At 36.7% G+C, this 72,089-nt stretch overlaps 3 protein-coding genes across 5 annotated transcripts; 1 reads left to right on the top strand and 2 right to left on the bottom strand.

The window, feature by feature from the left end:
- Positions 1-18,481: 18,481 nt before the first annotated feature.
- Positions 18,482-21,456, top strand: LOC136204022 (subtilisin-like protease SBT1.8). The gene is made up of 2 exons (XM_065995224.1): positions 18,482-19,565; positions 20,798-21,456. Exons 1-2 carry the CDS (start codon positions 18,662-18,664, stop codon positions 21,454-21,456), a joined length of 1,563 nt encoding a protein of 520 aa, XP_065851296.1. The 5' UTR covers positions 18,482-18,661.
- A 393-nt stretch (positions 21,457-21,849) lies between these two features.
- Positions 21,850-25,826, bottom strand: LOC136203511 (protein COP1 SUPPRESSOR 2). The gene is made up of 7 exons (XM_065994676.1): positions 25,379-25,826; positions 25,081-25,281; positions 23,663-23,786; positions 23,163-23,236; positions 22,867-23,024; positions 22,190-22,571; positions 21,850-22,111 (listed from the first exon to the last, which is right to left on the bottom strand). The coding sequence occupies exons 1-6, from the start codon at positions 25,471-25,473 to the stop codon at positions 22,411-22,413; spliced, it is 813 nt and encodes a 270-aa protein (XP_065850748.1). The 5' UTR covers positions 25,474-25,826; the 3' UTR covers positions 21,850-22,111; positions 22,190-22,410.
- A 6,165-nt stretch (positions 25,827-31,991) lies between these two features.
- On the bottom strand, positions 31,992-38,598 carry LOC136202192 (uncharacterized). Of its 3 annotated transcripts, none has more exons than XM_065992690.1 (2): positions 37,101-38,598; positions 31,992-33,935 (listed from the first exon to the last, which is right to left on the bottom strand). In XM_065992690.1, exon 1 carries the CDS (start codon positions 38,417-38,419, stop codon positions 37,148-37,150), a length of 1,272 nt encoding a protein of 423 aa, XP_065848762.1. In that variant the 5' UTR covers positions 38,420-38,598; the 3' UTR covers positions 31,992-33,935; positions 37,101-37,147. The 3 variants fall into 3 exon arrangements, with proteins under 3 accessions (XP_065848762.1, XP_065848764.1, XP_065848763.1); XM_065992692.1 differs by lacking the exon at positions 31,992-33,935 and adding an exon at positions 36,635-36,838; XM_065992691.1 differs by lacking the exon at positions 31,992-33,935 and adding an exon at positions 36,845-37,037.
- Positions 38,599-72,089: the final 33,491 nt, after the last annotated feature.

Here is a 72,089-nt window from a genome sequence, read left to right as displayed (position 1 = left end):
AACTGTGTTGGCTATACTTCAAAATTCTTTTTCTACTTTCTTGCCTGACATATTCAAACTTTATTTCCTATAGTGTCGGAGGTTTAGAGATCACAGATTTGGGGGGGTTTTCTATGGCTGATGTTCTCGAAGCTCTTCCTAAGGTGATCTTATTATTCCTTTGTTTCGTATTTATGATTCCTTTAGTTGCTTTTATTTTATTTTTAATTTTGCTGTCTATCAATCCTAATTTCTATATTTTGATCAGCTTGAATTAATTATATGTGGTAATAATTACTAACTAATACTTGATTCAATATGCTTTCATGTTTTTCAGAAGTGGAACTAAAAAATAAGTCATGGTACACCAGGACTAACATTATCATCATCAGAATTGTCAAAAGTGAATCATATGTAGATATTAAGGTATAGATAATTCTAAGCCTTAGTATCTTTCATATATTTCATTTAATTGAGGATCTAGAACAAGTTGAGTACATTTTGAAGATACAAAATAAGTCATGGCACACTAGTATTAATATTATCATCATTAGAATTGTCAAAAGTGAATCATCAGTATAGATATTAAAGTTGATAATATTCTTCTTACAAATAATCTCTGAGCCTTGGTGTCTTTCATATATTTCATTGGGATAAGGTACCAAAATAGGCCTATAGTTTTTGAGGAAGTATCAATCTAGGCTTCATGTAGGCTTAACTTTAAAAAAAGGTACCAATTTAGGCATCAATAACGGAATGAGACATGTCATTGATGTTACTCCGTTAAGTTATGTCAATTGTGAGTAACAGAAATGACGTGTCCAATCCGTTATCGATGCTAAAATTGATACATTTTTTAAGTGTTAAGCCTATATTGGTGTTATTTTTTACGTAGAGCCTAAATTGATATTTCCCCAAAAACCATAGGCCTATTTTGGTACCTTATCCCTATTTCATTTAAGTGAGGATCTAGGATAAGTTGAGTATATTTTAACTGAGAAAAATGGAACTCTGGTAGAGGATAAGATGGTGTTTAGAAGATTTGTATCAATGGGAATGCCTTGAAAGATTTGCTCTCCTTCTATCTCTTACATCCACATGCTCTTTCTCTTACTCAGGACTAACTTTTTCTTTATTAGTCATTCAAATATTGTTATGTGTTTTATGTGCTACATTTTGTTTTATTAATAACAGTTGCCAACACATATAATGTACAAGTCATTAATATCATAATACCATCTTCTTTTCAATGGCAGACATTCTTTAATAGAAAGGAATATAGGTGACGGTTGCCTTATGATTTTGTGTGCTTTTTAATGGAGATTATACGAGAAAAAAGATGAGAATGCGTTATAGATTAATTAATTATTATATCTTCTAAATTGTGTATTTGATCTCATTGAGGTTTGTACAATAGGGTTATAAGGCATAAAAGGAACATTGATGGATACAAAAAAAAAAGTTGGTGGAAAACTTAAAGGAAGAAATTGAGAATTGTGTAGTAAATGCTAATTCTAATTTTGAGTTTATAAAGACAAAGTATAAGATAGAATCATATTTGACAGGATAAAAAAAACTAAACAATTTGTAAGAAAAGTCGTCAATAGAGTAAAAAAGGTTTTAACATTAAATGCCAGAGGTGAGCTATAAGAGCAATGATAGATGGTTGGACAATAATTCTTTTTTTCTATGCTTTCTTATTTTCGATTATTGTTTTTCTTTGGTAAAATTGCCTTCCTATTTTGCTGCCTTATGATTAATGATTTGTTTTTGGTTTTATAAAGATTAGATGTGCTATTTTATTGTTAGGATTACCATATGATTAGTTTTTGTTGGAAATGTACCTTAGTTAATTTATTATGAGATAATGTTTTATTTAATTATTTTGAATTCAGGAGAAGTTATTTAGTTATTGCATATGTTTAGGAGAAGTTATGGAAGTCAGTTGTAACTGATGATGTCTGTATTTCTGTATATATTTCCTGAAGTTCAATAGAAGTTTATATTGGTTCCAAACTCTTAAATATTAAATACTACAAATTGGTATTAGAGCATATTATCTCGAGGGATCTGTGAGAATGGAAGCAGATGCAGTATCTTTTAATCAGGTTGCTGCACCAGTTTTTTATGGCAGAATTATCAAGCTTGGGCTATTAAAATGAAGGTTTATCTTGAAGCATTGGATCTTTGGGAGGCTGTAGAAGAAGATTATGAAGTTGCTCCGCTTCCACTAAATCCAACAATGGCACAGATAAAGAATCATAAGGAGAGAAAGACAAGGAAGTCAAAAGCTAAAGCCTGTTTTTTTTCTTCTGTTTCCAACACCATATTTACTAGAATCATTAGTCTGGAATCAGCAAAAGAAATATGGGACTACATCAAGGAGTACTAGGGAAATGAAAGAACCAAGAACATGCAGGTGCTCAATTTGATTAGAGAATTTGAGATGCTGAAGATGAGAGAGTCAGAAACAATTAAAGACTATTGTGACAAGTTGTTGGGCATTGTTAACAAAGTCAGGCTGCTTGGTAAGGAGTTCTCTGATGAGAGAATTGTCCAAAAATCCTTATTACTTTGCCTGAAAAATATAAGTCTAAGATTTCTTTTTTGGAGGAGTCTAAAGATCTGTCAAACATATCTTTGGCAGAATTAGTAAATGCTTTACAGGCTCAAGAGCAAAGGAGAATGATGAGAAAAGAAGAAATGGCAGAGGGCGCTTTCAAGGCCAAAACTAAAAGTTAAAGAGGCAGCAAAGACAAAAGTGATAACAAAAATGATGTGAGCACACTTTGCCCACATTGCAAGAAGATGAATCATATGGCAAAAAGATGCTGGTGGCGGCCTGACATCAAATGCAGGAAATGTGGTAATATGGGCCACATGGAAAAGGTTTGCAGATCACAACAAACTGAAGCCGTAAAAGTTACAGAAGAACAAGATGAAGAGCAACTCTTTGTGGCAACGTGTTTTGCAATCAACAACAACTCCAGTGATGCGTGGTTAATAGATAGTGGTTGCACAAATCATATTACCAACGATCAAACTCTTTTCACAGAATTAGATAAAACTCTCATTTCTAAAGTCAAAAATGGAAATGGTGAGTTTATCTCAGTGAAAGGAAAAGGAACAGTGGCCATTGAAAGCTTAGCAGGTGTAAAACATATTACTGATGTTTTATACATGCCTGACATTGATCAAAACTTTCTTAGTGTTGGACAGCTTATTGAAAAGGGCTTCAAAGTTATTTTTGAAGACAAGTGGTGCTTCATCAAGGATACAAGGGGCAAAGATGTGTTTAAAGTGAAGATGAAAGCCAAAAATTTTGCCTTGAATTTGGTGGAGGATGAGCAAGCAACACTAGCAAGCCATGTTAGCAATCAACTCACAACACCTTACACACCACAACAGAACGGTGTAAGTGAGAGAAAGAATCGGAGTGTCATGGAGGCTAGATGCATGCTTTATGAAAAGGAATTGCCAAAAAGTGTTTGGGCGGAAGCAACGAGTACTGCAGTTTTTCTACAAAACAGGTTGCCCACTAGAGTTGTGCAAGGAAAAACACCATTTGAGGCATGGTTCAGCACTTCAAAAGCTTACAGAATTTTCCAACCACAAAATGGGAAAATTATTGTGAGTCCAAATGTCAAGTACATGGAAGATAAACAATGGAGTTAGGAGGAGTCACTTGAAAGGCAATCTCCAACAAATTTGCAGATTCTTGATGAAAAGATCGATGATGTTCCTGTTCGTGGCACAAGATCTCTATCTAATATCTATGAAAGAAGTAATATTTCTGTTTTTGAGCCTTCGGAATTTAAAGAAGCCGAGAAGGATGACAAATGGATAGAAGCCATGAAAGAAGAGTTGCATATGATTGAGAAGAATGACACTTTGGAGCTAGTTGACATGCCTCAAAATAGAAAGAAAATTGGAGTTAAATGGGTTTTCAGAACCAAACTCAATGATGATGGTTCTGTCAACAAACACAAAGCGAGGCTAGTTGATAAAGGGTACAGTCAAGTTTTTTGGGTGGATTTTTCAGAAACTTTTGCTCCTGTTGCACGCTTGGACACCATCAGAATGTTATTGGTATTAGCTGCACAAAATGGGTGGAAGCTTTACCAATTGGATGTTAAATCAGCCTTTCTAAATGGCTATTTTCATGAAGAAATTTTTTGTTGAGCAGCCAGAAGGTTTTGTAAATACTAAGGCAATGAGGAGTTTGTTGGAAATGTGCCTTAGTTAATTTATTATGAGATAATGTTTTATTTAATTATTTTGAATTCAGGAGAAGTTATTTAGTTATTGCATATGTTTAGGAGAAGTTATGGAAGTCAGTTGTAACTGATGTCTGTATTTCTGTATATATTTCCTGAAGTTCAATAGAAGTTTATGTTGGTTCCAAACTCTTAAATATTAAATACTACAGTTTTATTTATATATGAAATTGTTTACGAGTTTTTGCACTATTATGCAGGAGGAATACACCATTCTATAGCAAGGACTGCAAGCAAGAACTGATAGAGATAGTGAGTACCCTACCAAAAAAATACCTGGAAAGCATCTTCGTCTTCTTCTACTAGATCTTTCAGGAATTCCCATCTGAATTAGACTTTTCTTCTATTAGATCGTTTAGGAATTCCCATATAAATTAGACTTTTCTTCTACTAGATCTTTCAGGAATTCTCATACGAATTAGACTTCTAACAAACTGTACATAAGACACAGACATGAAGTAAGAATATATATCTCTGTAGATTTCTTCAAGAGACTATTTTTGTAATATATATATAAATTATTACCAATGTTATAGTTTAATCTATGTTGTGATGTTGGTTGTTTAATCTGCTACATGAATATGAATATGGATGAATGTATTTATGTCTTTTTTTTTAACCAATCAGCCATCATCTTATTGTTAAAAAATACATATATTTATAGCAATGGAAAGAAGTGAAGTACTATAACAATTTTCTGCCACTGGCTCTTACAATTCCAATTAAAACTTATAATAAGCTTTGTTTCTGACGTTGGTATTGTGTTATTCTTTTTTTAAACTATATTTTTATTATTTTGGAAATCTGACAATGAGTGAAAAAAATTAGAAAGATTATGATTTTAAAGGTCTAATAAAAGGAAAAGTTCTTAGACATGAGGATTTGCAAAAGGCCCTTATTTTTATATTAGCAAACAAGCAAGTAAAGCTAATTATTTCATTTTCTTTTACCTTCAAAATAATATCAAAACTTGACTTGGAATTATTATAATTTGATCTTCATTGGCATGTGGAGTTTAATCTTGCTTTTTATATTTATCATATGGTTAAACTTATGCCTACATAAAAATGGTTTCTAATTTATTTCGCTGCATTAGTTCAGTTTCTTGATCCATAATCATTTGATCCTATTTTATGACTAATTGCAAGAAATGGTCTTCGGATTTTGGAAATTCAAAGAATAGTTACTTTTTTTCATTGTTATTGTTTTACTCTTGCTTTAGTTTGGATTTTAATGCTAGCTTCTTTCTGTATTTCAAGAGACTAATTAATAGCTTTATATAAATATAGATTGCTACACGGTATGAGTTAAGAAATAATTTTGTTTTAAATGGAAGAAAATAATGTGCAGTTAGATGGAGCAGGTTTTGTATTTTGTTAGAAGCTACCTATGTTGTATTGTTTTGGTTTCAGATATCTAATATTTAAAAAATTAAATGTCCTGAAACGTTGTGAGGGTTCTATCCCTAGTGTGTGATATATATATCAACAAATTATATTTCTCCACGGAAATTAGGGTTAATTGTAAAAAAAGTACCATGTGGTTTGGCCGATTTGCGATGTGGTACCTGTGGTATTTTTTTTTTTTTTTTTGCAAACACAACTCTGTGGTTGCAAAATTTTACATGTTTTTTTTACTTTGCCAAATTTAGCCGATAACGACCTCAAAATGAAAATTTTCAAGAATTAAACTTGTTTGGTATCGTCATTTTTGGGATTTTCTCTCTCTAAACATTATCTTTCTCTCTCATAAAAAAAATAACATCTAAATGGCCTCAAACCTAAAAGTTAAAGAATTAAAGTTGTTTAAAATATCATTTAACTCTTGAAAATTTTCATTTCGAATTGAACTCAAATGCAAAATTTTGCAAACCACATGGTTGGGTTTTCAAAAAAAAAAACAATATCACATGTACTGTTGAAACACATTTCCACAAGATTTTGATTTGACAAAATCATTCATGATTAAGAGACAATTAAATTTAAGTGATTTATTTTAATTGTACTAATCAGTTTGTTCAATGTTGAGTATAAATATAAATAAAGATAAATATAAAAAGTAAAACAGGAAGAGGTCAGCATAGAAGCCTAAAGTGTCAAGCTGAGTGGAATCAAACTTAGCATTAAAAGACCAAGACATACACGCCCACAACAACTGCCTCACGAAGCTGAGTAGACTAAAATTATACCTAGCTTGGAAATTGCCGATGACAATAATTTACGCAGTAGAAGCTGAGTGATCTTCAGGACATCATGAAAAAATCGTTTGCTAAAAGACAATGATTACCGCCCGTCTGCACCAATAATTGAAACCTTGGAAATACACAGAAGACACATTCCGGGAAGTATGGGTCAATGGATTATTGGTAAAGGACAACTGACGCAAAAAGACAAGCCTGGCGTCTGAAGAAATGCAGAGGAAGGGAATGGCTGGAACAGTCTGAAGCTGACCAGAATCTGTCCCCTAAAAGAGCCATTTTAACATTAACGGCTACATCATTTCAAAATGATTTGATTCCAGATTTTCTCCTATATAAGGACAATCAAAATCCTTGGATCATGGCGGAATCACAAAAAGAAAAATACAAGAGAGAAAAGATACAAAAGCACTTAGATACAAAAAAAGATCTTACACCCATCTTCTATTCCTTGTGTAAATGCTAGAGTGATTACTTGTAATCTTCTAAAGTGTTCTTTATTTGAAAAGGAGCAAGTGTTTATCAATTGTAAAATTGAGAGTGTAGTGCTGAGTGTTTGGTTGTAAACATTCAGTGGTAGAGAAATCTAGGTGTTGGGCTGTAGCACTTAGTAGGAGTTGAGTAGACGAATAGAGGAAGGTACTCTTGCATATTTAACTGCCTTGTAATTGGTTTCTGCTCTACCTTTAAAGAGCTCAGTATTGGATTCTAAAAGCCCGGAGGACTCTGGGAACTGGATGTAGGCAGAGAGGCCGAACCAGGATAAGTGATACTGAGTAATCTCTAAACTCTCTCTCAATATATATATATATATGTGCATGTGTTATATGTGAAGTTTACTCAGCATATAAAATTGGCTTAAAATTGACTCTGAGTAATTTCAAGTGCTAAGTTAGAAGCTGACCTCCAAAGAGTGTCAATATCTAACTTATAAATAAAACAGCTTTAGTCAATATTCGGCCAAAGCTGTCTTATAGCATATCTGTCCAAGCTGACCAAAAGCTGAGTTGACAAACTCGCAAAATAACTAAGCCAGCATACAATTAAGCGAAAAAGTTATATTAGTTCCTAACCCCCCCCCCCTTTGGAACTAATCACACGGGACCAACAAGTGGTATCAGAGCCTAAGCTCACTACTCAAAGATATAACTATCTTGAGCGGATCCCATAAATGGGTGAGAACAGCACTCATTTCCTTCCAGGGAACCAAACAACATAGATACTCCCTAAGGGATTATCAATCACTAGACCTCCCCTATTCTTTGGATCTAATTATACATTCTGGAAGAATAGGATGAAAAACTTTATTCAAGCCACAAACATGAGTGCATGACTTGCAATTGTTCAAGGTCCACATGTGCCATATAAAACTGTTAACAATGAGAAAATTGTTAAGAGCGAAGCTGAGTGGACAGAGGATGACCTCAGAAAATTACAAAATAATGCTTCAGCTATAAATATGCTTCACTGTGCTTTAGATGCTGCAGAATACAATAAGGTTTCAGGTTGTGAGTCAGCACAGGAGATTTGGAAAAAGCTTGAAGTGACCTATGAAGGCACCAATAAGGTTAAGGAGTCCAAAGTCAATCAGCATATGAGACTCTACGAGCTGTTTGAGATGAACGAAAACGAAGACATCTCAGAAATGAACTCAAGATTCACCAACATCATAAATGAGCTCAAAAGACTTGGAAAGAACTTCACTGAAGAGGAACAGGTGAAGAAAATCCTGAAATGTCTACCTAAGAGTTGGCAAGCAAAGAAAACAGCTGTAGAAGAAGCTCAGGACTTGACTACCTACAAATACGATAAGCTAATCGGATCTCTACTGACCCATGAGATCTCTATGAAAAAATTTGAGGCAAAAGAAAAATCTGAAGATAAGAAACAAAAATCTCTAGTGATGAAAGCTGACTCAACAGAAGCTGAGTCAACTGATGATGAGGAAATAGCCATATTCACTAGAAAGATGAAGAAGCTGTTCAAAAGAAATGACAGGAACAGCAAAAGGCCATACAAAAGAGGTGACAGATACAAAGCTGAGTCCAGTGACAAATATAAGAAGGACAGCTCCAAGTCTATCATATGTTTTGAGTGCCACCAAACTGGGCACATCAAGTCAAGCTGCCCAAACCTAAAAAGAGATAAGAAGGGAAACAAGAAGGCAATGGTAGCAACATGGAGTGACAGTGACGAGTCAACATCATCCGAAACTGAGCAAAATGAAACTGCCAATATATGCTTCATGGAAGATGATGGAGCTGACCAATCTCAATCTGAGCAAGTTGACCTCTCTGATGAAACTGACTAGGAGGAACACAACAATGAGGTAACATCCCTACTTTTGCTTAGAAATGAAATGGTAAATGTCTTGAGTGATTTATATGCACTAACTAAAAAACGCAACAAGAAATTCAAATCACTCAGTAAGCGATGTGACAATATTGAAGAGGTCAAGCTAAGTGACCTCCGATATCTTCTCCAGGACAACTCAGATCTACATACCAACATGCAAATAATGCATAAGCTTGTCACGGAGGTTCAATCTGAGTCATTGAAACTTAGAAAGGATGTCACAATCTTACAGAGTCAAACAAAAGGCTCAAGAAGAAATAAACCCCATACTGAGTACGCAAGTACTAGTCAGCATAAGCAATTCACTCAATGTGAATGTTGCGGAAAAAGGGGGCACACAAAAGAAGTGTGCTGGCATAACAAGCGTGTTGTCCAATGTGACTTCTGTGGAAGAAAATGACATTCCACAAAGGTATGCTGGCATGCTCAGCACAACAATGCTGACCGCACTCAGTACAACCCCCAAAGGGTAAAATTTTGTGACTTTTGTGGTAAGCCAGGCCACACTATAAAAGTATGTCGTCACAAATTAAAGTATGATTTTGCACCTATTTACACTAACAAGAAAGGACCCAAAAAGAATTGGGTACCTAAAAATGAATAGTTTAAAATGCAGGTTAGCTTGACATGCGTAGAGAAGTCAAAGCTGTGGTATATAGACAGTGCATGCTCAAGACACATGACAGGTGATGAAACACAATTCATCACACTAAAGCTTAAACGAGGTGGAAGTGTAAGCTTTGGAGATAATAAGAAGGGTAAGATAGTCGGCTCAGGTACTATCGGAGGTAAGATAGTCGGTCTCAAATACAACCTACTGAGTGTAGCTCAGCTTTGCATGAGCGGCAGAAAGGTTGTATTCGATGATACTAAGTGTCAAATACTCGAAGGGAACACAAATGAATTGATTTTAACTGCCCCTCGTGTAGATAATGTTTACATGCTAAATTTAGAAAAACAGTTTTCCAAAAACATATGCTTAGTGTCTAAAGAGGATAACTTCTGGCTATGGCATAGAAGACTTGGGCATGTCAGCATGGATGTTCTTGCCAAATTAGCTAGAAAGCAATTAGTTGAGGGATTACCCAAATTGAAATTTGAGAAAGATCAATTATGTAAAGCTTGTCAGCAAGGGAAACAAACCGAAAAGTCATTTCAAAGTAAAAATATTGTCTCAACCAAGAGACCATTGGAATTACTACACTTGGATCTTTTCGGACCTATCCATCCACTCAGTCTAGGAGGTAAGAAATTTTCCTTGGTCATTGTAGATGATTTCTCTCGGTACACTTGGATCATCTTGCTGAGTAGCAAGGATGAAACTTTTGAGATGTTCACTACACTTATTAAGAAGCTTGAAATGGACAAAGACCTAAAAGTAGCTCATATTAGAAGCGACAATGGTGGAGAATTCAAAAACCAACAGTTTGATGAATTCTGTGAAACCAATGGTATTGACCACAATTTCTCTACTCCTAGAACACCTCAACAGAATGGGGTTGTTGAAAGGAAGAACAGAACAATTGTCGAAATTTCTAAAACCATGCTGAGTGAAAATAGGCTTCCAAAGTACTTCTGGGGTGAAGTTGTCCACACAGCATGCTATATACTGAATAGGGCTCTAGTAAGACCTATACTTAAGAAAACCCCATATGAACTTTGGAAAGGATGAAAGCCCAACATTGGTTACTTTTATGCTTTTCGATGTAAATGTTTCATACTCAATACAAAGGAAAATCTTGCAAAATTTGATGCTAAAGCTGATGAAGCGATCTTCTTAGGGTACTCAACAAAAAGTAAAGCATATATAGTCTATAATAAACAAACTCAGGTTGTAGAAGAGTCTGTTCATGTTGAGTTCGATGAAGCTGCCCCAATAGGAAAGACAACTCAGCTCACTGAAGATGAACCAAGCTCAGCTTCCGTTGATCAGAATGGAGCGTCTGAATCATCAATACAAGGGCTGACCAAAGGTAAGCAAGAAGTTGAAATAACATTTACTGACCAATCTATTCCTATAGAGATTGTAGAAACACTTATTCCAAACAACTCAACATTGCCTAAAGAAATAAAAATCCCAAGAGGACATTCAGAAAATTCCATTCTTGATGCTGCTGACAACAAGCTGATGACCAGAGATCAGCTTAGGAAGTACCTCAGCAATGTTGCGTTCGTCTCAATGCATGAACCAAAGAACTTTGCTAATGCTGAGCACGATGAATATTGAATCAATGACATGCAAGAAGAGCTTGACCAATTCACCAGAAATGAGGTATGGGATTTAGTGCCTAAACCTAGGAATCAAAAGCCTATAGGAACTAAGTGGGTGTTTAGAAACAAACTAGATGAGCATGGAAATGTAATAAGAAACAAAGCTTGACTTGTAGCCCAAGGCTATAGTCAGCAAGAGGGTATTGACTATGGGGAAACATTTGCACCTGTTGCTAGGTTAGAAGCAATACACATATTGTGTGCTTATGCTAGTTTCATGAACTTTAAGTTATACCAAATGGATGTCAAAAGTGCATTTCTTAATGGTTTTATAAACGAAGAGGTATATGTTAATCAACCTCCTGGGTTTGAAGATCCAAAATTTCCAAACCACGTTTATAAACTTAAAAAGGCCATGTACGGCCTAAAACAAGCTCCAAGAGCTTGGTATGAGAGGTTGACTAACTTCCTGCTAACCAGGAACTATGTCAGGGGAAAAGCTGACACAACCTTGTTTATTAAGAAAAATGGAAAACATACCCTACTTGCACAAATATATGTAGATGATATAATATTTGGTGCTACTGACGAATCTTTGTGCAAAGAATTTAGCAAACAAATGCAAACTGAATTCGAGATGTCCATTATGGGGGAACTCAACTTCTTCCTTGGACTCCAAATCAAGCAACGGAAGAATGGCATCTTCATAAGTCAGTCCAAGTACACCAAGGAAATGTTAAAGAAATTCAGCATGGTAGATTGCAAACCCATATCAACCCTTATGGGTACTGATACTGTCCTATGCAAAGATGAGAAAAGTAAGTCAATAGATAGTAAACTCTATCGAGGTATGATAGGTTTCCTACTTTATCTCACAACTAGTAGACCTGATATACAGTACTCAGTATGTTATTGTGCGAGATATCAAGCTGACCCCAGAGAATCTCATCTAACGGCTGTAAAAAGAATCTTTAGATATTTGCAGAGCTCAATTGAAGCAGGTCTATGGTATCCAACTTCAAATGACTTCACACTCATTAGATATACTGATGCTGACTATGGACGAGATAAGCTAGAACGTAAAAGCACTTCGGGAGGATGTCACTTCCTTGGAAGTTGTCTAGTATCTTGGTTCAGCAAGAAGCAATCATCTGTAGCCCTGTCTACAACTGAAGCTGAGTACGTGGCTGCTTGAAGCTGTGTTGCTCAAGTTCTATGGATAAAGCAATAGCTTGAGGATTATGGAGTAAAGACTGGAACAATAGAGATCAAATGTGACAACAAGAGTGTCATTGATCTGTCCAAAAATCCAATCCAACATAGCAGGATGAAGCATGTCAGCATAAGGCATTACTTCATCAGAGATCACGTACTAAAAGATGAGATCAAGCTAACCTATGTGCCAACAAATGAATATCTTGCAGATATCTTCACCAAGCCCTTGGCACATGAACAATTCAACATACTAAGGGAAGCTATCGGTATGTCTAATCCCCTTAAATAAATTTCTAAGTAAATATTGTATGAATGCCATTCTGAGTAAAATAAACTACTACTGAGCTCAAAATATAGAAAAATCACTTCATACTGAGTTGACATACATGTGGTGTGATTATCCTGAGTAGGTACACATACTGAGCAACTATCATATACTAAGGTAGGAATTCACCTCGATAAGAACTAGGCTCTCAGTATCACAAACGGTTCATTTTCTAGGAAAACTGCGCTAAAACCCACTTGCACCATTAAATGCCAACACGTGTAATAAATAGCACCTAGGAGAGGCAAACAATTATGAAACAACCCATGCACCGGAAATGTCATAAATGACCGAATCTCTGTCGGTTGAACTCCCTAAGGAAAAACGGCTAGTTCAATTAATAGGACCATTTTAGGTATATATAAATAATGGATAAAATACTCCTCAAAACTCTTCACACGTAAATCCTTTGGTATTCAGAATCTCTCTCTCCAAAATCTTCCACAAAAATCTCTGAAAATGACCAACACTCAGAAAATCTCCGGTGAAAATTCTGGAAAATTGACCACCGATGAAAGCCCCAAATCTACTCCTAACGTAACTCCGAGCAAACACCGTCAAACGGACCCGGCAAGTTTCTTAAAGCAGAAGAAACCCAAGGCTAGAACCATGGTGAAGGTTCACACAAAAGTCCACAATCTGGAAGTCCTCAAATGCTGATGGTTCTCTCCCAGCTTTGTTACCACCGAAAAGCCATTATGTGAATGGATTGAGAAGAACGAATGGTCATGCCTCTTCTCTCTCCCCGGAACCACCTATCCTCGGTTGGTTAGGGAATTCTACTCCGGTCTCCATGTTGACAAGGATGATGCTGATTATTTGGAGACGCATGTTAAAGGTCATAAAATTGTCATCACTCCGTCCTACTTAGCAACCTTACTCAACTTGCCTAACAAAGGAACCGAGTTTAGAACAACAAAAGAAAAGGTATCAACGGAAATGCTTGACCAGATGAAGGGGTTTTGCAAACCCAAAAATTACAAAGGAGAAATCCCCAGGACGAGTATGGGGTAAAACCAGAAGATGGCGCACTACATCTTAACAAACTTCATCTTCCATAAACTCAACTCAGCTTCGTCTGCCTCCAATTTCGAGCAGTGCTTTATATGGCACATGCTAACATATTTCCCACTCAATATGCCTGTGTTTTTTATTAGTTCTCTCCAACGAGGAGGTAAGAAACTTCGACTAGGTTCTCTAATCTCCAAAATACTCGAAGATCATAAGATCGAGACAGTCTCTGAGACTAAGGGTTTGGGATCAGAAATAATTGTAGCTCTGTTATTTGGGTTGTTATTTAACCAACCTTTAAGGGGAGTTGAAGATGCTGAGGAAGATGAGGAAAAAAACGATGCTGAGCAAGAAGTTGAAACTGTGCTAGCAGCAGATAATGCTGAGCCAGAAGTTGAACCAGAGGAAGTTCCTGTCGATTCCCCTAAGGCAAAGAAGAAGAGAAAGACACTTGCCACTTGTGCAATGGATATTGAAACTGTGCCCAGGAAGAAGAGGGCTATGACCAGAGGAAATAATGTTGATGCTGACCTACCTCAGGCTACACATAAGTCAGCAGAGAAAAGGAAAGGGCAAGCTGAGCCCGAGGAAGAAAGTGACGAATTCCCAGAACAACCTCTGAGGAAGAAAAATCGAAGTTCTGAATTGAAAGCTGTTGAAGCTGATCCAATTGATTGGGTTGTGACACCCAAATCTCACTGCACTCGGAACATTGGGATTGATCTTGAGAAAACTCCAGTTGAGCAAGCTGATGAAGAAGAAGAACAAGGACAGGTTGATACTCAGCTTAATGCTAAAGAAGAAGATCATGCTGAGCCGGACAATGTTGAGCAAAATCAGGAGGCACATGTTGAACAAGAAAAAGAGGAACATCAAAGAGAGGATCTGAATGTTGAAGCCGAGGTTGAGGAAATAAATGTCCAAACTGACCCGTCACCTCCAAAAACTAAGTCCCTCAGAAGATTGAAAAAGACAGCTGTCAAAACTCCTCTCATCGATCTCTTGGCAGATTCTCCCTCTTTGGAGCAAACTACGGATCCCTCCAATATCCAGTTTGAGTATTTTTCCCACCATGTTGAGTCTCCTCCCAAGGATTCGGAAAAAAATCAATCCTCTATTACTCATACTGAGGAACATGCCAATACTCCACAAAATCCAAATTCAACCGAGCAAGAGCTCGAAGATCCAGCCACTCAACATGGGAAAAAGCTATGGATCCACCTGTTCAAACTCAACATCCTGGTACTGCACCTCATCAAGCCCCAATTCCTCAAGCGAGTAAGCAGCCAACTCCACCACCATCCAGCTCCACCTCCATTCCTGTGTCTGAGCCAACCTCCACTGAGCAACATGCATATCTTAGTGCAACTCAGTCTGGCCGCCACATCATCGAAACGGCTCAATCTCTTCTCCAAGAGTTCACCACTTCTGATGCTGCTAGGTCTGCTCATCCTAAGTCCATAAATATCTCTGCAATCACTCAACTTCTCACGGAAATTAAGAGACTCGAGGATCTTATCAATATTGTGACCACCATCCAATCACAGCAACCTAAGCAAGACCACATTGCCAAGCTGACTGAGCTATTCCTTCTGATGATAAACCACATGAACTCCCTTGAAGGCCATTCGTTATGACAATGCTGAACGCATCTTCTATGATTCTGCCCTATTGAAGATGTATCATCAATACTTTGCTCAGATCACCAGCTCCCTTACTTGGCTTAGTAAGTCCCATTAGTGTATTATCAACCTGATCACTGGGTCCATCCTCGTTCCTCGAAATGTTCGAGATGATTGCGTTCATGTGATAGATGGCTTGAGTGAGAGCACGAAGCGTTTACAACGCTATTCGAATGTTCTATCCTCAGCTGCAAGAAATGACACATTTGTCTACAAACCCGATGCTGGCAAAATGGGGGAGAGAACTCAGGCTGGAACTCAACAAAAGATAGGTGCATCAGGAAGCAAAGTGAAAGGAAAAGGTAAGGCCTTAGAGTAAGAAAAGAAGAAAGGGTTAAGGCTGTGCTTGAAGCACAAGTGGAACTTAAGTTTTTGTTTGATTAAAAAAAAAACTATTTTGTGGGCACAAGTATGTGTATGCTTGGTTGAAAATCTATATGTACGTTTCATTCTATCAAATGAACTGTTCTTCTGTTCAAATGTCATACTTGTCAATACACATTAACATAAGCAAATTGAACAAGCTGATACTCAGTATATATAATAACGAGTGAATCAAACTGAGTATTCAAGCATTTCTGAAAGCTGACCTAGACTCAAAATAAATTAGGACTAAATCTTGGAAGGTTTAAGAGGTAAATTAACGGATGCAACCCTTACGGTGGAGAAATTTTAGAAATGTGAAAAATAAATCAATCATGAGGAATTTCAAAACTGCGTTCCATAATTATGCATTTTGCCAACATCAAAATGGGGGAGTTTGTTGAAACACTTTTCTACAAGATTTTGATTTGACAAAAACATCCATGATTAAGAGACAATTAAATTTAAATGCTTTATTTTAATTGTACTAATCCGTTTGTTCAATACGGAACCAATAAGTACCACATCGTAAATCGACCAAACCACATGGTTGTAATTATCCACTTGAAAGCAATGATTCTGCGGTTTCCACTATCCTGTGGTCCATGTACTCATGAAGTGATTTATATGCATATGTTATTTACTGGCTTTTGCAAAGTAAAGTATTATCCATGAATAACATTTATATACTCATAGCTATTTAACTTTAGACATTATATTTGTTTGGGTCCTTAAACTAAAGCTTCAAAATCAATTAGAACCTTAAACAGTTAAAATTATTAATTAGGTTCCTAAACTAAGCAAAAATCATCAATTGAGTTTCTATCCTATCCTAAATCGGAAACTGTGACTATTTGATATAGACTGTAATAATATATGTGTTAATTCAAAATGAGTTTGAGAATGAATATATGAAATTGTTTAACCGAATGATTTTCGATGAGGTCTCAATTGAAGATTTTTGTTTAGAATGGGGACTTAATTGATGATTTTTAGCTAGTTGAGAAACCTGATTGATGATTTTGATAGTTTATGGTCCTAATTGACTTTGAAGCCATAGTTTAGAGACCCAAATAGGTGTTATGCCTTAACTTTACTCATTTTCATTTTTATATAGTATACTATTAAATTTCAAAACGTAATATAAAAGTCACTCTATTCTACATTTTTTAACATGATATCCGTTTAAAATTAACTAATGCCTCAAAATCACCGTTACCGATCTCAAAATGAAATATTGAAATGATCATTTCTGGAGCTCTCTCTTTAAAAAAAAAAAATCATTTTATCTCTCAAAATCAAATAACACCTAAATGACCTCAAAACGAAAATTTTGAAGAATTAAAGTTGCTTAAAATATAATCGATTCTTGAGATTTTTTATTTTGAGGTCGTCAACGGTCATTTTGAAGCGTTGACTGAAATTTAAGTTTTGAAATTTAGTAGTCATACCGTAAAAATGAGCAAAATTCAGTACCTTTTAACAATGCATAAAACCATTATTTTTGTATTTTGAAATGCCTTAATTGAATAGAGTTACTTGTAAGTTTTACAAATTAGCATTCATATTTAATTCTAAATTGTTATTATATTTCAAAATTTCTTGCAAAAAAAAAACTATTTGGATGAACAGTAATATTCACATGTATTCTGATGACCACATGAATTAGCTATTCATTGTTAGATCTACGCTGATTGAATCTAAATTTTAGGATGTTTTGATGTTTTAAGTCTCCATCTTAAGATTTCAATCAGCCTAGATTTAACGGTGAATGACCAAATTCATATAGTCATCAGGATGCATGTGAACAATACTGCTCTTATAAAAACTGGGCCTAATACATCATTTGCCCCCTGAACTTTCAAAGTTTCCTGATTGCTTCCTGAACTTGCATAAAATGTTGAGTTAGCCCCGTGAACTTGCGTAAAATGTAATCAATTAATCACTCGGTCGTAAAAAAAAGTAAGTTTAATGAGGAAGATGTATTTCACGCATCTTAGAATATTATTAAAATAAATTAAAAATAAAGTTATTACTTGCTCAACTATACAACTTGTCTTCTATAATATTAGAACTGTATATCCCGATTTTGATCGTTTTACTTTTTTTAAGACTCGTACAATACATCTTCCACATTTAACTTACTTTTTTGCGACCGAGTGATCAATTGATTATATTTTACGCAAGTTCATGAGGCTAATTGAACATTTTATGCAAGTTCATAGGCTATCGGGACACTTTGAAAGTTCAAGGGGCCAATTAAATTTTTTGGATAAGTTCAGGGGACAAATGATGTATTAAGCCTAAAAACTATATATAATGACATAACAACTATATGTTTTCTTGCATTAACAATATGGGAACAACAATGGATGCTTCTATAGCTACAAAGTTCTCTACTTTTTCTATTATTGTTCTTCTTTCAATTCTTCCACTCTCCATTGGAGATAAGCAAGTATACATTGTCCACATGAATCGTCACTCCAAACCCGACTCGTTTTCAACTCACCGTCAATGGTATCAATCTCTTACTTCAACCTCCGATTCGATCCTCTACACCTACACCGCAGTCTTCCATGGCTTCGCGGCCTATCTCGACCCCGAAGAAGCACAATCTCTCAAAAATCACGAACACGTTCACAACGTTTTCGAAGATCAAGTCTACTCAATCCAAACCACTCGAACCCCGCAATTCCTAGGTCTAAACTCCAACTTTAAGTTCGTCGAAGGAGGCGAATTTCGAGAAATCGAACGAGCTTCCGAGGATATTATCGTCGGTGTTCTTGATACTGGGGTGTAGCCGGAGTCCGAAAGTTTTCACGACGCCGGATTACATCCTGTCCCGAAAGGTTGGAAAGGTAAAAAATGCAAGTCTACTAAAGACTTCGATGAGAAATTCTGCAACAAGAAATTAATTGGTGCCAGTTATTTCCTCAAAGCAAGAGCGAAATCCGGAGAGAAAGATCATCTCTCGCCGAGGGACTATAACGGCCACGGCACGCACACGGCTACCACAGTTGGCGGCTCTCCCGTCGCTAATGCGAGCATGTTTGGCTACACAAAGGGCATTGCGCGAGGAATGGCAGTTCGAGCTCGGATAGCTGCCTATAAGGTCTGCGGCGATAATGGTCAATGTAATAGCGTTGACATACTTAGTGGTATGGATCAAGCTATTAAAGATGGTGTTCATATAATGTGTATTTCGATTGGATTACCGGCCGGTCCGTATTTAACTGATCTTATCACTATCGATGCTTATTTTGCGACGAGACAAGGCGTTCTCGTTTGTTTCGCCGGAGGTAACTCTGGACCGACAAAGTCTACGGTAGCAAATGTAGCTCCATGGGGGTTAACTGTGGCTGCCGGAACCATAGACCGAGACTTTCCAGCTTATGCTATTCTCGGTAACAAACATCGATTTTCCGGCGAAGGTTTATACAACGGACCAAGACTTGGATCTAAACCGTTGAGTTTAATCTATCATAAAGGGAAGAATAGTTCGAGTAATTACTGTTTGGAAGGTACGCTTGAACCCGAATTAGTGCGAGGAAAAGTTGTGGTATGCGATTCTTCGGGAGGCGGACAAACGGAGAAAGGGTTGATTGTTCAAAAGGCCGGAGGAGCTGCAATGATTTTGGTGGTGAACGCGGTGGTGAAGGTGTGGGATACGCAATTTTTGTTGACGCCCGGAATGGTGGTTGGGAAAAAAGAAGGTGATTTGGTTAAGGATTATATTAAGTCTGTCACTAATCCGACGGTGATTATTGGATTCGGTGGGACTGCGGAGGGTGCCCGGCCGGCGCCGGTGGTTGGTGCATTTAGTTCTAGAGGGCCGAATAGTATCACGCCGGAGATTTTGAAGCCGGATATATTGGCTCCGGGAGTCAATATTTTGGCTGCATATTCTGAGGCTGTAACTCCAAAGGGATTGAAATATGTTATTATTTCAGGTATTTTTAATTCTGCTGTTCTATTTACTAAATAGTACACTATGATTTTAAATACAGTTCAATTTAGTACTGGAGAAAAACAAAAGAAATAATTGAAATTAAATTCAGAGAAAATCAATTTTATTATTATTGTACAAAAAAAACAAAATTGATGTCATTCTCAAAATTTTTAAAAAAAAATTAACTCAATTGTACATTTTTCAAAAAAAAAAAAAAAAAAAAAACTATCAAATAATCTATCAGTAACTACAGACTGATTTTGACCTACAATATTTAGGTAGAAAGAATTAAGTTTAAAAGTTAATTATAACCTTCGCTTCATAAACTAATTTTAATCCAGTGCCTTTAATTTTAACTTCGACTGTTAAGTTAGACCCTATTTATTCGCCATAAAATATTGGGTAAAAAAAATTATTGGAAAATAAAATATTTTTCAATGTTTGACTAAACACTTAAAAACGAAAAGTGGTTGATGACTACTATTTTTAAAAATGTAAGAAATGGAATAGGTTCTAAAAACTTAAGAAAATGTCTACTTTTTTGAAAGGTAAACTTAAAAAAGAGTAAAGAATTACTTTCTTCATATATTTTTGGGATAAAAATTTGATAAATTTTACCCTTTAACCGTTGGCAATCAAAATTAAATTTACCCTAATGTTGACAATTGAAAAATAATTTATCAAACTATCTTCTCAGTCATAAATCATGTCATCTACATTTCATGCGTCATTTTATCACTCATTAGTAACAGATCACAACCATATAGACAGACCTGAATTTAAAAAAATATTTTTTTTACATGAGTTAAACAAAAAAATCCAAATATTTTATCAAATTTTAAAATATTAATCTCCAATTATATTATTAAATCATAAAAAATGTAAAAGAAAATTTTAGAACCAAAATAATGAACAAAATATTTATGTTTTATAATGATTCTGAAATTAATTCAACTTATCAACTTTAGAAGTAAAATTGCACTATTCTAGATGTTATGGATAAAATTACTTCTGACTGTCAACGTTAAATGTATTTTTGTAACTTATTCCTATATTTTTTTATTGACTAACCTAAATTTTTCCATTGACTTATTTTTTAAACAAACAAATACCAGAAATCGGATAAACAAGAAATTATTGTCCGGCACAATATTTTCCGAAAAACAAAACAAAACCTTAGTATTTAATGTTTTATTTAATGAAGATAAGTAATTTGGAGAAAATTTTTGACAGGCACATCCATGGCATGTCCACATGTTTCTGGAGTAGTAACATTGCTAAAGGCAGCTCATCCAAATTGGAGTCCAAGTGCTCTCAAATCAGCCATCATGACCACTGCTTACACATATGACAACACAAACTCTCCCATTACTGATGAAGTTACTGCTCAATCTTCAAACCCGTGGGCATACGGGTCGGGTCATATCGACCCGAAGAAAGCCTTCTCGCCTGGTCTCGTTTATGATAACTCGAATGAAGACTACATAACGTTCTGGTGTTCATTAGGTTACTCTCTTAGGGAAGTTCGAGCAATTGTCGACGACCCTAATGTCACTTGCTCAACCAAGTTTAATGATCCAGGAGAACTTAATTACCCGTCATTTTCAGTGTTGTTCACCAACAAAACAACAGTCAAATACACTCGTGAATTGACCAATGTCGGTGTCGCCAAATCTACATACAAAGTTGCGGTGAGTGTGCCACCAACTGTCACCGTGACGGTGACACCATCGGTATTGGAGTTCAAAAAGTTAGGGGATAAGCAAAAATATGCAATAACATTTGTAGCCAACAAAAATGTGAAGCCGATAAGTGATGCGGAATTTGGTTCAGTTGTTTGGAGCTACCAACAATATAAAGTTAGAAGTCCAATTGCGTTTACATGGAAATAATTGTACATGTAAAATATCGAGTAAATTACATTCATAGCCTCTAAATTATAGCGGTTATAAATAAATTTTACCCCGTAAAATATCCGATTGTGGATGTATTAACTACCTGAATGAAGGAGTCTAATGTATTGCGTTTGCATATGTGTTTGTAATACCATATAATGGGAATATATGTGCCTTTTAAACTCGTGTGATTAATAGAACTTTGTTCGAGAGGCTTATTCGGCAGTGTAAAAATGGGTTATCATGATAATTGTGTTATGTGATCTACATATTCCACATGATTATATATGATATCAATGCAATAAAAATGATAAAAATCGTGTCAAACGGATCGTGTTAGACTACTTATCTCTATAAATCATGTTGTCGTGTCAGAAACCGACAGCCTAGTTGTATACGAAAACAAGTAGCAGTAGTATTCCACCATTAACATCAAACAAAAAGTTTAGTTACATTACTTATCTGGAGAATCCATCTGAAAGAGCTTCGGAGTTGATCGTTGATGAAAACCGCTGCAGCACCATTGTGTCGTCATGCTGCCATATATTACACAAATAACCGCAACATGCTTCTATACGATTGGCAAAGCTCCCCGGAGATGGTGGAGATGCAGTCCTCTTCAACGAGAAATCGACGTATCTCATCCTGCACTCTGGATTATGCAAAGCACTAAGATGAATTGTAAGAATCCATAGAACAGTTCATTGATTAGTAATTATCTGAACTGTACCTGCTCCATTTTCCGAGGGCTGAATGTCAGAAAGACGACAATGGTTACAGATTAGCTCAAAGTTGGGGATAATTTGAGTTTGAGTCACTGTATTTGATCATGGAATCTCGAAAAATATATTTTAAAAATAAAGGTATATCGAATCTAAATTACAAACCAGCAATAGTTCTTTTGTGTTACAATAAACTACCAAGAAAACCATAATTGAGAACAAGTGCAAGTTATCTTCTCATGACTCGATGACGTTCTCGTTTTCGGAAACGCTCTAGCATGAATTGATCTGTTGCAGCTTCTCTACGAGTTGCATCGTTGTTATTGTCAGGGGGTTTCGAGCCAGCGCCTTCATCCTGTGAACTTCTGTCCTTGTACAACTCAGGATGTTCTGCAATTTTAAGACTATTGTCAGCAAATGGAGACAGAATAGCTAGCCAAAGAAAATATGCCTAAAAAACATCAATGAGCTCCAATGTTACACGGAAACTGAAACGAAACGAAAACAGACACCGGAAAACGTTATTTCTAAGAAAATTTAGCTAGGAAACGGTAATGGAAATGGACACGAAATGTGGAAACGCTAGCGAAGAAGAGTTTCCGTGCAACATAGATGAGTTCTCTTCAAAAAGTGACAACAATATGCATCTATTCGAAGGGAAAAATTAAGAAGAGTTTTATGCAACCTCTTCGAAGTTTCTCAGCATAATCCCTGCCACGTTGGAAGTAATCAGCACTGTAACTTGCTGGTATGCTAAGTTCTGATTTAGCACGACCCATCAGTCGTTTTTCTTGTAGAAGTTTCTTGGCGGCCTCTGTTTCTTCTATATTTTTTAATTTGTATCTGCAACCATAAAAACAATTAGTAGACAGTCCAAATCTACTGGACCTACATAATCTACATTGCTGCCTAGTCAAACAAGCCAAGGTATTTATTTTCGCTCAAAATAAACAGGAAAAAAGAAACAAATGAAGATCATACTCGATGGGTAGCTGAACCTCTGCAATCCCGGTAGTCCACTGAGTTGAGCTTTCTTCTGAGTTTCTTCTTTTCACCTGACAATAAGAAGTCAAGTAAACAATTTTCAGATATAATACTCGATTAGGAACCAAAGATCATAACTGAATGTCATTGTAACTGAAATTTCAGTATCGGATAGACAGCTACAGGGCGTTAAAGTGAGGATTTGTAGCAAATTTTCCCCCTATTCAACAAACTGAAGCAGCCAAGCATAAACACTTTGGGGAAAGGACTCAGGTAGGAGTATGAACCAGACCACAAAGGCATATTTTCGAATGGAACCAGAAAACATGATCATACTAAATTACATGGATACATACATAAACGATATGGCATAAGCCATTTAGTCTTGAATTAAATAACGAATATGCATATTACCTTCTTAGTAAATGACATTCACCATAATAGTATAATAACAGAAACGGTGATGAAAATGGGGAAGTATAGAAGCAATAGCTTACTTTAAGATGTTCGGGGATTATGTATAGTTCATCTTCTGCACTCTTTAGCTCATTTTCAGCTTGATCTGCTCCCCCAATGTTTTTTCCTCTTTTCTTTGCTAATTCTTGCTCAACATACTGCAACCTGTTTGACAACCACATTATATCAAGCACTAACATGAAAAGACCTGCAAACAAATAACTTTCTTCACTGAAAAATTAAAATACAGTTGTTGCTGTGCAAGGCACTGATAAACAGTAACGCCATCCTCTAAACTCACAAGATAGTAAACTAAGTCCCTGATCTTTTCGATTTTTGTTGATTGAATTGAGCTAATCTTTCAATTTGACACATGAGCACTCAATCAAGTATAATCTCACACATTAAGCCCCTCCTTGCCAAATTAGTCAGTCGTAACAGTTAAAGGAGCTTTACTCATTTCATCGTCATTTTTTACAATTCGAAAGACGTTATTTACAGTTTCTCAATAGCATATCAGACATATAACAAACTGTTTATGAAACGTTAAAACTAAAAATTTGAAATGAATAATGCAATGCAACCCCAGTTTTATATTCAAAGTTGACTTTACTTGACATTAGGGCTCAACGTATGCAATTATAATTCATCAAGAGCTCAATATGTCAAATTGAAACATCAGAAGCTTAATCAACAAAACCGGGCTTCAGAATGTTTTTGCCTAAACTCTTCCAATTAATGCACATCACAGTGACTCAAAGTATCACTTAAGCTTTGATTTTCCCATAATTAAGCATTGATTTCCTATTCAATAATTTAAGTCGGGCATTCAAAGAAACAAACTGGGAAAAAAAAGAACTGGATAACTACACAAATTCTTACATGAGAAGCAAAGTAAAATCTGAAGAAAAAAAATCCCTTATAAAGGCTAGGCCTAATACATCCTCAACCCCCGAAGTTGTCCAAAAACTGCAACGGACCCCTGAACTTCAAAATGTTACAACTAGCCCTCTCAACTTGTTTATTTAACCTATATCTCAACTTGCTTATTTAACCTATATCTGTCACTTTGGGAATTTTTTTGCCATTTTGTTAAGGCATCAGCAGATTAGTATATTTTATTTCTGCTATCATGTTATGTTGAATGTTTTTTTGGGTTTAGAGGTTATTTGTTCCAAATAAGCAAATTGAGGGGTTATTGGTTCCAAATAAACAAATTGAGTCGTTATTTTTCCAAATAAGCAAGTTGAGTTAGGTCAGTTGCAGTTTTTGGACAAGTTCCGACAGGGGATGTATTAGGCCTAAAGATTAAGTAAGCACTTTTCAAAGAACTAGCTTATTCAACTATAGATTAATTGATAAATTGAAAGAGTAGCTAACATAAACATGTGGAAAAACTTCAAAAATTTAGATCTCTACCTACAGAATAAGAAGAAACGTTTCAAAAAAAAAGTATTACATGTTGGGATCTTCAACCATAACAGCAGTTTCTTGAGCAAAAGTATCCTGAAGAACAAGTTCTTCCTTCTCTCCATCTCCATCGTTCTTCTCTGCTACTTTTTTCGATACTGAACTCCCAACTTGAGGAGATGCAATTGCAGAAATTCCAAATTTCCTTTCCCTCTGTTTCTGTAGGAATTTCACTTCCTCCAATGCCAATCTACAAATTCCAATTTCCACAATTGTTTAATCACCTAAATGCATTATCCGATACGAAACCCTAACTGTAATTATAACTTTAAAAAATGCACACTCACCTCCTCTCTTCTTCGTCATCGGATACGTTGTTGTTGTTTTTCTGATCGTCTGATTCCTCGATCGTTCTCTTGCGGAAATTCTTCTTTTTTATCATCTGGTGTTCAGCTTTTGATACTTCGTTTTCCTTGCTAATTTTCTGGAGAATTTTTTTATAGCTAGTTTGAATTTCCGTGTGTTATTTTCTTCACCTTTTTCTGATAAAACGCAGCGTTTAATAGGTTGAAATTTTAATAGAGCATATACACCTCGGGTTGATGTATTTCATTACAACTCTACCTAGTAGGATTGTTAATCCGCAGGGATTCCCATTCCACGTGAACATCAGGAGAGGTTGGGGAAGACTTGGCTGCGGCAAGTCAAAGAGAGGTTAGGTCAAGGGATTTCAGACAGAAGTCCCATCAATCAGAAAAGAAGGATGTTCCAGGAAAGAGGGGAACAAGGATATCCAAAAGAATGGGCCTTGAAGGGAGGGGAGACCGGTCTAAGGGCTGCAAAGGGCTAGGATCTACCTTTCTCATCTGCTTGAAGCCCTTACTACCTTATAGGTACCGACCTTAAGATTGAACTCTTGGGGATCCACCCTAACGAAGACGGTAATTTTTAAATGACGAGTTCTTATATTAAGCATTCGGTCTTCCATGTTATTTGGATGACCCTCAATTCACATTTCTACACGTATAGTATGATCCTATATAATAATTAAAATAGTGGAGTCTTTTATAATATATGTGGATCCACATTACATGTGTCAAAATATATATGGGAAGTCTTCCATTTGACATGGAGAACCGGGTGCTTTTAATAATTTGCCTTAAATGACACTGTAAGGATATGATTATGATTTACTTTTTTTTCCAGTAAGGATTGAGGTTTTCAACTTTAGCAAAATAAGAACTTTTTCGATTGATACTATTAAAATCATCTTTGACGATTTCAAAAATGACATATTTTAAAAACTATTAATATTTAAAACAATTTTAATTCTTCAACTTTTTTATTTTGAGATTATTTAGATGATATTTGGTAAAGAGAGAGAAAGTTAATGTTTGGAGAAAGAAAGTTCTGAAAAATATGATTTTCGAAAAATCGAAAATGTATTTTCATTGTAAATATGATATTGAACAACCTTAATTTTTGAAAATTTTCATTTTCAGATTTTTAAAGATGGTTATAATAGCATTAATCCAAAAGGTCATTGTTTTTTTAAAAATGTGAAACCTCAATCCTCGTTTTGGCAAAAAGTAAACTACAGTGCTTTATCTGAAAATTAGTGATGGGTTTTATTTGAAATTTACCCTTTTTTTTATTGACTTTATCAAATTTCCCTAATAATGATTTCAACATTGAATTTTTCAAAAATTAAATAGGGCAAATTACAAATCTAAACCAACTAAAGGGGTCCATTTAATATCTAACTCACTTTGTTTCCATCTCACTAAATTAGACACTTTCATCCATTTTGGACATTCTATTTGATCGATCCATCTGCTCCTGCTCCCGCTTCTTCTTCTGCTTCGTCCGCTTGTTCTTCTTGTTATTCTTCTTCGTTTCAACTTCTTCTTCGTTTCAACTTCTTCAATTTCTGATACCAATCATTAGCAATTTTTGAGATTATTGAAGTATTATGTTTAATTTCTTGTAGAAATAGTATGTTTTTAGCTTATACAACTGCTTTTCTCGCTAGTCTTGCCTCTTTCTTCATCTGTATCGTTTCAATTTCTTCTATTTTCCTCATTTTCCTCCATTGTTGTCGCATTTCATCACAAATGCGACAACTCTTGTCGCAGATGCGACAACTCATGTCATATTTATGACAAATTCGTCACAAATGCGATATCGCAACAGTTCTTTTTTTTTCTTTCTCATTTTTTGAGCTTTCCCTCCTAATCCTCTTCGCAGACACTGATTCTTCAAAGGTTGAACGAAACATAATCTCGTCTCTCTATAAACCACCGTCTTTTCGTCGATTTAGGACGTCGAAAAATACGTTGAAGTCTGAGGAAGAATGTGAATTGAAATAAGGGTATTCGTGTCCAAAGTGGATGAAAGTGTCTAATTTGGTGAGATTGAAGCAAAATGTGTCAAATATATTAATGGACCCCTTTAAATGAGCTAGATTAGTAATTAGCGTAATTAAATAGTATTTTAAACAACTTTAGTTCTTCAACTTTTTAGGTCTGAGATTATTTAGTTGTTTTTTTATAAGAGAAAAAGTTAATATTTGGAGAGAGAAAATTTCAAAAATGATGATTTTAAAAAAATAAAAAATGTGGTTAGATAGTCAATATGATACTAAACAACTTTGATTCTTGAAAAAATTCATTTTGAGGTTGTGATTGGCCAAATTTGGCAAAGTCAATAAAAAAAATGAAAATTTTGCAAACCACAGGGTTCGGTTTGTAACAAAAAAAAACCACAGGTACCGATCTGCAAAAATGTAAGACCACAAAGCATTTATTTGAAATTAGCATTGTATTATGATCTTTGGAGTTTTCCCAGACTAGTTCTCCATTAATGGTCGAAGGTTCCTACCGATATCGTTAGAGGTGAAGGATGAATAGAATAAGTTTTAGGTTTTTGTTTACTTTAATTCTACTTAATAAAACGACGTCATTCCACTTAAATTGGACGACGATGTTTCACTTAAGTGGGATGACGTCATTCTGTCAGTAGAAAATTCAAGGAAAACAAAACCAACCCCCTAGTTCTCAACATACCTCAATCTCTTTTCTTTCTCAATTTTTAACGCATTCGACATACCGAGATTACAAATCCCTAATTAATTCCCTCAACAAGTATGTTTCTCTCACTTCGTCTGTCCTTCTAACCAAGAACGAAGGTTAAGAACGAAGGTTATTGAAGTCTGCTTCTTTTCATGATTTCTTTCCTCGATAATGTTTTCTTTCTTAATCGCTATGAAATGGTTTGGTGTTAATTCTTTTTTAACTGCTTATGAATTATGGTTGGTTTTCTTCTTTTATAGATTATAATTTCTTATTTTGCTGTTAATTCATGTTTTATTTACTTTGATGTTTGATGTTTTATTATGTACTTGTAAATTGTAATTTCAGAAGTTCACGTGAGAAATAAACAAATTAGCAATTACAAATTTACAAATTTCATATGAGTCTTGAGAAATTTAGCAAATTTAGCAAAAGTTTAAAGCAATTTAGCAATTATAAAAATCTTAAGCAATTATGAAAGTCTAAAACAATTTAGCAAAAGTCTCAAAAAATTACTATAATAATCAATTACAAATTTAGAAATTTCATATGACTCATAAGCAATTTAGCAAAAGCCAATATTATATTTGCAAATTAGAAAATACTTGAAAAACTAACATGTGCTTTTATAATAAAATTTTAGTTTAACTAGTTGTAACTTATTTTTCTTATATATATATATATATATATATATATATATAGGCTAATACTTCCTCCGTTTCATATTATATGTCTTTTTAGACAGTTGTATAGAAATTAAGGATATTAGAAAAAAACATTGTTTCCCTTTATTTATTGATTCTTATATTTGTTTATTCTATAATAAGTCCATTGTTTTAATTAATTTTCGTAAACGTGCATTTTATAGCAGAAAAAAAGATAATTTAACGTGTATTTATCATATAAAATGACATGTAATATGAAACAAAAAAAAATCTCTAGAAAGACATGTAATATGAAACAGAGGTAATATTTTGCTATTTCATTCTCTAGCGCAGCAGATAAATTGTAAGCTTCCGTTATAAAAAGATACTTCGTTAGGAAACAAGCAATCACTGAACAAGCAATTGATAAAAAAAGTTAATGTAAGAGTAAAGAGTAAGAGACATGATCTTCAAAACATCCTCGGATAGAAATTGATTTGAATGATCTTCTCTCTGATCATGAGTTAAGAAAATTAATTATATATTATCATCCAAACGATTGAGATAAAGTTCGAAGAGCTTATCTGCAAAATATTAATGTCAACCTCATGAACATGATTTGCCATAAAGAAGAGTAAGACAAATATTAAGGCGATTTGTTCCTACTTAGCTTAAGAAGTATATTATTTGGTTGGAATATAGCATTTTGAAATATGCAGCATTTTGTCTATGTTGTTATCTTTACGAACCATATATTGGAGAGTAAGCAAATAAGGATAGTGTCATAGTTGAAAGATTTACAAATTGAAAAAAGAAAGGAAATATTTCAAACTCATGTTAGCACCCACAATAGTGCTCACAGCTAGACCTGTCCATGGGCCAGACTGGGTCGGGCCTAATGGGCTTTTATCTAAAAATCCTCATTCCAAGTCCAGCTCAGCCCACTATTAATTTAGGCAGGCTCAGGTCGGGCTGAACTCAGGCTTAAAAATCGAAGCCCAACCCATATAAGTCCACCTAAAATATATACATAATTTTTAATTAGAAAAAATAAATTTATACTTCAAAATAAATATTTAATTATAAATATATAAATTTTCTAACTAATATTAATAACGCGGGTCGGGATAGACCGACCCGTGCTATTTTTATCAATCCCAAGCCCGCCTAAAGTATAGGCGAGCTTTAGCGAGCCTAGGTCTAAGATCAATTTTCATTGTCCAAGCCCGTCCCAAAGGACAGGGCCTAGACAGCCTGAGCGGGTATCCAGACACATGGACAGGTCTACTCATAGCCAAGCTTGGAAGCAATGTGAAGACTTGATGAATCAGAAACAACACATTGAAGTATCTTTTGAGACTTATACAGTTCAAACTCAAAAAGAATACAGAATATGTCTAACAATAACTATTGACTGTAGTTGGTTTCTCTTTCATCGAGGACTAGAATTTTGAGGAAATGATGAGTCAAACGGGGTAAACAGGGGAATTTTTTGAAACTTCTAAAGTTTATTCTTACAGATCATAATGAAGACATCGAAAACGTCACTCTAGACAATGCTCCATGTAACTCCAAATGTGTTTCTCTTGAAATTCAAAAGGATGTTGTGTGTGTTGCTTTTATTGAAACCATTAAAATAATCATCAATGATCTTCATGATGAAATGTTTGCTATTGTAAGTGATAAATCTCAGGATACATCAATGAAAGAGAAAATGGAAATTGTATTGCGTTATGTGAACCCAAAAGTATGTGTGATTGAGCATTTTTTTGGTATTGTGCATATTAGCGATACAACTGCTTTATCACTTAACTTAGTGATGGAATGATTATTTTTCAAGCATGGTTTAAGTATATCAAGTTTACATGGAAAAGGTTATGATGGAGCTAACAATATAAATGGTGAGTTTAATGGCCTAAAGGCATTGATGTTGAAAGAAAATCCTTCCGCATATCATGTCCACTATTTTGCTCACTAATTGCAGTTGCCTTTAGTTGTTGTGGTAAAAAAAATCATATTTGTGTTGCTTTGTTGTTTAATTTTGTTTCTAGCTTATCAAATATTACGGGAGCATTATGCAAGAGAAGATTTCTTCTTCGTGAGAAGCAATATGGTAAAATTATTGAAGCACTACAAAATAGAGAGATACAAGGTGGTACAAGTTCACATTAAAAAACATCTCTTCAACGAGCTAGTGATACACGATGGAGTTCGCATTATGTTTCATTGATAAGCATATTCATCATATTTCCCTCAATGATTGCAAAAAGGTAAAGTTTGTGCTTTACTTGCTCTGACACAATCATTTGAGTTTATTTTCAACTTGCATTTGATGAAAAATATATTGGGATTCACAAATAATTTATCCCAAGCATTACACAGAAAAGATCAAAATATCATCAATGCAATAAGTTTGGTTAACATTTTTAAACAACTGCTCCAATAAATGAGAGATGGTGGATGGACTTCTTTACTTATTCAGTTAGCTTCTTTTTGTGAAAAGAATAACATCAATGTTCCCAAAATGGATGTTATGTTTATAGATCAAGGAAGTTCACGAAGAAATATTTAAAAAAATTACAAACTTGCATCATTATTGAACTGATATATTTTACACTGTCATTGATATGCAACTTTTAGAGCTCAATAGGAGCTTCACGAAGAAAAACTCAGAATTACTCCTATGTGTCACGTGCTTAAATCTTATTGATTCTTTGAAGCATTTAATAAACAAAAGTCGATTAGACTTGCCCACTTTTACTCAGTATCCTCTTTTTTATTTGCCAACTTCTATAGACAAGGGGTCTCAACTCAAATACAAAACTTATTAATCTCAAGCATGCTCCTCAACCACTAGACTAATATGCAACTTATAATATTTATTAACAATTAAGGAATATATAATTATATTTATAAATTAAATATTTGAAATATCATTTAGTACTATTTTATTTTATGTTTTGATAAATATTATATAAAAATTATTTTATTTTTCTAATATTAATAAAGTTTAATTTGTTTTTACACGTTATATTTATATATATAAAAAAGTTTAATACATTACATGATTTAAGTTGAATTATAAAATATATACTCTAGTATTTTATTATATTTATATATAAATAATATTAATAATAATAACTATTTAGTTTAAGAAGTATATATTTTATATTTTAAATTGTTATGTTATTTGTATTGAATTGGATTGTATATTTTTTTTTTTTGAGGGAAAATATCAATGGCATTAATCAGGATAATTATCCTTATTGAGTACAGACATAAATTCGGAATAACAAATGAAGTAAAAGGATTAGCAATGGAACATGCACTCCTAGCTAAAGTATGAGCTGCTTTGTTCGCTAATCTATGACCATAAAATACCCTAAAATCTGGGTGATTAGATAAAAGAACTTTGCACTCGCGAATTAGCACTCCAAACTCTGTGATATCATCACATGTACCATTAATTAGATTAGCTACAGTCTTAAAGTCTGTTTGGACGTCCAAATTTTGCAAATGCAACCCAACTGCCCACTTCAATCCGTTCAGGAGGGCAATAGCTTCGATGAATTTGACAGCATGACTACCATCAGCAAAACCGCAATGGCAAGCAATAAAACTCCCCATGTCATCTCGGATTACCGCGCCCCACCCATAAGATTTGGAGATAGAAAAATTTGAGGCATCCACGTTGCAACTAAGTTGTCCCCTATCTGGTTTCTGCCAAACTACAGGCAGTGTACAATCTCGGGCGGGCTGCTGTTGAGAATTTTCCTGCTAAAATAGTCAGCTCTCAGTAAAAGCAAGCCCTTGTTGTACTGCGACATCCGGTGGGAGAAGAATACCAGACCAGAGTTTCGAGTTCCTCTGCCCCCATATAGACCAAAAGATCACTGCAGCCTTTCTGATCACCTCTTGTTTGTTAACACAACATAAATTTAAAACATAATCACCAAACCCCACTTCCTGATCCCATGGTAGTAAGATTCTCGCCTCTTGCCAACATTGTCGTGCATACGGGCATTACATGAAAATATGCCAAGTATGCTCAACATTTTCTCCACACAGAACACATTCAATTGGAACCTCCATATCGCGAGATTGTAACCGAAATCTAGTAGGCAGCCAGTTTAGTACCGCTTTCCACATAAAGAATTTTATTTTTGTTGGCATCTGAATGCTCCAAAGTCGAACCCATCCCTCTAAGTCAGTCCTACTCCGGTAATGGGATATATATGCTTGATATCCGGATTTAACTGAATACCTTCCATTTTTTGTATAGTGCCATATGATTCTATCTTCTGACTAGCTAGAAGGAATAAACATACCTTTGATTAAACAGGCCTCATCCTCAGTAAACAAATCATCCACCTTGGCGGTATCCCAACCAACTTCACCCTGCAACATTAAATCTGAAACCCGCAGATTATCAGCCGAGTTGCTTGCAACCCGTGTAGGCAAAAACTTGCCATCTTGTATAAGCCAGGGGTCCTTCCAAACTTGAATGTCAGTGCCATCACCAATTCGCCAACGTAAACCCAGTTTTAGAACTTCCTTAGAACACCAAATACCCCTCCAAGCAAAACTCGGGTTATTGCCTAGCTTAGAGGTAAGAAAGCTATCATTAGAAAAATATTTAGCCTTGAACACGCGACTTACCAAAGCATTTGGTTAATAAGAAAATTCCATCCCTGCTTGCTAAGGAGAGAGAGATTAAAAGTGTGTAAATCTCTAAAACCTAAGCCACCACTGTCTCGCCAATCACACAGTCTATCCCAGCTGGCCCAGTGAATCCCCTTCTGACCGTCTCCTTTCATACCCCACCAGAACAGGTTCATCATACGTTGAATTTCATCACAGAGAGACCTGGGAAGTTAAAAAAAACACTCATACAATATGTAGGAAGGGCCTGTGCAACAGTTTTAAGAATAATATCCTTCCCGGCACTGGATAGAAAACGAACACTCCAACTTTTGAGTCTCTTTCTCAACCGATCCTTCAGGAAGCTAAAAATAGCTTTCTTGTCCCTGCCAATTAGAGATGGTAGCCCAAGATTACTGTCTGAATCCAAAGGTGAGTTCACATTAAGAAGAATATGAATGGCTTGTTTGATATCAGGATGAACATTTGGGCTAAAGAGTATTCCTGATTTCTGTAAATTAATGGCTTCCCCTGAAGCCTCTTCGTACCTGTGCAGAATATCAAGAAAAGAAAGGAATCATCAGCAAATAATAAATGAGAAACAGACTATATTTTTTTTTTTGAACAGAATTGCAACTTTATTAGATAATAGGACCAACGTCCTCACGAATAATATCTGCTAGCCATATAGGCAATACACTGAAAAGACTATCGTTAGCATTGGAATAAGCCCGCCTAGCCATAACATGGGCGGCCCTATTCGCTAAACGATGAATAAAACACAATTTAAAACCAGAATGCGAGTTGATGATATCCCTGCAGTCTTGAACAATCAAACCGAACTGCGAATATATTTTTAATTTATAAATTCGATATTTCTAAAGATTATTAATCGATATTGAAAAAATATTTTTACTAATATACTTTTTATAATAATGTTAATATTTTACTATTTTCTTATAAAAAATAAAGTATTTTACTATATTATAAGGTTAAATGTAAATAAAAAATATCATTGTTTATATGATTTTATGAATTCCGAAGTTGAACCTTTAACCTTGATCCTTTATCATTTTTGGTTCTGTAACTTACAACCATGCACACAAGCTTAGGAGTGTAAACCAAAATTTTCGTTTTATCACTAAACATAATTATAATTAAATAAAGAAATAAAATAATGAATAAGAAAAATAGAAAAAAATGGCTAACGGAAAGAAAGGATCATCTAACTAAAGAAAATGGGGAAGGAAGGTTTGAGCGTTTAACGCCAACGATTTTATTTAGGAGACCCTAAGATTGCCAACCTAAGCATAAGTTGGTGGATCGGGGGTTAAGCCTCTTAGGTCATCGACCTAATGACCTAAAAGTTTTTTTTCCTTCTCACACTTCTCGTTGTGCTCCCGCACACACTTTCCGACCTCTTTCGGTGACTTTTGGTTGTCCCTTTGAACATCATCCCACGGACTAATATTTTCATTACAATCTATAATGCTCTCCCATTTCTTCTAATCATATGTTTTATCTATTTTTATAAATTGGATGTTCTCATCACACACTTTCTTGAAAAGAACTTAACTCCAAATTTTTTATATTGAATATGGAATAAGCTTATCAATCTAGAATGGACTCAAACTTTTTATATCGAATAAACTTGTTATTATTCCCAACCAGCTTTTTAGTTCATTTTGTTCACAATCTTATAAGAGACAATTGTGGAAAGTGGCAATGGAGGCTATAATATCAAATGATGTAGAGAGAAGTAGAGAAAATTTATAGAAATTACAATTTCAAATTGGTAGGAATTGATAATAAAAAATTCCCCAAAATAAATGGGATCAACCCTAATTTCTTTTGAAAGAGGAATTTTGATTGATAAAAAAGATATTTATTACATATAGATAAGAGAGAGATGAATCTCATCCCTCAAATCTTATATCCAAAAGGGAGTGGTATAAAGAGGTGGGATAAACTCCTTCGATTTTAATAAGATGAAAAAATTTATTTTATCCTTCAAATTAATGTTATATAGTTTAAATAAGGTTAAAATAGTCAAATGTATTATTTTATCCATATCCATATCCCACATACCAAACATTGAATAATAATTCTCGATTATTATATTTTTATTCTTATCCCAACCATTTATCTTTATCCATATCTCAACCTTTATCCTTATTCATATTTCATATTCCATTAGAATATCAAACGCCGGTTATTCCTTCTAGATGACTTCCCCAAAAAAACTCCAACATTTGTGGAAACAGGTTCGGAGAATCTCCATCAAAAAAATTTCAGGGATTTTTGTACTCTATCCCTGCCCCCATATAGGTTCCCCCCACGGGTGAAAGGGATCCCAATATTAGGAAGGAGTCAGTTGTTAATTCCAAGCTCCTTGACATTACTGTTTTCTATCATCAATATTAGACTCTAGTATGTCCAGGATAACTTGCAGTTTTAGTAAAAAAAATCAAGTTTCTAGTAATAACAAAAAAAAAAAACAAGTTTCTAATATCAAAAGTATATATAACATATATAATTATATATCCGGGAATATTTCGGAGATCCTCGTTGGAATTTATTCAGGGGCAGCACAGGGATAATACCCCGCATCCATCCCTTTTTCAACTTCGGGCACAAAATGTTTCCCGTCCACATCCTCATCCTTAACTATTTTGGGATTCCCCATTCCCATTGGTCCGGGTCACCGCGGTTTCTAAGGATTTCCACCCCTAGTTGGTGGTTTAACGCCTAACCATTTTATTCAGGAGACCACTGAGGTCGCTGACCCCAGGGGTCAGACCCGAATTGGTCTTCCAGGGCCACAAGGCTCTCGGGTAGGTGACCCAGGGATCCAAAAGTTTCTTTTGACTCATTTTCGACTCTATGGCATCTCTTGGTGCGTTTCTGCACTTTCCAAAAGAGATGCATTTCTACACCATCTCATGATTAACATTTTCATTCTAATCTCCGATGTTCACGCATTGCTTTGTTTTAAAGATGTCAATTTCTAACACGATAACATAATTTATATAAAAACAACCCAATTCACGCAATTCTAGCATTTATATCATGTGCAATATGTATATGAAATAACACAATTTTGACTTCAAACTCAAAATTGTCACCCCTAATTGCTTTGAACCCCCATTGAAATAGTAACCCCCAATGACTCGATTTCTTCCTATCATCCCTTGCCCCTCCCCTCATCAGAAAGAAAGTACATTACCATGGCATTTGAAGGAAAAGAAAACGAAAAACTACCTGCGTCAAGTTTCAATTTGGAAACATAATAGAGATTTAATACAAAAATGTTGCAACCAAATAAACTCTGTATACAGCAGAACATCAAGTTTTTGGAAAGAGATTTTTTGCTAATTAAACTGCAATCCATACTAAAGACACAAGGACATACAGGGTTTGATCGCCGGAAAACTTCAAAACTTCATTTAACCTATATATTTTCAGATCAAACACATACAAAATTTCAATTAAGCATTTCCATACAAAAATGTTGCAACCAAATAAACTCTGTATACAGCAGAACATTAAGTTTTTCGAAATAGATTTTTCTAATTAAACTGCACATCCATACTAAAGACACAAGGACATAAAGGGGTTGATCGCCGGAAAACTTCAAAACTTCATTTAACCTGTATATTTTCAGATCAAACACATACAAAATTTCAATTAAGCATTTCAAGAAATTCGAGTACCTCTGTCAGTAAATCTGAAGTATCAAACATTCTGATCTTTGCCTTTCTTAGATCTTGGTCTTCTTCTTCTTCTCAGTTGTATCCGCCTCACCATTACTTGTTCCGTCCTCAATAGGAATAGCTTCCACCAGATCATCTTCTTTACTTTTCTTCTCCGACTTCTCTGTCTCAGGCGAACACACATCGCTTTCACTATTTCGTTCCTTCTTCTTTACCTTCTCTGTCTCTTCCTCTTCTCCTACTGTTTCTCGTTTCTTCTTATATCTTGCTCTTCTTTTTTTCTTCTTCTTCTTCTCAGTTGTATCCGCCTCACCATTACTTGTTCCGTCCTCAATAGCTTCCACCAGATCATCTTCTTTACCTTTCTTCTCCGACTTCTCTGTCTCCGGCGAACACACATTGCTCTCACTATTTCGTTCCTTCTTCTTTACCTTCTCTGTCTCTTCCTCTTCTCCTGCTGTTTCTCGTTTCTTCTTATATCTTGCTCTTCTTTTTTTCTTCTTCTTCTTCTCACTTGTATCCGCCTCACCATTACTTGTTCCGTCCTCAATAGCTTCCACCAGATCATTTTCTTTATCTTTCTTCTCCGACTTCTCTGTCTCAGGCGAACACACATCCCTTTCACTATTTCCTTCCTTCTTTTTTACCTTCTCAGTCTCTTCCTCTTCTCCTACTGTTTCTCCTTTCTTCTTCACTTTTTCAGCAACTTGAACAGCCGGAGTATCAGAGATTTCATCGCACACCACGCCATCTTCACCAATTTTGCTCTTCTTTTTCTTCTCCTTCTCCTTTAATATAGAAATCTCTTTATCTGCTACATCAGGCTTAATTGCAACAGCCGGAGTATCGGAGGTTTCATCGCACACCACGCCATCTTCACCAATTTTGCTCTTCTTTTTCTTCTCATTCTCCTTTAATATAGAAATCTCTTTATCTGCTACATCAGGCTTAATTGCAACAGCCGGAGTATCGGAGGTTTCATCGCACACCACGTCATCTTCACCAATTTTGCTCTTCTTTTTCTTCGGTCTCTTTCTCTTTTCCTTCTCCTTCTCCTTTACTACAGAAATCTCTCTATCTGCTACATCAGGCTTAATCGCAACAGCCGGAGTATCGGAGGTTTCATCGCACACCACATCATCTTCTCCATTTTTGCTCTTCTTTTTCTTCGTTCTCTTTCTCTTCTTGTTCTCCTTCACTACAGAAATCTCCTTCTCTGCTACATCTGGCTTAATTACAACAGCCGTAGAATCTCCGTCGGTAGGCAATGCGATCAAATTTCTCATCCATTCTTTCGGTATATTACCGGATAGATTCATCTGACATTGCTTTTCAGTGATTTTGTTTGTTAGGGTTTATGGCGGAAATGAAGGCGGCGATCGGAGAAGAAGGGTTTTAAGGTCGAATTGAAAATTTTTGGGGTTAGGGTTTTTGTGAGGATTTTGGGAATTAAGGAGAAGAGGGAGACAAACAAGGAAATGTTGAGTTGGGCCTTATCAAAACAAGGCGTTACTTAGAGGCCAATAATATTTCATTTTTATTTAGGCAACTTTTAATGTAAAAAAATCATTATTAGTTATAAGGGTTAAGGTGCAAAAATACCCCTAACGTTTTGGTTTAGGAGTAATTTTACTTTTAACGTCTAAAATGGTGCAATTTTGCCCCTAACATTTTTAGCCAAGAGCAATTTTACCTCTAACATTGATAATTTGGGTCAATTTCAGAAATAATTCATCAAACTGTGTGCTCGGTCATAAATCTTGTCATCTACACTTCACACGTGCGTCGTTTTAACACTAAAAAATCACAAATATATGTTGGGATGTGAAAAAAATAAAAAAATATAATGTCTTTTGTACAAATTAGACAAAAAAAATGCAAAAAATTTACCGCATTTATAAATATTAATCTTCAATTCTATTATTAAATTACAAAAAAAACATGAAATCATTTCTTAGAACGAATTGATATGAAATTGGTGCAAAATAAGGAACAAAAATATATGTGTTTTATAATAGTTTCTGAAATTGATCCAAATTGTCAACGTTAGAGGTAAAATTGCTCTTGGCTACAAACATTAGGAGTAAAATTGTACCATTTTAGACGTTAGGGGTAAAATTCCTCCTAACCCAAAACATTAGAGGTCTTTTTGCACCTTAACCTTAGTTATAAAATTAAAATTAATTTTATTATTTTTTTATATGATAAATAAAATATGATTTTTAATTTTAATTTAAAAAAATTAGGCCTTTATTCATAAAATTTTAAATTTATAAAATATATTTTAAACTTTTAATTTATAACATGACATAATTTAACTATTACTTAAATAATTATAAATTCTTTTTTTGCTCTTCTTAAAACAATAACGGCCTCTATGGGTAAATTACACCTATAGCCACTAATAAGGAAGTGGAATTTTGGAAGTTGATTGCCATTCCGATTGTCGGACTTGCGTCGAAAAGGGTCTTCAGTGTACACTTCGATACTAAAATTAGCCGCAGTATAAGAGTAGAGAGATAAACGGGAGATAGATGGATCTCATACCTTCCATTTATATAGGTATTTATAGTGAATGTGGTGGGTTTACAGGTTTAGAGGGCCTTACTAGTCTTGGATTTGATTGGTTTAGGCTTAGTGGACCGCCTTTGATCCACATTCCTCATCAGCCACTAAACTTTTCTTATTTTTACAATATGGTAACTAAACTTCAACATATAATATAAAAGTCAGGATAAGGGCGAAATTTAACTTTACCATTTTAAACGAAATGCTGATTTAGCCCTGACGTATGGAATTTACAAATTTAACCCTAACATTTACAAGCAAGATCAATTTTAGTCATTCGCTATCGAAAATTTGAAAATATTAATTTAACTGTTATTTAACGGTCATATCGGACCTTCCAAACAAGTTTGTCTATAAATTGAAGCAATTTCTTACTTTTTTTTTGTAATTATATTAAGGGAAAAGTATAAAAATAAACATTGTGGTTATACATGTTTTCGATCGGCACCCTTGTGGTTTAAAAGTTTACAAAATGCATGGTACCTTAAAGTTCATTCCTTTAGCAAACACATACCAAATTGACTAACGGTGTTTAAAGTCAAAGTGAAAAGAGTTAATTTTATCCTTATATTTATTTATTTTATAAATTAACTCCCCTTTATTATCTAATTATCACAAATACACCCTCTTCTCTCTCTCTTTAATTTTTTATTTTTCTTCTTCTTTATCTCCTCTTTGTTAATTTCTCTATCTAAACTGAATATAAAATCCCTCACTAATTAGCGGCAAACGAAATTTCACTTAGATCAAATTGAAATTTAAGCCTCCATTGGAGCACCAAGTTATCCTTGTTGGGTTTATTCAACCTTCTAGTTTAGCTAGAGAAGTTTGTAATCTTTGTGAGTTTACGATTAAAACTCTCAGTCGACTTCAATCTACATCAGTTGGTATCAGAGCTCTAGAATTAGAACCCATGAAACCTCTGCAACAATGGAGGCAGCTTCTGCTTCTGAAACAACCGCTTCTCTCACTCTCTTCAAAATTTCCCTGTTAAACTCTCTCCTTTCTTTCTCACTCAGCCCTTCTCCCACTTCAATTTGCACTCTAAATCTCCTCACACAGCTCGCAAATGGCTTCTTCATCTCTTCTATTTCCCCATCTCCTGATCTCTGCAACTCCATCAATTTCTCTCTTATCATGGTTTCAATCACTTATTTACTCGCAAAATATGCAATCTCGCAGAAACAGTCAATGGCGGCTACCTGAATTGACAAATCTTCGGAGTTGCAGAGATTGATGATTCTAGGGATTTCTCCGATTAATTCGATTTCTTCGATTAGTGGAATCTTGATTAATCTGATTAATGAACAGAGAGCTCGAATTGAACCTTCGGAAGCCATTGAAATCAAAGATTCAACGGTCGATCCCATCAGAATCAATCGACGAAAACATCTCTGTTGAATCTGACTAAAGCAACGATACAATCGGCTTGGATTTCATTTGAGCAAGTTGAATCGGCGATCAAAGCTTTGAGAATCAGAAACCCCTTTGATTTTAGAATCGGTTCTTGAAATTGGCTGTCGAAACCCTGTAACAAACAGTTCTCGAAAGCTCTCAACCCCTTCAAACAATTTGTATGTTTGTTATATAATAAGAAATTAGGGAGAGATGGAGAGAGAAATTAACAAAGAGGAGAGAGAGAAGAGAGAGAAAGAAGAAGAAAAATAAGAAATTAGGGAGAGGTGGAGAAGAAGGTGTATTTGATTTTTATTTTTATTTTGGGATTTATTTGTTATAATGAGATAATAAGGATGTGAATTTATAAAATAAATAAATATAAGGATCAAATTAACTCATTTTCCTTTGACTTTTAACGTCGTTAGTCAATTTGGTATGTATTTGCTAATGGAATGAACCTCAATGTACCATTTTATAAATTTTTAAACCACAAGGCTGCGATCGAAAACAGATGTAACTACAAGGTTTATTTTTGTACTTTTCTCCTATATTAATAACACATTAAATATTTTAAACAGTTTCACAAAAAAACATTTAGTTTTTAGTAGTTTAACATAATTTTTTAATTTTGTTAGTAATATACTAAGGGGGCGTTTGGTTTAAACGGAATCGGAATGTGGCGGAATCAGAATCGGAATGACTATTGACTGGTTTGTAGACGGTGTGAGTGGAAAGTTGTTGGCAGGTCTTGAGCATGGTAATATAATTTTTTCAGTTGTCTGTCACCAGATTTGGAAGTGGAGGAATGAGGAGATTTTTGAAGGGGATTTGGTGGTTATGCCTAATTTACTGGATTTCTTCGCTAAAAAGATTAGCTCCATTGTGGATAGCTTCAAAGGAGATTCTTTAGATAGGGCTATCCAGAAGAAGGCTATTCATCTGATTGGCTGGAGTAGGCCTAGGGAAGGGGTTGTAAAGTTGAACTCTGATGGTTCGTGTCTTAGGGACGGTACAATTGCTGCTGGAGGGCTTTTGAGAGACGCTGGCGGAGGTTGGGTGTCTGGGTTTGCTCATAATCTAGGTATGGGCTCTTCCTTTTCAGCTGAGCTTTGGGGGATTCTTTCAGGCCTCAGGCTTGCTAAAAATCTGGGCGTGAAGAATTTGAATGTGGAATCTGATAATAGCGAAGCTATCAATATGATCTCTGAGAAGAGTACTATTTGTTTGAAAAGCCAGAACTTAGTCAAAGGATTAGAAGGATTTGCTCTTCCTTTGATTCCATCAGCTTCTGCCACATTTTTAGAGAACAGAATAAGGTGGCGGACCGTCTTGCAGCTGAGGGTCATGGCAGGAGCTTGGGTGTTTCAACATTCTCTTCTCCTCCTGAGTTCCTGACTTCTCTCCTCTTGGATGATGTGGTGGGGGTTAGCTTCCCTAGGCTAATCCCGAGCTAGGTCCTTTGTTTGTTTGCTTTTGTCTTTCTTTTCTTTCCTACCAAAAAAAAAAGAATAAGAATGACTATTTATTTAATATGTTTGGTTCAATTTGGAATCGAAATTGATTCTCTTTGAAGCTGTTTGGTTCTTTAATAATCGGAATCGGAATAAATACAATATTTATTAAAAATAGTTTAGTAACTTATTATTATTATAACTATAATAGAAAAGTATGAAAAAAATTAGATATTATAATACAAAACAACTAATATAAAAAAATAATGAAAGGTTTCATTTTAACAAAAAAAATTTATCATTATTGTTAAAAAAAACTATATTTTGATAAGTGTTTTCCAAAACTATATTATAAACTATTATAACTGAATGTTACCAAACATGTGTAGGTGGGTGGGTTTAGGGGTTTGTAATTAAACTATTTTCTCTTTCATAACTAAACAACACCTAAATGAACTCAAAACGAACAAGTTGAAGAATAATATCATCAATTCTTAGAATCATCTAGCTTTAGGCCATAAACAATCATTTTGAGGCGTTAAATGAAATTATGTGCATTATATTAGATAGTATAAAATTAAGTGATTTATATGTTACTTTAGTTATACTATAAAAATGAGTAAAGTTTAGCGGTCATTTATTTAAATTACTCTTATGTTATTTGGCAACATTTGTTCTCTTATTTATCAAAATTAGTGAAATCCCAATGAATGTGGATGATAAGCTAATAGTGTTGTTAAAACATTTGGTCTAATATATTACCAGCTCCCTGAACTTGTTTATAAAAGTAAATTGGCTCCCTAAACTTTGTTAGTGTATTAGCAGCTCCCCAAACTTCCTTATTTCGTATCACCAGTTTCCTGAATTTTGCAAGTGTCTCACCAACTCCCTAAACTTACTTATTCTATAACAACTAAATACAAAAACTTATTAAACCTAAATTCTAAAAATACATCTTCATCTGTTCGATGGGTAGTTTTTTCTCTTCTCCTATCTTCCAACCTATTATAAGAGTTAGTGTTGCAGGTTTGGGAGATCGAATAGATAAGGATTGAAAGTTAGTATTATGATTTTTATATTTAATTGTTATGGAATAAACAAGTTAAGGGAGTTGGTGATGCACTTGCAAAGTTCAGGAAGCTAATTTACTTTTATGGACAAGTTTAGGAAAATGGTTATACGAAATAAGCAAGTTTAAGGAGCTGGTGAGATACTAACAAAGTTCAGTGAGTCAATCTACTTTTATGAACAAATTCAGGAAACTGATGATGGATTAGATATTAAAATTATAATCTACCTAACAAAAACTCGATCCATATAAAAGGTTAATGTAATTGTTACAAATATAGTAGAACTCTTAACTTACCTTCTATATTAGTTGAAATTTGAACGTTCTATAGAACGTTAAATTATATTTTACTTGGACTAAATGACGTGGTAACTATTTTTTTTTTTTTGAAAGGAATGAAATAATCTTATAAATCAGAAGATAGAGCTATACAGATACAGGGGGGAGGGTCTAAAAACCAAACCGTCCTATCAGTGCCTGAAGTAACTGCACGAGCTAAAGAATGGGCAGCCGAATTGGCTGTTTTATGAACAAAAGAGAGGGAAGCATCTCCTAAATCTTTCAGAAGAAGTCTACAATCCTCAATAATTAGATCCAGAGCCGAATTTTCACTAGTTTCTCGCTTGATGGCATACACTAGCAATTGGGAATCAGTCTCTAATAACACGTTTCGTCTCCCTGCCTCCTTTAACCAGCTCAGCGCCTCTCGGCAAGTCATCGCCTCCACTAGAAAAGGGTCTAGCCGGCAGTGTAAGATGTCGTTGCCCGCTGCAATGAATTCTCCCACACTGCCCCTCAATACAAAACTGAAACCTGCGTGACCCCTGTCAACAAAGATCGCTCCATCCATATTAAGCTTGAACAGCCCGTGTGGCGGACGGTGCCATTTTAGTTGGCTCGACGCCTCCCCACCGTTAGCAGCCGTATGCTGGGTCTGAATGACATGCCAGTTCGATAAGAACTGTAATACAGAAGCATGAATAGTAGTTGGGGTAGAAGATTTATTGGACCAAACCTGATTATTGCGATTAATCCATAAAAACCAGCAGCTCGTCGCCACCAAATCAGCCTTGCCTGGTACAACAAACATCACTTTCCTCCAAAAATCCAAGAACGACGAACATCCGTCAATCAGTCTAGACAAACCTGTTAAACACCAGAATAACCGAGCTCTTCTACATGTAATTAGCGCATAAAGATTATCCTCCTCCGTTAGATTGCACATAGGACAAATATTGCTAATGGGGACCTTACGGGTTCTAAGCGCTTTTAGCGACGGCAGGCAATCGGATAAGGTTCGCCACAACATATTTTTTACCTTAGGAGGGACCTTAAGAGACCAAACTGATTCCCATTGAATTCCGGAAGCTAGCGAGTTCACTTGGGGCCCGATCTGAACTAACTGCAATTGTCGATAAGCACTCTTAACCGAGAATTTCCCTCTTGAGTCCCAAAACCATTCCCATGAGTCACCAACAGCCCGCAAACTAAGAGGAATACTGCGAATAAGCTCGACATCTCTCTCTACAAAAATGCCTCTTATGAGTTGCAAGTCCCAGCCTCCCGATTCAGACCGAAGGCTCTCCACCCTGTCGCTACCCAAACCAGTTAGAGGATAACTTTCTACATACGGATTTATCGGATCCGGGAGCCATGGTTCATCCCAAATTTTGATAGATTCCCCAGACCCAACCACTCTCCTAGCTCCAGACGATACAAATGACTGAGCTGCATGAACACTATGCCAAATGAAGCTGGGCTTAGTGCCCACCTCAGCTTCCAGAAAAGAGGTAACGGGGTAGTACCTGGCTTTATAGACACGAGCCAATAACGAGTCCGGGTTGGTAAGCAGGCGCCAGCCTTGTTTAGCCAATAGAGCAACATTAAACAGATGCAATCTACGAAAACCCAATCCTCCTTCAGCCTTTGGTATACACAACTTCTCCCATGATTTCCAGTGGATACCTCTCTCAGCTGAACCATACGAGCCCCACCAGAATGAGTTCATTATACGCTCTAGATCCACACAAAGAAGTTGGGGAAGTAAAAATAAACTCATGGCATATGAAGGAAGAGCCTGGATGACAGATTTAAGAAGAACTTCTTTACTTGCTCTGGATAAGAGTTTAGATTTCCAGCCTGTTACTCTAGCCCTGACCCTGTCAGCAATGTACTGAAAGACTTGAGATTTACACCTTCCAACTAGCGTCGGCAAACTCAAATATGTAGCAGTACCCGTCCCTAGAGAGATCCCAAACAAAGAGCTTAGTGCAAGTCGCAATCCGGCATTACAATTCTTACTAAAAGAGATAAATGATTTTGAGAAGTTCACTTTTTGCCCAGAAGCAGCTTCATATTGGTGTAAACAGTTGAGAACCTCCAAACTCTCCTCTCTATTGGCTTTGAAAAATAGGTAGCTGTCGTCAGCAAAAAATAGATGAGAAATAGATGGAGCTGACCTAGCAATGCGTCACCCGTGAATCAGACCGTGAGCTTCAAGAGCCTGAAGAGAAGCAGACAACCCCTCCGCACAAATTAAAAAGAGATAAGGGGCAATGGGGTCCCCTTGTCGAAGTCCATGATGTGGCAATATGGGGTCAATAGTCTGGTTATTGTGAATAATATTGTACCTGACCTTAGTAACACACTACATAACCAAAGAGATCCACCTGTCATCAAAACCCAATTTCTGCATCATCTGTCTCAAGAAACCCCACTCAACTCGATCATAAGCTTTAGCCATGTCAAGCTTGAGAGATACAAATCCTTGTCGCCCTCGGGTTTTGTGGTTTAAGTAGTGATTAACCTCAAAGGCCAGCATGACATTGTTAGTAATAAGGTGCCCTGGAATAAAAGCACTCTGAGTTGGAGAGATGATGGTATTCAGTACCCTTTTGAGTTTATTAGCAATTACCTTGGCTAAAATTTTGTATATGACATTGCATAACGCAATTGGTCTCAGATCAGAGACTCTTTCAGGCGCTGCCTTCTTTGGAATCAGGACAATGTTGGTATCATGAATACTCTCAGGAAAAACTCCCTCATTCAGCCACTGTATACAAGACTGAACAACATCCAGTCCAACCAAGCCCCAATAGTGTTGATAAAAACAGGGGTTAAACCCATCAGGACCAGGGCTTTTATCGGGGTGCATGGAGAATACTGCCTTCTTTATTTCATTCTCCGTATAAGGTTGTAACAATTCAGTATTCATCTCAACATAAATTTTAGAAGAAACATGGCTCAACACAGGAGCAGCCACACAACCAGAAGAAGAGAATATGTCATTGAAGTAATTAGCAATAAGAGAAGACAAACCTGAATTCCAGTCGATCTAGTTACCCGCCTCATCTTTTAATTTACTGATCTTATTCTTCTTACGTCTGATGCTAGCTGTGGAATGGAAAAATTTAGAGTTTAGATCTCCTGCCTTAAGCCAAAGTGTCTTGCTTCTCTGCTTCCAATACATCTCTTGCTGAAGGATCAAATCATCAAGCCAACTGCGCGCTTGTACAAAGGACTCACGGTCCGCAACACTCTCTTTATCTTTTAGGCTTTTTATAACCTGTCGACAATGCCGAATCTCCTTTTTAAAGCGGTTCCGAACAGCGAATCCCCACTTCTCAAGTATCGCACCACACTTTCCTTGCTTATTCAGAAGACTATTGTCAGTACAGTCTTGCCATGCTGCCTTAATCTGATCCAGACAGTCCGCCTCCTCAATCCAGGAGTTTTCAAACCGGAACCGTCTAGTCCCAGGCCCTGTGTTACTGAGCAGGGATAAGAAGAGAATAGAATGGTCACTACAATGAGCATCTTCATTACTGACAACCGCAGAACTGAACAGAGAGAACCATTTAGTGTTAGCAAGAGCTCGATCAAGTTTCTCTTCAATAGCATTAACAGTACCCCTACCTCTCTCCCATGTATACTCGTCTGTCATGTGAACTTCAGCCAAACCACAGTCAGCTACCGCTGCATTAAAGCCTCTCAGAAGCGCAGGGGGATGTTTATTGCCACCCCGTTTTTCAGATTGAAAGAGGATGTCATTGAAATCCCCAATCACTACCCAAGGTTCATCGCTATTTGAATACAGACTCCTTAACAGCTGCCAAGAATCTGCCCTCCGAGACCTTTCAGGAAAACCATAAAAACTGGTTAATCGATACTCCGGCAAACCTAGTAAAGTAACTTTAAAATCAATATAGTTTGAAGTGAACCCTAACAATTGGACTGAGTTAGACGTTTTCCACAAAAGAGCTAAACCCCCTCCATTATTAACAGGGTCAACGAAGAACAAACCGTGAAAGGAGAGCTTCTTCTTCAGGGCTTCAACTTTTAAGCGGCTACATTTGACCTCCATTAGGAAAATGAACTCGGGATGAAGACTTCTAGCAAAGTCAACAAGCTGACGAACTGTCCACGCATTCCCGATTCCCCGGTAGTTCCAAGATAGAAGGCTCATTGGTCATCGCGAGCCGGGGGTCCATGGCCCGCCTCTGGGATTCCACTGATACCAACATTACTACCTTGCATACTCTTCTTCACTATTTCCATAAGCACTGTTGAGTTACTCTGTTTACTATCAACCCCGGTCCGCTTCCGCTTAGGATCAGAAAGCTCAATACCTTCTTCCTCAAACTTTTCTGTAGCACCATTAGTTATATTGATACCACCCCGAGGATCATTTTCTTTACCCCCTGCTCCAACTGAACCCTTGCCTCTGTTTCCAAAGCCTGGTGGGACTACTAAAGCTACCTTTGGAATGCACACAGGACGAGTTGTTGATTCCACTCTTGTATGGTTAATAGGCCCATCAGAACTACTTGTTTGAGACACCAATTGTAGGGGACGATTCAAAAGGAACTTCGACTGAGGCTGAACCGAGGAGCGGCGTGTGGGAGCTCTAAGCCCAGGTCCATAAGGTCTCTCCACTACTGACAGATCAGTCACCTGCAATAAGGCTGGGCAAAATTTATCGGCATGCTTGATATGCCCACAGACAAAACAGAACGTTAGCAAACGCTCATACTTAAAATTGACCCAAAACACAGTACCACCAGTCACACTAATCTGCATTTTCCGTTTCAGCGGGGAGAAGACATTGATTGATACTCTGATACGCAAATATGTTCTAGCAATCCCTCTGAAATTATTCGGATCCGCTTCTAAGAAAGCTCCTACAAAATTACCAATGCTAGCTGCAACACGTTCAGACATAAAGCCAACTGGAAGATCATGTACCTGAATCCAGAAATCAGCTTGAGATAATTCGACACCCATTGGGTTTTGTCCTTCCTCCAATTGTTTGAGGATTAGTAAGTGTTGCTCAAATGTCCATTGACCTCCCTGCACAACTCTATCTCGCTCCCACGGATGATAGAACTCGAATCGGAATAGGTTTGGCCCCATATCTTCAACAAATAGACCCTTAGAAGGACTCCAAACATCAGATAGGGTTGTTTTCATAAACGAGCTTTTAATCGGACGGTCCGTGAGGAAAGTACCAATTAAGCTCCAACTCTGTGGCCGTGGTAGCAATTCTATCCCCTCCTGTTGCAGCACAAGCCCGGAATTAACTTCCTCCTCTAGTGTAATCTGAGCGCTTCTGTCATTGATTGACTCCATCCCACACTAAATTGCAGAATAACAGTAAAACGGAAGAGGAAAGGGTCGAAAACTGAGTGAGAAGTAAATTAGGTTTACCGAAATAGAGAACACCGCGAAATCGCCAAGGAAGAGATGGCGAGGGTCGACACTGAGTGAGGAGTGAATTTTTAGTGAAGGTGGGGGTGAGGGAAGCGACGGCAGTCGGTGAGAATGGGGGAAAAGGAGGTCGGCGGCAAAGGGGGCTCGACAGGTGCGAGAGATTCTGAGGTTCTGATATTTTTAGATTTTACAATGACGTGGTAACTATAATTACTAACAAAAGAGTTAAAATTGATTTTTGGCCTAACCTCTTCCCAGCCCATTAAACTTGTAACTTTTTTTCATTTAGCCACCTAAACTTAGAGTGTTCCCATTTAGCCACTTAAACTCAACAAATGAGACACCTTTAGCCCTTATAAGCCTACATGGCACTTACGTGTCATTTGTTGTCTTTCCAAACATTAGGAGACGCGTAGAATATTAAATTTTTATTCCTCTAGGCTGTATAACGGTAAAATTTCACCACTTAAAGTATCACGGAAACCCTCAAATCCGGAAAGATTGTTTTATGGATGTCCAAATTATGGGATTAGTTGTTTAATAACTTAATTGATTATGATGAATTAAAAACTGCATTTGACGAATTGCTAATTTTTTAAATTTTGATTTGGAAAAAGAGGCCAAAAGAGTTACAATATTTGAGTTTAAATGGCTAAATGGAAAGACCTAAAGTTAAAGTGGCTAAATGAAAAAAAATTACAAGTTTAAGAGGTTGGGAAGGGATTAGGCCTTGAGTTTAAGTTGCTAAATGAGAAGACCTAAAGTTAAAGTGGCTAAATAAAAAAAAAGCTACAAGTTTAAGGGGCTGGGAAGAGGTTAGGCCTTGATTTTTATTTCAAAAAAAAAAAAATTAACCTAAGATTTGGTTCATTTCAAGAAAATTTCCATAATTTGTTTCCCTATCCTTAATTCGCCTTTTTTTTTCTTCATTAAAATCTCTATTTTTCCCAACTCACTGATATATATTTTTTTCCTAAATAAAATATTCTTTCTTTATTCTATTTCACCTACAACATTTATTAAATAATATACTTTTTTTTTTTGTAGGAACAGGAAAGAAAAAACAGAAACCCAAAAAAGATTAACCTGGGATTAGCCTAGGGAAGCTAACCCCCACAACATCTTCCAAAAGAAGAGAAGATAAATAATCAGCAGGAGAAGATAAAGTTATGATGCCCAACATCCGGTCATGCCCATCAGTCGCTAAACGATCCGCTACACGATTTTGCTCTCTGAAGATATGGCTGAAGCTGATGAAGTCAAAGGAAGAACAAAGCCTTCTAATACCTTTGATTAAGTTTAGGCTATTTAAATAAATAGGTTTTTTTATCGGAGATCATTTTGATGGCCTCGAGGTTGTCAGATTCTACAAGCAACTTTTTCAACCCCAGACTCTTGGCCAGTCTTAGGTCAGAAAAAATCCCCCAAAGTTCAGCCGAAAAGGATGAACCCATGCCCAGATTATGAACAAACCCAGACAGCCAAACACCCCCATCATCCCTTAGAATACCTCGTGCAGAAATTTTAACCGTTAATAAGGCAAGAACCATCCGTGTTTAATTTTACCACCCCTTCCCTATGTTGGTCCCTTATAACGTGACAAGTTAGTTCCAAGGGGGGGATAGGAACTATTTAAAATTTTGTCCGTTAAGGCTGACTTCTTTTCTTATGAAAAGGTTTACACAGCGTCACTAAGTAGATTCAAGACACAAGCTTAGTCAACTTGTGACTAAGTCTGCTTCTTTACTTGAGTCAGGAAATAGCACTTAGAGTCTATTCCTGAACTCAGCTTCTTAGTAGACTTAACTCAGCGTGAGTTCTTTACTTAGTCAGTTTTATAGCAAGCAATATATATTAAAGGAGTTTAAGGGTTAGAAAGATATTACTCAGCAAACTTATCCTGGTTCGGCCTCTCCGCCTACGTCTAGTCCCCGGAACTCGTTCCGAGCTTTTTGAATTCTCTACTGAGCTCTTTAAAGGTAGAGCACGAAACCTTTTACAGATAGAAGCTGAGTATAATAAGAGTATCTTCCTCTATACCTCTACTCACTCCTATATCTACCACTGAGTACTATAACCGAGTACTCAGCTTCTCCTTTCTATTCTTCTAGAAATGATAAAGTGTTTGCCCTAAACAACAATTGCTAAGACACTTTAGATGATTGAAAATCACTCTAGACTTTTACACGATAATATAGAAATTGGTGTAAGGTATTTGCTTTGCTTTTCTCACAGAAACTTCAAGTATGAATTTGGTCAGCGTTTCGACTAATTGAAGATCTACATCGGTTGAAGCAAATGGATGGCCTTTATATAGTGACACTTGAGGCACCTGGTCATTTCGAATTTCGAAATAACCGTTGGAGGGAAACGGCTTCCTGTCGTTGTCACTCTGGGCGTGCTCAGTGTTGTTTGCCAATAGGATTCACGCATCTTCTGTCCACGGCAGCTTTTCATCCTTGAAACAGAATGTTTCGACATTTAAGGCAAAGTCCATGAGACAGCTTCCTGCGCCTTCTGAACTTTACCCAAAGTAGAATTACTTTGTCTGGAAGTTGATCGTTGTCTGCCGCTGTCCAGACTGCATTACCGTCCAACTCAGCAGCTTCCACTTGAAGCTTTTGCTTCGAAGGCTTTTCGATCCTTCTTTCGCTGAGTCGTCGTTTTACTTGATACGGCTTCGTTTTGAACTCTTGGGCCGAATGGTCTTGATGTGTTGACTTGGGCTTGACTTTCACTTTAAGGGCCTTTGGGCTTTTTAATCTTAATGTCTTGTAAACAATTAAACTCAACATTGAACAAATACATTAGTGTAATAAATCAAAGCATTTAAATTTAATGTGTTAGAATATTTTTATCATTACTTAAATAATTTTGTCAAATCAAAATCATGTGGAAAGGTGTTTCAACAAACTCCCCCATTTTGATGTTGGCAAAAATATTCAGTCAAGAACTCAGTGTTGAGCTCCCCCATGATTGTTGACCTTATCTTGCTCAGTATACTCCCCCCGTAAGGGTTGAGCGGCTGACTTAGATTTACTTTAAACATTTCAAGTAAGTCTAAGGTCAGTTTTTCAGAATTAGGTCAGCTCATGGAACATATTCTATTTAACTCAGTTTATGCGGAAGATTTATATATCAGAGAGCGCTGAGTATTTCTTTGTTCAATGTGTTTAAGAAGACATGTAAAAGCGGTCAACATTTTGATCAACACAGCATGCAATCATAAAGCAATGTAGACAAGTAGCACAATTGATTTAGTGAAGATGCGATTAACTATTCAATACAAAAAATAAGTAAGCATCACATAAGATTGGTTAATTTAAAGAGATAGATGCATCAAAGTTTTGTATTCAGGGTCAGCACAACAAAAGTACACAAGGGAAAGACTACAAGTTTTAACAAAATGACATCTAGTCAGTCCTAGTAACGCTAAAGCTATTTCTTCTTGTAGTTGAGTTGTGCTTCATGCTCTTTAGCTTTACCCTTTCCCTTTTGTCTTTAGGAGGAACGACGACATCAGTCGGAAGTGCATCTATGGGTCTTAACTCAAAATTGAGCTTCTTCTTCTTCCTTAATGGTTGCTCATCAACCTCTCTTTCTTCTGCCTCAGGCTCAGCTTGCCTAGGTCTTTTCTCAGCTGACCTAGATCCACCCTGTCCTTGTTGAATCTGATGCTTAGTTCCTCCGCATACAAATTTAAGCTTCTTTGGGGCAGAAGCAACAGCTTTAGAGGTGCTTTGCACAGCTTTCCTCTTCCTTTGAGTTCTTCCCTTTCGAGTCACCGCCCCCTCAGCGTTCGGGACAGCTTCCCCTTTTCCTTTCTTCGGCACAATTGGTTGATCATATGCCAAACCGAATAGGACAGCAGCTATAATCTCGATTCCCCAAGTGTGGATTTCCGCAACCATGTCCACATTGTGATCCTTGAGGATTCGGGTGATAAAAGAGCCTAACTTAAGGGTTCCTATACTTCGTAGAAACCCACCGATTATGAAGACGGGCATGTTTATCGGTGTGTAGGTCAGCATGTGCCATATAAAACACTGCTCAAAATTGGTTGCTGAGTTGGTGCAGTTGATTTTAGGGAAAAGGAAATTGGTCAGTATGTAATGGGCCATCTTTTGATGTTGACCCATGGAGGTACTCGAGATTTCACCTACATGACCAGCAGGTTTACAGAAGGTCTGAACATAGTTGGTTTTATCTTGGTCACCTGATTTATGAAGTATAGCTCCTTCGTTTTTCAGTTTGAACAGTGAGGCAAGATATGCAGGGTTGATGAAGATGTCCTTCCTTCAAACATTAGAAGCCAGGTAGTTCCGGTTATCATCGGTGACCTTTAGGTTGGCGTAGAATTCTCTTACCAGCTCAGGGTAAGTAGCATCACGAACTGAGAACAGCTCGGTCCAACCATTATTCTTGATCCACTCACAAAAGGGTTGCTCGGCTTCCATGAATCCCCTTGAAAACCATCGCGAGTGATCAATCTTACACCCCCTCACACTCTCAAAGACCTGAGAGTAGGTGCGTTCCATAACTTTCTTGCCCTTGTCCTTTTGCTGTTGTTTTCCCTTCGAAGAGGTGGCTTGGACAGCTTGAGCTTTCTTGCTCGGCGTAGTGACTTTAGTGTGGTCACGCTGGGTAGAAGATTTAGGATTTTCATCGGAGCGGTTGTCAGATAAACCAGCACCGGAGATATTCAGAGAAACGTTCGTCATATTCTCAGAGAAGTTTTGGGAAGTTTGGGAATTTTTAGAGAGAGTAATTGGAATGCCAAAGTTTTCTAAGCATAAAGAGATAAAAGTGGGAATTCGTCCACTATTTATAGAGGTATTGAGTTGATCTAAAGCGTTGGGTTGTCAATTTGATCTCGAGATTCTCAATTGACAAAGATTCTGGCATTTATGACACATACAGCGCGTGTGTTTTCTAATTATAGCGCATACGTCATCCTAGGTGGCTATTTAATTCGCGTGCTTGCATTAAATTTTGCAACGGATCCTTACTCAGTGTTAAGAATTTCAAGCGTTTAAAATTCTGAGTAGTCAGTGTTATGCAAAGAAGTAGTTCTTATGCTTAGTAGCTCAGTTTAAGATAAACACTCAGCATATATATATCTACTCAGCAAGCAATAGCATAAGTCATTCAGCATGGTAATTCACTCAGCATGCATACTATACTTGGAATTTATTGAAGAGGATTAAACATACTAATGGCTTCTCTAAGTATGTTGAATTGCTCACGAGCCAGTGGCTTTGTGAAGATATTAGCAAGCTGCTCATCCGTTAGGACATAGGTCAGCTTGATCTCTCCCTTGAGTACGTGATCTCTGATGAAGTGATGTCTTATGCTGACATGCTTCATCCTGCTGTGCTGGATTGGGTTCTTTGATAAGTCAATGGCACTTTTGTTGTCACATTTGACTTCAATTGTTTTGGTCCGAACGCCATAATCTTCAAGCTGTTGCTTAATCCATAGGACTTGAGCAACACAACTTCTAGCAGCAACGTACTCAGCTTCAGTGGTTGACAGGGCTACTGACGCTTTCTTCTTGCTGAACTAGGACACAAGACAGCTCCCAAGGAAGTGGCATCCTCCAGAGGTGCTTTTTCGTTCAAGCTTGTCTCGTCCGTAGTCAGCGTCAGTGTATCCAATAAGTGTGAAATCATGAGTATTGGGATACCACAAACCTGCATTCACTGAGCCTTGCAAATATCTAATGATTCTTTTTACAGCTATGTAATGAGATTCCTTAGGGTTAGATTGATATCTAGCACAATAACATACCGAGAACTGAATGTCCGGCCTACTAGCAGTTAAGTAAAGTAGAGAACCAATCATACCTCGGTACAATCTGCTGTCTACTGACTTACCATTCTCATCAGCGCAGAGGACAGTGTCAGTGTCCATTGGGGTAGATATTGACTTACAATTCTCAAGTTCATACTTCTTCAATATCTCCTTAGCATACTTAGTTTGACTGATGAAGATGCCATTTTTCCCTTGTTTGATTTGAAGTCCAAGGAAGAAATTGAGTTCTCCCATCATTGACATTTCAAACTCAGTCTGTATCTGCTTACTTCTTGCTGACTGTAGCCCTGAGCTACAAGTCTTGCTTTGTTTCTGACCACGTTCCCTTGTTCATCTAGCTTGTTGCGGAAGACCCATCTTGTTCCTATGGTCTTCTGGCTTCTTGGTTTTGGCACTAGATCCTATACTTCATTTCGTCTGAACTGATCAAGTTCTTCTTGCATTGCATTCATCCAGAATTCATCATACTCAGCTTCAGCAAAATTCTTTGGTTCCTGGATTGAGACGAATGCTACGTTGCTGAGGTATCTCCTGAGTTGACTCATCATCATCAGGGTGTTCTCAGCGGCATCAAGAATGGCACTCTCTGAGTGACCTCTTGGTATCCTAATCTCCTTTGGTAGATTGATGTCTTGTGCTGGTTGTGTTTCAACAATCTCTGCAGATGTAGTTTGGTCAGTGAAAGTAATTTGAGTTTCACTTTTACCTTTGGTCAGCCCTTGAGGCAATGACTCAGCGGTTGTTTCTTGGTCAGCGGGAGCTGAGTGTGGATCATCCTCAGTCAACTGCATGTCTCTTCCTGCAGGGTTAGTTTTATCGAACTCAACGTGTACTGACTCTTCTAAAAACCTGAGTTCGTTTATCGAAAACTCTGTATGCTTTACTGTTTGTTGAGTAGCCTAAAAAGATAGATTCATCAGCTTTTGAGTCAAACTTAGCTAGGCTGTCTTTGGTATTTAAGATAAAACATTTACAACCAAAGGCACGAAAGTATCCAATATTGGGCTTTCGTCCTTTCCAAAGTTCGTAGGGGGTTTTCTTTAATATAGGTCTAACTAGACCCCTATTAAGAATGTAGCACGCTGTGTTAACAGCTTCTCCCCAAAAGTACTTTGGAATCCTATGCTCACTCAGCATTGTCCTGGCTATTTCAACCAAGGTTCTGTTCTTCCTTTCAACAACCCCATTTTGTTGAGGCGTTCTAGGAGCAGAAAAATTGTGATCAATGCCATTGGCTTCACAGAATTCAACAAACTGTTGGTTCTTGAATTCTCCACCGTTATCACTACGAATGTGAGCTAACTTAAGGTCTTTGTCATTTTCAAGTTTTCTTACTAAATTTGAAAACGTCTCAAAGGTTTCATCCTTGCTACTCAGCAAGATGATCCAAGTGTACCGAGAAAAGTCATCTATAATGACCAAGGAAAATCTTCTTCCACCCAAGCTCAGCGGCTGGACTGGACCGAAGAGATCCAAGTGTAGCAACTCTAATGGACGCTTAGTTGAGACAATGTTTTTACTATGAAAAGATTGTTTGGTTTGTTTTCCAGCTTGACAAGCGTGGCATAATTGATCTTTTTCAAACTTAAGTTCTGGCAGTCCCTCAACCAATTGCTTTCTTGCTAGTTTGGCCAGGAGGTCCATGTTTACATGACCAAGTCTCTTGTGCCATAGCCAGGAATTTTCTTCCTTTGACACTAAGCATACAGTTTTTGAAAATTTCTTTTCTAAGTTCAGCATAAAGACATTATCAATACGAGGGGCAGATAAAATTAACTCATTTGTTTTACCCTCGAATATTTTACATCCAGTGTCATCAAATATAACTTTTCTCCCATTGTCACATAGCCGAGCTAGGCTGAGTAAGTTATATTTGAGTCCGCTGACTAGGGAGACTGACTCAATAGTAGGATTACTACCAATGGTTCCTGACCCTACTATCTTACCCTTCTTGTTGTCTCCAAAACTTACACTTCCTCCTCGTTTACGCACAAACGTGATGAACTGAGTTTCATCACCAGTCAAATGCCTCGAGCATGCAATGTCAATGTACCACATCTTTGACTTCTCAGCACACCTCAGGCTTACCTGCAAAATAGCTAGTTGCTTTTAGGTACCCAATTCTTTTTGGGTCCTTGCTTGTTAGGTTTAACAGGTAAAGCATCATATTTCAATTTATGACGACATACTTGGACAGTGTGTCCATTCTTTCCACAGAAGTCACAGCTGACCTTCCGTTTAGGATGTCTCACTGACTGGTCAGCACCCCAGTGCTGAGCGTGCCAGCACACCTTTGTGGTGTGTCCTTTCTTCCCACAAAAGTCACACTGGACATTCCGCTGAGGATTCCATCTCTGCTGACTAGTACTTCGGTACTCAGTGTTCAGAGGAATATTTCTTTTATTCGGAACCTTAAGTTGGTTCTGAATTAATGTGACATCCTTTCTCAGTTTCTTAGAATCTGATTGGACCTCAGAGACAAACTTTTGCATAATTTCTACATTACTATGCAAAATTGAAGTGTCCTGGAGAATATATCGAAGGTCACTCAGTTTGACCTCCTCAACCTCGTCACATCGCCTGCTGAGTGCTCTAACCTTTTTATTACACTTTTTGACAAGTGTGTAGAGGTCACTCAGGGCATTAACCGTTTCATTTCTGAGCAAGGGTAGTGATAATACCTCAGTTGAGTGTTCCTCATCGTCGGATGCAATGGAGGGGTCAGCATGCTCAGAGACACATGGCTCAGCAAGTTCGTCAGCCATGAAACAAATCTTTGCTGACTCAGTGGCATCAGCTTCTCATGATGAAGACTCATCACTATCGCTCCAAGTTGCCACCATTGCCTTCTTGCTGTTCTTTCTTTCTTTCCTCAGCGTGGGACAGCTTGACTTGATATGGCCAGTTTGATGACATTCAAAGCATGTAATGGGCTTTGAGCTGTCCTTTTTGTACTTGCTGTCGCTGGACTCAGCTTTGTACTTATCAAACTTCTTGTAAGGCTTTTTAGAATATTTGTCATTCTTTCTGAACAGCCTTTTCATCTTTCTAGTGAACATAGCCATTTCTTCATTGTCTGTTGAGCTCCCATCAGTGGAGTCAGCTTTCATGACAAAAGACTTTTGCTTCTTGTCTTCAAACTTTTCCTTCACCTCGAAGTTCTTCATTGATATCTCATGGGTCAGCAGCGAGCCAATGAGTTCATCATACTTGTAGGTGGTTAAGTCTTGAGCTTCCTCAACAGCAGTTTTCTTTGCTTGCCAGCTTTTAGGAAGATTCCTAAGAATCTTCTTGACTTGCTCTTCCTTAGTGAAGATCTTTCCAAGTCTCTTGAGCTCGTTGATTATGTTTGTGAACCTTGCGTTCATGTCAGAGATTCCTTCATCATCATTCATTTCAAACAGCTCGTACAACCTCATGTGCTGGTTGACCTTGGATTCCTTCACCTTGTTGGTTCCTTTATAGGTGACCTCCAGCTTCTTCCAAATCTCCTGCGCTGACTCACAACCTGAAATCTTATTGTATTCTGTAGCATCTAAAGCACAGTGAAGCATGTTTATAGCCGAAGCATGATTTTGTAGCTTCTTGAGATCATCTTCTGTCCATCTAGTCTCAGCTTTGACAACCGTTTGGCCATCAATAGTTTCAACAGGAACAAATAGGCCTTGGACTATAGATAGCCATGCACTCATATTTGTTGCCTGAATAAAATTTTTCATTCTATTCTTCCAAAAGGTATAGTTAGACCCGAAGAATAGAGGAGGCCGAGTTATGGACAGACCCTTAGATAAAATCTGAGTTGTCAGATTTCCTGGGAGAAACCGAGTGCTGTTCTCAGCCATAGTGGGGATCAGCTCAAGGTAGTTAAACCTTGCACAATGAGCTTTAAAAGCTCTGATACCACTTGTTGGTCCCTTATAACGTGACAAGTTAGTTTCAAGGGGGGGGGGGGGGGATAGGAACTATTTAAAATTTTGTCCGTTAAGGCTGACTTCTTTTCTTATGAAAAGGTTTACACAGCGTCACTAAGTAGATTCAAGACACAAGCTTAGTCAACTTGTGACTAAGTCTGCTTCTTTACTTGAGTCAGGAAATAGCACTTAGAGTCTATTCCTGAACTCAGCTTCTTAGTAGACTTAACTCAGCATGAGTTCTTTACTTAGTCAGTTTTATAGCAAGCAATATATATTAAAGGAGTTTAAGGGTTAGAAAGATATTACTTAGCAGACTTATCCTGGTTCGGCCTCTTCGCCTACGTCCAGTCCCCGGAACTCGTTCCGAGCTTTTTGAATTCTCTACTGAGCTCTTTAAAGGTAGAGCACGAAACCTTTTACAGATAGAAGCTGAGTATAACAAGAGTACCTTCCTCTATACCTCTACTCACTCCTATATCTACCGTTGAGTACTATAACCGAGTACTCAACTTCTCCTTTCTATTCTTCTAGAAATGATAAAGTGTTTGCCCTAAACAACAATTGCTAAGACACTTTAGATGATTAAAAATCACTCTAGACTTTTACACGATAATATAGAAATTGGTGTAAGGTATTTGCTTTGCTTTTCTCACAGAAACTTCAAGTATGAATTTGGTGTTGGAAATTAGGCTAAGGTATAGCAGCGAAAATATAAAATTTTTAACCTATTTCCATTTAACCAGAAGATCCGTTAACCGTTATTTCATATAAAGAAGGATAAGAAGAAATACCTTTTAGAAGTTCTATCTACCATTGTAAACGAAGTGCCCACAACTTCAAAAGAGATAGAAACTGTCTACCAATCTTCCCCTATCCGAAACAGACCTTCCAGACCTCCGAATGACAATCCCTTCGGTGAAAACGTGGACGAATATGTCTAGAAGCTCCTGTCCAAAAATCGTGACGATCCGACGGTTCAATCTCCGGGAATCCGTGAAATCGTGAACTGGCCTGATGTAGGAGTAGTAAAACGAATTTCTCCCTTTTGTTTGTTTTTCTTCTTTGAGTTCCCAAACACGAAATAAAACACGGGAAGATTAATTTAGAATCAACCGTTGAATAGCAACCAAAGTAGATTGCCTCTAACTAATCAGCACAAGATCAAGGATAAAAGAAATAGATGAAAATCAATTGATCAAACGAAGCCGTAGAGAAATCTCGTCCTCGAACTAGGGGTGTCGAGTTTTCTCTCTCTTGGACCAGGTGAATTTCGAAAATCATAAGTAGGGTATGGCTTGCTTGGATTGCGAAAATCTCAAGGGAAGGGGTATTTATAATCTCTTGTATCTAATCCCTAGTTAGATAGAATTAAGTTACTGAATAGGAATTCCATTCGGAATAGAATTCCTAATTATTATCTCACTATATATCTAATATATTAAGGATAATAATAATAACCTTATTGGATAATAATAGGAGTATATTAATCTAATTAAAACTCCTAACTTAATTATCTCTTAATTAATTTAATTCATATTCCTAATCTAATTAGGATTAACAAAATCAAATTAATTATTCATGTATATCACTACATGAATTTCGACCCCCTTATGTCCATGGGCCTTATTGGGCTCAATTGGGCTTCTATCAATTAATTAACATCTATCTCTCTTTTAGATTCCAAGTCTTATGTGTGATCCATTAGGTTCTTATTGCTTCTAGCCGTATGCAACGTTATTAAATTAATTTTCAAAGAATTATATTTAATCTTTGCATAACGGAATGATGTACAGAGTATGTGATTAGCAAGTTCGTAATCATTCCCCCAGAGCTATAAGAAGACATATTGATTCTGTCGTTAACCTTTCCGTATTAGTTACAGTATAATTCGATCCTTTATCAACTACATCCTTGAACTGAATCTTATGACTATGGGTGATGTCAAGTCACATATAGCGAGACGTTCATTTTACTTGTACAGGCCGAGTCAACTCAAAAAGATAGGTTAAGTGAAATCTGTATTTCTTACTCTTAAGCTATCACCTTGCAAGGATTTAGAGTCGAGTCTTCCACAAGCGATCCATGGATGTATCTCCCATTTATCGGGAGTGATAAATGCTCAATCCAATATATAACGACTCCGCAATTACTTCCTGTGATACCCAACGTCTACTGTTCACACCCTAGAGTCATCTCTGTTAAGGATCGTGTTACACCAGAGTCAAAGCATCACATTCCGTAATCCAGAATACCAATTAATATTCCTTTGAGTCTGAGGATTAGTTATATTTATTAATACCAATGAGATGAACAGGTGACAAGGATGAATCTACCCATCCTGTTATCTCAAATCAGATCCCCAATCCTAATGAACAACGTTTCATCGGATCTATGTAACTGTCCAGATATCTGTATATATGAACCTTGTGAGATCAGCTTTCTGTCGGACAGAAGACATTGTTACATACAAGTCTCAACAACGATATGTCAATCCCAAACATATCACTTGAATTGGGGTGGTTTTAAGTTTATCAGTTTACTATAAAGTTTTGTCTCACTTCATGCTTGTATGAACACTTTATAATCACTTTAAATAAACTTACGAATTTCCTTTTATTAGACTTTATTTAGTGCTTAAAAGGGATTGCCTTTATATAGTTATAAAACATATATCTCATTAAACAAATGATATAAAGAACAATTCATTTACATTAACTTTGTATCCTAGAACAATTGTCTATAGGACACTAAACCCCAACATTTGGTCAGCGTTTCGACTAATTGAAGATCTGCATCGATTGAAGCAAATGGATGGCCTTTATATAGTGACACTTGAGGCACATGGTCATTTCGAATTTCGAAATAACCGTTGGGGGGAAACGGCCTCCTGTCGTTGTCACTCTGGGCGTGCTCAGCATCGTTTGCCAATAGGATTCACACATTTTCTGTCCACGGCAGCTTTTCATCCTTGAAACAGAATGTTTCGACATTTAAGACAAAGTCCACGAGACAGCTTCCCGCGCCTTCTGAACTTTACCCAAAGTAGAATTACTTTGTCTGGAAGTTGATCGTTGTCTGCCGCTGTCCAGACTGCATTGTCGTCCAACTCAGCAGCTTCCACTTGAAGCTTTTGCTTCGAAGGCTTCTCGATCCTTCTTTCGCTGAGTCGTCGTTTTACTTGATACGGCTTCGTTTTGAACTCTTGGGCCGAATGGTCTTGATGTGTTGACTTGGGCTTGACTTTCACTTTAAGGGCCTTTGGGCTTTTTAATCTTAATGTCTTGTAAACAATTAAACTCAACATTGAACAAACACATTAGTGTAATAAATCAAAGCATTTAAATTTAATGTGTTAGAATATTTTTATCATTACTTAAATAATTTTGTCAAATCAAAATCATGTGGAAAGGCGTTTCAACACTCTAGACCTACACCAGCCAAGGAGGTGAAAAATCTTCTTTTGGGTAGAACTAGCGAGTGCATCTCCTTTGAAGCTATCAATAATATTAGATAATTTTTCCGGGAAGAACTCTCTCAAATTAGGAAGAATAACAGTTTTCTTTTCAAAAATCTCCTCGTTCCTCCAATACCAAATCTGGTGACAGAAAATAGCAAAGAAAATATCACCATGCTCAAGGTCAGCCAACAACTTCCCACTAACTCCATCTGCAAACCAGTCAATATCAGAGTGGGCCAAGAAAGTCGAAAGCAAGTGGTGAGGGAGAACTTTCGTCCACACCTCCTTACTCCTAGTACAATCCCTAAGAGCATGGCAAATTGTTTCCACATGCCCTATGCATCTGCTACAAGCCCTAGAATCCGCCAGATGTCGTCTATTTCTATCTGAATTAGTGAGCAACCTATCTTTGACACCAAGCCATAGAAAGCTCCTGATACGGTAGGGAATCTTTAAAGCCCAATTAAGCTTCCAGACTACAGAGTTGGAACCCGCCCCATTTTGGTTGAAGGCCTCAAAGGTAGATTTATAGGTATATGCCCCATTATTTGTCAACGCCCAATAATGACTATCCTTATCTTCCTCCTTATTACTTATCTTAACCCCTCTAATCCTCAGGAGCGTATCCAGATTGAAAAAGGAGTCAAATTTAGACCAAATCCAATCCCCCTCAGAATCCACCACATCCGCAATCCTCCAATTGCGAATATTAACAGGCGGTAGGGAAATTCACACCTCTAAAAGGGATTTATCACCAATCCAGACATCATTCCAGAAACTGATAGACTTCCCATTTCCCACCTCCCAGCCAATCCCAAAGCAAAACTCTGAAAAAACAGAACTGAGGCCTTTCCAAAGAAAAGAACAGTTGACAACTCTCTCATTGGGCCCCCCAAAAATCCTATCTTTTCTATATTTCCCACAAAGAAAACGAACCCAAAGAGAAGAGGGGAGTTGCCACATTCTCCACAGCAGCTTCATTAATAACACTTTGTTATTGTCCTTGGCTTGTCTTATCCCCAGGCCTCCCATGTTCTTAGGCTGACAAACCTCTTTCCAAGGAACAAGGTGGATCTTCTTCCCCTCCGTGGAGTCTCCCCAAAGGAAACACCGATTGATTTTATCTAGATCATTAAGAACAGGCTCCGGTAACCTACATGCTTGCATAATGTGATTAGGAACCGCACAATTGATAGACTGAATCAAAGTAAGACGGCCCGCGAGAGAAAGAGTTTTAGCTTTCCAACTGGCACATTTTCCACTAATTTTGTCTATAGTCTCTTTAAAGGAGGCTTTGGAGACTCTGTCACTATGGACAGGAACCCCCAGATACTTACCCAAAGAATTAGTCAAAGGAATACCAGAGATTTCACTTAGCCTTTTGCAGACACTCTTACTCATGTTTTTAGAACAAAACATCCTGTACTTTTGGATATTGAGCTTTTGGCCAGAAGCAGCGCAGAAACAGTTAAGGATGTCCATAACCACACCAATTTTCTCCTCATTCCCTTCCACAAAGATCATAACATCATCTGCGAAGAACAAATGGGTAATCGAAGGACAGAATCTGTTGATGGAAATAGGGTGGAAAACTCCATTACCCACAGCCTCTTGGATAAGGTGAGACAACCTTTCCATAGCAATCGCAAATAAGAAAGGGCTCATAGGATCTCCTTGATGGATGCCCCGGGAAGGAGTAAACTCTTTTGACATATCTCCATTGATCAGAACCTGAAAAATAGGAGAAGAAATGCATACCTCAATCAAACTCCTCCAGTTATCCGGGATGCCAGATCTCTTTAGACTATCCAGAAGAAAGTTCCAGTTTAAACGGTCATAAGCTTTCTCTAGATCCAACTTAAGAGCCACAATACCTTTCCTTCCCTTTTTAATTTTCATGGAGTGAACCATCTCTTGGGCAATAACGACATTGTCCATCATCTGTCTATCAGGAACAAAACTGCCTTGATTTTGGCTGATAATATCCGAAAGAATACATCGAAGCCTATTAGCCACAATTTTTGTAATAGCTTTGCACAACACATTACACAGACTAATCGGCCTCATTTGTAAAAAGGAGGAAGGTTTCTCAACTTTCGGTATCAAGACCAGAAGAGTTTTATTCACCAGCTTAATATCTTCAGTACCACTAAACACTCCTTTAATAAAACTATAAATAACTTCCTTCACGGTATCCCAATGTTTGTGGTAAAAACAGGCAGGAATACCATCAATCCCAAGAGCTTTGGTGGCTCCAATACTCGAGAAGGCCAGATCAATCTCTTTCTGGTCAATAGGATGGAAAGTTTCCCGAACCTTTCCCTCATCCAATCTAGGAAACGAAGTCCTGGAAAGAGCTTTATCCAGATCCACACTCTCCTCTTTGAATAAGTCTTTGTAAAAATTAAGGGTCAGGCGACGAATGTCCTCATCCTCATAGACCCAGTCTCCATTAGAATCTTTGATAGCATCAATCTGATTCCTTTGCCTTCTAATAATAGTAGAAAGGTGGAAAAACCTGGTATTGTGATCTCCATCTTTAATCCAATCCTTCCTTGATTTCTGAAACCAAAGAAACTCCTCCTACCTCAACACATCGTCTAATTCTTTCTGGAGAGATCTAAGAAGACCATTCAAACTATGATCAAATCGAATCTCCAAATACGTTGAATGCCTTCGATTCTGCTTAAAAGTTTATTCTTCCTTCTGATAATGTGGCCAAAGACATTTCTATTCCACCCCACCACATTCCTTCTAAACCCCTCAGCAGCAAGGAGAACATTGGAGTGGGGCTTCCAATTATCCTGAACAAAGTTTTTAAACTCAGGGTGAGATTCCCAGGCCACCTGGTACCTAAAAGGTCTATCCCCTTTAGACCGATGGCTTTTAACCAACTTAACTAAAATAGGACAGTGATCAGAGTGACAGAAAGGAAGGTTTAACACTTTCACTTCGGGAAATCTACGGATAGCTGCAACATTCGCATAAACTTTGTCCAAACGAACAAACACATTATTGCGCTTCCAAGTAAATTTATGACCAGCAGCTCCTAGATCCGAAAGCCCGCATAAATCCATATTCTGTTTATGGTTAAGGCACCTGTTAACATAGTGGTTCCCACCCCCTCTTTGATCGCTCATCAGTGCAATATCGTTAAAATCCCCAGCAACAAACTAAGCATCCAAAATACTTATACTCGTAGTATACAGAACCTCCCACAACCTTTTACGTTGGCCATGATAGGATCAGCATAAACAAAGGTGATAAAGAAGGGTTTATTACCAGGAAAACAAACCTTACTATGAATAAATTGTTTATCCATACTGACAATGTCAATCTGAACACGATCTGGCTTCCAAAAGAGCCAAATTCCCCCAGCCCGGTCAGTAGCCTCCGATCTGACACAGTTCCAATTACTAAACTTTCTAACCATCTCATCTGCTTTACTACCACTGATCTTGGTTTCCAGCAAAGCAAAACAAGAAGGGTTAAATTGTTTAATTAAATCTTTAACATGGATACGGGTAGCCTTGCTAGCCGCACCTCTAACATTCCATACAAAAAAATCCATCAAAAAGGCAGACTACTGACCACAGGCCCAACACCCTAAACTAGGTATTTATTCGGGGCTCCTGAGAGCCTTGAAGAGGTACCAGCAGGCCCCCTTTTGTCCCAAATATCCAAAGAGCTATGGTTATTTTTCTGATTACCCTTAGGTTTTTTCATATTCATTTTATTGACCCCCATAGCCTTTCCATTTGAATTATCAACATAGGTTTTCGAGATACTAACCTCATTGTGCTTCTTTTTCCCAAATGTGGCATGGTTCTGGGAGCTCCCCAAAGCAACAACTTTGGACTCAAACAGAGGGTTAACAGTCTCTACTTTGTTGGCCTCCGGCTCAGCAGATTCTAACTCTGGCATGCTTAGCTCCATATGCTCATTTGAGTGAATAGATTCATGAGCATCCTCAATAGACAAGACCCCAAATCTAGATCCAGAACCGAGGACCGCTTCATCACCAGAACCAACTTTCTTATTGGGGGGCTTTTCCTTGATCTCAGGGGCAATCTGGAGAGAATTCATCTCCTTGCTAATGTCAGGAGGACGATTCTGAACAACAATTGCCCGAGTCCTACGTCTAATTGACCTCTTAGCTAACATCCAGGGGCCAAAGTTCCTCCCTTCACCTTGAATTCCCTCTTCTCTTTCTTTATCAGCCACCATAACCTCTTCGACCAGCTTCTCTTTCTTTGGACACCCTTCATAAGTATGGCCAAACATACCACACTCATAGCAAATATTATGAATGTCTTCATATTCAATATAGTAGACCGTATTCTGAACACAGAATTTAGACAAAAGAAGCTTAGCTAGATCGATATCAATACAGACTCTGGAAAACATGCCTCTCACTGCCCCAATGGTGGTTTTATCCACATGGTGAACTTTCCCAACAAGACCACCAACTTTATTAAGAAAGCTTTCATTATAGTATTCAATAGGTAAGCCCGAGAATCTTATCCATGTTAGAATCCTATTAACTAAGCAGTCATGAGGATTAAAATTAGGTACCCATGGCCTTAATGCCAGAACGTGATTAGAGATAATATAAGGGACACCATTGATAACAGCATTAAAGTCCTCCGCCCTGGTAAATTTGATGACATAATAGTCATTTTCTAAGTCAGTAATGGTGACTTTCCCTTTTTTAGCCCACTGTGCCTGGATTCTTTGGGCGAAATAATTAAAACTAATCCTTTTACCAAGCACAGTAACTATTAAAGCTAACTTCCATCTAGACCTGAGGGCGCCTTTATCCGCCGAGGATAGCCGAATCACAGGACATAACGGGTCATCCTGATCTCCATCCTCAACATCAGAGTCAGAATAGACCTCCTCAGAATCATTCTCAACAATTTCTTCATCTAACACCGGTTCTTCCTCTACCACCTCCATTACTGTATCTTTCCAGGAGTTTTTCCCCACTCCTTGCTCATTAGATTTTTTATTTAAAACATCCAAAAATGTCCTAGGAGCCGAATTTAAAATGGACGCGGAAACGGCGTGAACCGCAACCCCCTAGACTGCCGGCTCGCGCTCTTGGACTGCCGGCCTCTTCTCTTTCTTTATTAAATAATATACTAATACAGTAAAACTTCTATATAGTAATACTCTATATAGAAATAACCTCTATTTTATTATAAAAAAATTCGGTCCTAACTTAGTAATAACATCTATGACCAAACTCTATTTAGTAATAACCTCCTGATTGTTATACAAATAGTCCGGTCCCAAGTGTATTCTTATGTAGAGGTTTTACTGTACCTTTACATATATCTTTATTATTATTAACTTTATCAATTTAAACTAAAAATAATTCAAAAAATATTATATACGAAAAAGCTTACACATTAAAGTGTAAGTGTTAAGCCCAAAATATACCTAAAATATTATTAATATTTACATCAGTTTTGCTATGAAATCGTGCTGTTTATATCTATTTAGAATACTTTTACGTCCGAATATGTTTCTTTCATGCAAGGTACCTAAATATTTGGTAAAATCCAAATAGGAACGAAAACAGGTCAAAAACGAAGGAAAAACCCTAAGTTAGGAGCCAAAAGACGAAGAAATCAGCACACCGATACGAGGAAGACGAGAACGAAGTCAGAAACGGGAGAAAAATTCCTATTCTCAGTAGAGAATTATGAGTCACGACCGAGAATCCTAAATTCTCGGTCGCGACACGCTAAAGTCCAGCGCCTCTCTCCTTCGTTTCGAAGACCAAAACCTGCTCCCTCATTCTCGGCCGAGAATTTCCATTCTCGGTAAGATAAGAAATCCTTGCAGCACCACATTCACATGTTTAAATTCCAAGAAACGTGTTCGTTCGGGTGGATAGAAACGTCTCTTCACAGAGGATATGACCCTTCACAATGGACACGACACTTCAATCACGACTCTTCAACATCTATAAATAAAGAGTTGATTCAGAGTTGAAAATAAGATTGAAGAGAAGATTAGTGCATAGTTTATGCAGAAACTCTGACTCAAAAATTAGTCAGAGATTAGAGTTCGATTTCTGTAAAGCAATATGATGTACACACATTGTTTATCAAATAATTACAAACACAGTAGCATTTAGATTTGCTCATATTAGTTTTCATTTTAGTAGTAGATAGACCAGTCTCTATTCCGAAGATTCAGCGTGAAGATTAAGTAGAGGATTCACCCCAGGAGCCTGACAAACTCTAAACGAGGTTCAAGGAAAGGATTGACGACTCGTTCACTTGAAAGTCGTCGAAAGCTTCCATGCTTTTTGTTCTCTGTAAACTTGTATCAAATTCATACTTCATCTAATAAAGTTTATGCAATTCAATAGATTTTTATGTAGCACTTCTGTAATTGATCTGAAGTGAGTTCTGGTGTTTTCATTAAAACGTAGTTGAATTCAATATCTTTAGAAGGAAACTTTGTTGAACACTTGGGCAAATTCATTCTTACAATCGATATGATTGTATCGTTAAGTCGACTTATTGGAAGTAAGAATGAATTTGGTTAAGGTAGCAATCTAACCCGACCGTAGGAGGATTGTCTGCGGTTCAAAGCATTTTAATTGAAGGAGTTTACGATATTACATTTTTATAATTTATACAAAGTTTAAAGTTGTTTTCTTTGCTTAATGCAAACGAATACATTTATTCTCTTTTTCTAAACACTAAACGTTTCTGTTTTGTAATTCATATTCAAACAAAATTGATTTCTAAACATTCTACATATTCTAATCTAATTCTTATTAATTCAATCTCAAAACCGAATCCAATTCAAAATAACGATTTTCCATATTATAAACCTAAAACGTGAATTAAACTGAATTAAAATAAGTTTTCGTTAAAAAGCGTTCCCTGTGGGATCGATATCCGCAAGTGCACGGTTTCGCTTGTTTAATTTGAATGCTGATTTAATTTGAATAAGGTTCATGTTTACGTTTTAAGCATGAATAAATACCTACATGAACTTACATTTATTATCTTTTCGAAGATTCATTTAACTTATATGAATTAATGAACATTGATTATACATTAACTCTATTTACGGCTTTGATTGTTTCATTACTCCGAATTTAATAAGGATAAACCTTTGGTTTTCCTTGCATTTAATGTCTTATTTTGTGTTTTTAAGTTTCAGGTATACATGTTTTCATTTATAAGACATATTTACCCAAAAATTGCACAAACGGAGTTTTCACGCACATTTTGTCGCTGTCAGGTGCAGATTCTCGGCCGAGAATTAATAATTCTCGGTAACTTCAGTGAAAACATGTAATTTTCAGTGAGATTTTCTCTCTGAAAATGAAGTGTCGCGACCTGTAGGGGGGTTTGAGTGCGATTTTTGACAAACATTACGCTTTTCCTATTCCTACACTACTTCTTAACACATATTTAACCCTATATAATCCTATCACTTATACAAACATTCCACAAACTCTATTTCAAATACATTTTTCTTCTTCCAAAATCAATTCCACACCATATCACCTTTACTTTTTACCAAATTTTTACCTTTCCAACATATTTGTTTCCCAAACACAAATTCTATAACCTAACCCTTTATTTTCTCTATTTTTTCCATCAATTTTCTATTTTGTTCATACACCATGCCTAACCATAGGAAGGTTACTCTTTCCTATGCTAAAAAGAATGAGAGGATTACATTTAGGGATTTCGGTTAATTTTATGAAGATGGGGATGACGAGATGAGTATTTGGTTTGGATATCATACAAAATAATTTATTGTTGAGCCATCAATTTTCCAACCAATCCGGTTTGGACATAATTTGCCTAGTTTGGATGGATTTAATCCCAAGAATGCTACTAGCAAGCTCATTAAAGATCTTTGGTTTTCGTGGTAGATAGCATGGGATTACCTTTTGACAATTACGTCCATGTTTCCATTTTTAACCAATAAGCACGTTGCTATGCGTACTTTGATTACGAGTCTTGTTTTGGATGCTACGAGTATTATGGAGCAGTTTTCAATCACTTACTCCTAATAATTTTCCGATGTTGGATTATGCCACAATTTTTACACATTCATTTAGTGGTTAGCTAATGTTAGTTGATTTAGCAAGTTCGATGTTGATACTTCCAGTTCACATGGTTATGGTATTAAAGAGGATGGTAATGAGCAGACACATTTTGGTGGAGATGACGATATGCATGAAGATGCAGAGGATGATAAAGGTGCGGAGGAGGCGCATGTTGATGTCTAAACACAAGCACAAGGGCATGTTGGTGACGAGCACAATGTTGATCACGTTCATTTGCAACAAATTTGGAACCATATGAATGCACACAACCGTCAACGGATTTGCGGTTAGATGATATTGTGGAGAACAATCAAGAGATGAGTTCTCGATTCAACAAGGTGGATGCTTATATCCATACTTTGAGGAGAGAGCACACGTCAACCTGATGTCGGTTATTATCATTTTTCCGCCATCAAGGATTCGTGCCTACACCGTCTCCACCGGGTTCACCTTCACAAGAATAGGTTTTATCTTATCTTTTCTCAACTCGTTTATCTTGACTTGTTGTTTTTCATTAAAGTTTGGTCCCATAATTTTATTTTTCTTAAAATTTGGTACAATTTCAATTTCTATTATGTTGGATAACATCCATTTCATATTTATCTATCTTCATTCGTATGATTTATTTCGTACAAATTTTTCGTGTTTTATCGATTTTTGCACCAATGAGGACATGGTCCAAATTAAGTGTGGGAGGAGATATTGCATATATCATTTTATTTTTCGTACGAATAAATGCAACGAATAAATTTTTAAGCAACATTTATAAATACAACACTAGTTTTATGCAAATGCAACATATATTGCAACACAATTTATTTAACATTATTTTTCATAACTTAGAATTTTCATATGTATAAGTAAACATTAAACTTATGATTATTTTTAGGTCATTTTTATCAATAGAAAATAATATTTTTATACGGGCAATATTTTTCAAAATTTTCACAAATCTTCGATACGATTTTAAGTAAAATTGTCTCGAGTGAATGTATTTAATTAAATAAATTCTTTATTTCAATCTCTATTTTATATCATGCAATTCATGATACAATAAATCTTATGTTTATCAAATAATTACAAACACAGTAGCATTTAGATTTGTTCATATTAGTTTACATTTTGGTAGTAGATAGACCAGTCTCTATTCCGAAGATTCAACGAGAAGATTAAGTAGAGGATTCGTCCCAGGAGCCTGACAAACTCTAAACGAGGTTCAAGGAAAGGATTGACGACCCGTTCACTTGAAAGTCGTCGAAAGCTTCCATGCTTTTTGTTCTTTGTAAACTTGTATTAAATTCATACTTCATCTAATAAAGTTTATGCAATTCAATAGATTTTTATGTAACACTTCTGTAATTGATCCGAAGTGAGTTCTGGTGTTTTCATTAAAACGTAGTTGAATTCAATATCTTTATAAGGAAACAAACACTTGGGCAAATTCATTCTTACAATCGATATGATCGTATCGTTAAGTCGGCTTATCAGAAGTAAGAATGAATTTGGTTAAGGTAGCA

This window comes from Euphorbia lathyris, chromosome 8, assembly GCF_963576675.1.
Source record: "Euphorbia lathyris chromosome 8, ddEupLath1.1, whole genome shotgun sequence".
Taxonomy (NCBI): Eukaryota; Viridiplantae; Streptophyta; class Magnoliopsida; order Malpighiales; family Euphorbiaceae; genus Euphorbia; species Euphorbia lathyris.
This window is presented reverse-complemented; position numbering and strand designations above follow the sequence as displayed.

Excerpts from the sequence above, each read along its gene's own strand:
- LOC136204022 (XM_065995224.1), top strand. The coding sequence starts at position 18,662 with ATGTTTGGCTACACAAAGGGCATTGCGCGAGGAATGGCAGTTCGAGCT. Across the intron at positions 19,566-20,797 it reads GAAATATGTTATTATTTCAG|GCACATCCATGGCATGTCCA; the intron begins GTATTTTTAATT and ends AATTTTTGACAG.
- LOC136203511 (XM_065994676.1), bottom strand. The coding sequence starts at position 25,473 with ATGATAAAAAAGAAGAATTTCCGCAAGAGAACGATCGAGGAATCAGAC. Across the intron at positions 25,282-25,378 it reads GATGACGAAGAAGAGAGGAG|ATTGGCATTGGAGGAAGTGA; the intron begins GTGAGTGTGCAT and ends TGGAATTTGTAG. Across the intron at positions 23,237-23,662 it reads TAATCCCCGAACATCTTAAA|GTGAAAAGAAGAAACTCAGA; the intron begins GTAAGCTATTGC and ends TCTTATTGTCAG.
- LOC136202192 (XM_065992690.1), bottom strand. The coding sequence starts at position 38,419 with ATGAATCTATCCGGTAATATACCGAAAGAATGGATGAGAAATTTGATC.